The 52,125-nt window shown below is 36.6% G+C and overlaps 3 protein-coding genes across 4 annotated transcripts; 2 read left to right on the forward strand and 1 right to left on the reverse strand.

Annotated features, from left to right (window-relative positions):
- The first annotated feature begins 12,597 nt into the window (after positions 1-12,597).
- On the forward strand, positions 12,598-18,018 carry LOC135770853 (sterile alpha motif domain-containing protein 9-like). Its single transcript, XM_065280764.1, has 3 exons — positions 12,598-12,638; positions 12,749-12,800; positions 13,019-18,018. The coding sequence occupies exons 2-3, from the start codon at positions 12,797-12,799 to the stop codon at positions 17,572-17,574; spliced, it is 4,560 nt and encodes a 1,519-aa protein (XP_065136836.1). The 5' UTR covers positions 12,598-12,638; positions 12,749-12,796; the 3' UTR covers positions 17,575-18,018.
- Positions 18,019-18,581: 563 nt separating this feature from the next.
- Positions 18,582-23,285, reverse strand: c3h17orf75 (chromosome 3 C17orf75 homolog). Of its 2 annotated transcripts, XM_073813917.1 has the most exons (10): positions 22,960-23,284; positions 21,960-22,034; positions 21,511-21,636; positions 21,296-21,426; positions 21,121-21,176; positions 20,885-21,004; positions 20,635-20,699; positions 20,420-20,559; positions 19,785-19,888; positions 18,582-19,496 (listed from the first exon to the last, which is right to left on the reverse strand). In XM_073813917.1, exons 1-10 carry the CDS (start codon positions 23,106-23,108, stop codon positions 19,278-19,280), a joined length of 1,185 nt encoding a protein of 394 aa, XP_073670018.1. In that variant the 5' UTR covers positions 23,109-23,284; the 3' UTR covers positions 18,582-19,277. The 2 variants fall into 2 exon arrangements, with proteins under 2 accessions (XP_073670018.1, XP_073670019.1); XM_073813918.1 differs by lacking the exon at positions 21,960-22,034 and having other exon boundaries at positions 22,960-23,285.
- A 1,562-nt stretch (positions 23,286-24,847) lies between these two features.
- rps15a (ribosomal protein S15a) lies at positions 24,848-29,515 on the forward strand. The gene is made up of 5 exons (XM_065273791.2): positions 24,848-24,917; positions 25,574-25,711; positions 25,877-25,956; positions 26,655-26,740; positions 29,382-29,515. Exons 2-5 carry the CDS (start codon positions 25,579-25,581, stop codon positions 29,473-29,475), a joined length of 393 nt encoding a protein of 130 aa, XP_065129863.1. The 5' UTR covers positions 24,848-24,917; positions 25,574-25,578; the 3' UTR covers positions 29,476-29,515.
- Positions 29,516-52,125: the final 22,610 nt, after the last annotated feature.

Here is a 52,125-nt window from a genome sequence, read left to right on the forward strand (position 1 = left end):
CTGAAATGCGTGTGTCTCCCGCCGAATGCGTGTTGTAGAGATGTTAATACACACAGACAGCAATAAACAAAAGCTGTGCATGCTCTCCTCACGTTGTTCTTGTAAAATAAAAATAATATAACAAGCATATCGCTTCGGTTCAATGCCGGCTCGAGGGGGATCCTCCCTGTACTGCGCACCGTGTCGTGCACGTGTGGGCGCTGCCTGCTACTAGCGCTATGAGCTAGCTAGTGATGATCGTCCCTAAAGAGATTGTCCAATGAAAAGTCAATACGTCATCATGTGACTAATTTTATTTGCGTCTAAATTATTTTTTATTAATTTTACTAATAGTTAGATTGGGCAGGCCTTCACAAAAGGGCATTTAATTACAAAAAAATGCCTTGACAAAAAGGGCACTTTGGTCATCCAGGGGTAAAGGGGCAGGTGCTTGGGCACCCGCCGCCCCCCCCTCTGCACGTGCCTGCTTAGAAATTAGCCATAGAGATTCCCTATGCTGGTCAGCAGCTAAAACAATCATATAGTTAGGTTTGATTTGTGTAATCAAAATACCTTATTTTATTAAACTATACAATGAGTTATATCCAGTGTTATCCAGTTAACATACTGTAATTAGATGAGTGACATACATACTTTAATCCTTTACACGTTTCTAGTCTTCTATGAAGTTTTCTCGACATGGGCACCATTCCAACATGTCTCCTCTCTCTCTCTCTCTCTCTCTCTCTCTCTCTCTCTCTCTCTCTCTCTCTCTCTCTCTCTCTCTCGCGTCAAATGATCCTGCGTGAGAGCGCGTTCTTGAAGTTCTGAGTTTTTTCGCTTGAGTTGCATAACTTGCGCGAAGACGCATGTAAAGGGAAAAGCGCGTGTTTTCGCGGCAATTGCGGCGCCCAATTCGCGTCATTTTCATCGCCCCGTGCGAGGACGCGCCTAGTTGCGTCTTTGCATTGACTTTGTATGTAATCTGCTCGCGCAAATTGTTGAACTTGCGTTGGTGAGTATGCCCATATTATATTCCCTTCGCGTCATTGCACACGCACAAGCGCAGCGGGTACAATGGCAAGAGCAGAGCGCGACCTTCAGCCTATGTACGGCCCCGGCCCAATTTAAACCCTGCTCGCTCCTCCCGCGAGATGGGTATACGGAGGTCGGAGCCAGCTGCAAATGGGTGGGTTAGCAGCAAGTGGGTGGAGCTCTAGCCGCAAGTGGGCTGTACAAACTTCTAGAGGATTTTGATTGTTTTTTTAGTATCACCTGTGTTTATGCTCCACACAGTTGGTGGCGGTAATATGTGAGTTTTGTTTTTGCGATCCATCAGAAAACAAAGAAGAAAACCGCGTTCACATTTCAGCGTGCAGTTGAAAAGAAGGGGTAAGTTTGCTGTACAGATTTTAGTTTTTTATAAAAGCATTATAAGTTATTATAAGTGAAAAAGACCATTTCATAATGGCGTTGGTACGCTGTTTTTAGTCTTGATGTACTTAAAAAAAAAGGGGGGAAAGTGTATCCAAATCACTGATCTATAATTACTGGATTGCGCATGACGTCACGATTGTGAAGCCACCGCGCCGCCATGTTGGTATACCCAGAGTCGTATAATAACAGAGTTACGAAACGCTTTGATCTCGCCGCCGCGCGGTCACGTGATTCATGTAACGTTCTACAGTTCCAAACCAAGCAGGGCTGTCAATCTGTTTGCATAGGTTTTCAGCTATTTTAGGTAAATATTAGCTTGTAATGGGAATTGATCACTATACTTACTGTGTTTATAACGTTTTTTTTTTTACTAGGGAGTGATGAAAATACAGTAAATCAGTTAATAAAGATAAACAGTTATTTGTGACCCAAATATAACTGTGGTTATCTATACCAACTACAGCAACACAGTTTATCTTTTATTTTTGTACCAAAATATGGCTATATAAATAGGTATCAATCTGCTAAAAACATAATTCCTACACTTTTACTATATTAAAATCACAAAAAAGATCGCCAACGCGGTTATTTGTAACAGTGAAGCATAACAGAAACACACTAAATTCATATTTAATTGTATTTATAGTACACACATTAAATGTTAATATAATTATACATGATTTTCGAGGATACATCACTCGTATTACTTACCAAACACAATGAAACACATAGCAGCATTGTGAAGCAGTGTGACTTTCTTATAAGGCATTTAGCTTGTCGCTGTTGCCCCCTAGTGTTACTTGTAATATATAAAAAAGATAAGTATAAAGTAGATGGCCACCAGTAATAAAATATTAAACCATTAAATCTATATTATTCACACATTATACACAACTCATTAAAATATAAAATTTTTACTAGTTATTATTAATGATAATCATTACCTACAGCAGAGTTCATAAAATATCACTGTTGACTATATTAATGAAATGTCCGAAAATGTAAAGAGAAACGGTAATTTCATCGATTTACCAGCAGGTGCCATTGAAATGAATGGGCTTCAGTGCTGCGTTTGGAACTATGCGTCACTACCGGTCACTACATGAAACGCTGTTACTTCCGCATTCCATTCTTACAACGGACGTCTATGTGAGTGTCGTAACTCTGTTATTATACGACTCTGGGTATACCCAAACGTTCTATTAAATCAATGGACGTTATCAGATTTTAATGATAAAACATCACTTTACTAGTAATCAATTGACCAAAAAAACATGGTTACTACACTTTTACCACAATAAAACCATGGTTAATTTTCATAAGGGTAGCTAACTACCAACTAAGATATTAACAAATTGACAAGCACTTACTGGGCATAATGGCTCTTTAAATGACGACCAAAATTGGAGGTTGCCGTCTGGCTGCCTGTAATTTTAATGTTGCATTTCTTGCAACGCACTGTTCGTCTTTTGCCATCTTGTTGAAGCCAAAAGCAATGACCCTCCGTACCCCTCCGGCTGACATGTTGATATCTGATCTAAGTGGGCGTGGTGTGCGTAAGGTACGAGAGGGCATGGCGAATGTCGTGATTCAGTCATGAAAACACCATTCTCAGACTGCAGCTGCCCTGCTGAAAAAACCAGCACACCAGCAAGACCAGCATATGTTGTGTTTTGGTGCTGGTTTGCTAGTGAACACCAGCTAAACCAGCATCACCACCAGCATTAGCACCAGCTAAACCAGCATCAAACCAGCATTAGCACCAGCTAAACCAGCATTAGCACCAGCATCCCATGCTGGTCATACCAGCATATGTTGTGTTTTGGTGCTGGTATGCTGGTGACCACCAGCTAAACCAGCATAGACCAGCATAATTCCCATTCTGGTTTGATGCTGTTTTTTTCAGCAGGGTGGGTCGACTTTATTTTTTTAAATAATTTATATATTTTATATTTAAACTGAAAACATGATGTGTTAAACACTCAATTCCTTGTGTCTCAAGTCAAGTCAAGTCCCGAGTCTTTAACTTCCAAGTCCGAGTCAAGTCTCAAGTATTTTATTTTTTGTCAAGTCAAGTCACAAGTTACAAAAATAGCGACTCGAGTCGACTCGAGTCCAAGTCACCAAGTCACAAGTCCCCATGTCTGGTTCCTGCTGCCGTAAAGGTCATCACACCACTGATCTACTGGCCTTTTTTACAATATGTTATATTGTCCACAGATTTTCTGTGTTTTCTCCTGCATTTATTAATGTAAAGCTGCTTTGAAACAATTAAACTATTGTGAAAAGCTCTTTAAAGATAAAATTGAATTGAAGCTTTGGACAAAAGCGTCTGCTAAATAACTAAATGTAAATGTAAAACATGAAAGATCAGAATTTTTTGTGTAATTATTTTTAGACACGTTTGTCAATACCATTGATTTAGATGAAAATCAGATCACATTTTATGAAAAATGTATTCAGAAAACCATGAAATTTCAATAGGTTCACATACTTTTTTTGCCACTCTAGAAGTCTGTGATGTTTTATGTTTTCATTTGGTCCATGACATGCCCTGTTACAGTTGGTGTAATAACTAAATTAGTTCTGTTGCATTAAATGAAAAACAAATAAACTAACCACAAGGTCTGTTTGCTATTACAGAATGTCACAGCAGTAATGTGAGACCTGAGAGTGGAGGTCTTCTAAATGATTTGATATCCTGACAGTGAATCTGCTGCCTGGGTCAGAACTGCTCCACTGTGATTCATCTGTAAAACTCAGTAACATAACTCACTTTGAGGAAAATGGTGATAAAATCAATGTTTGCTATGTTGGTAATTTTTTTTAACCATAGTTATAAACTGTTCATAATGCTCTATTTAGCTTAAGCTGAAAAGAAAAGTGTCAGGGTTACTTGTCTTTCAACTATGTCCTAATTAATAATAAATGCACTCAGAATGTACACAGAATATTTAAACTTCTTAAAGATTTCACAATTTTCTACATGCTGTGTAATTGGCCAGTCTCTAACAAATACTAGTTTGTGTATATTTTGTGGAGGATCAGGATGGTCTACTCTAGCCATTAGGTCATTCTCTGCCAGACTGCCTATAATGACCTATATATAGAAGACAGAAAGGTGTTCAGGTTCATGTTGCTCACTACTCATTCACTGATTTTGAAAGCCCCCATGCCACCATGAAGCTTTTACCCTATTGGTATGAACCCACTGACACTATAGGACACCCTGTTCTGGTCACAGAAAATTGATGGTAGCAGGGCTCAGATACTTTGCTTTACCAACCTTCATTGCTTCAGATCATGACCAACTGGTTTACAAAATTAGGGCTTAGCTTATCTGTGCTAGTAGAAACTTAATAAGAATAGTGCTAAGAGACAGAGTCCAAGAAAAAGAAACTTACAGAGAAACAGAAACAATTTAGAGAACAATACAATGAGCCAACATATTTTACACAGACACTGAATCAAACTCTTTAAAGACTTGAGGGTGCAACGCATTTACAGCATATATGAACTGCCAACCAGAGAGAGATAGAGTACACACAACCATGCTGATAAAGTTCCTTTAACCCTCAAGTGATGTTGGAGATAAATCTGGGCAAAATTATTTTGTTGTTTTCAATTAAAAAAAAATTATCTGGTACAAAACTTGCCTACTTTTCCTAAATCTGACACTTAAACACACCCAAAAAAGTTGGACATCTTTCAACAGTGTTAAGCTGGTAAAAAAAAACTCCTTTATGTGCTGTTAGTGCCCACTTTTGTTCAATAACCATCAATATATATCCAACACAATGCAGATAATGAGGGGGTTAGCCTGTAAAACCCTTAATATGACCAACATTTACACAAATGCACACACACGCACACAGAACTTAAAGAGTCTATAAGAAAGTGCTTTTTATTTTTTGTCAAATAAAAAACAGCTACTCACACATACATAAGCAAACAATTAAATAAAACAATACATGTCAAAAAAATGGTTTTTGTGGGGACATTCCATAGATGTAATGATTTTTATATTGTACAAACTTATTCTTTTCCCTTCCCCTAAACAATTGGTCCCCACAATGTGATAATTACCACACACGCACGCACGCACGCACGCACGCACACACACACACACACACACACACACACACACACACACACACACCAAAGAGAGATTGTAGCCCCACTTCAAGATTTGGTGATGCTTCCAGATAAAACATTGCTAAAGTTAAGTTTCAACTCATTCTGTAACAGCACAATGGCAAAGAGGTTTGCTGGAGCAAAGGCCCTTGATCTCGTACTTGAAATTCAATGTTTATTTTGGTAGTTTTTGTTTGGTGGGTTTCATTAATTTTATTATTAATTATACACTGGTACTACATGTTACACTGGATTGTTTTTTCCACAAATATAATTTGTCTCACAAAGCACTAAAAAGCACTTAGAGGTACAAACACTTTTGTTCAATGTCATTCAGTTCACTTTCATTTCTCGGTTAGCTTTCGAAATCACTGAAAGGTAGCAACACTTTGTTTAATGTCATTCAGTTAACTTTCGTTTTCTTTGTTAGCTTTCGTTTTTCTAAAAAGAGTCCAGATGTGCTTTTGCTACAGTTATGTTGAAAAACATAGAACAATAAGGTAATTGTGGTAGGCCAAGCCCAAGAGAAATAATAAGCAGAGGGTACGTCATCTTAGATAAGATTTCTTATCACACTTAAGTGTCTGATGTAAATGTAAAAAACATGTCATAGCTGAGAAGAGCAGAGATGTTGGGGATAGTTTTTGAATGCATGCTAATGTGTTTCTTTGATTATCTGAATTTTGTTGGCTCGAGCTAATAAAGTCATTTTTGTTTGGCACCTGGAACCTTTGCTTTTGAGTTTTTCTTATAATTAAGCCAAGACTTTTTGCCACTATATTATTGCTGAAAATAAGTGATAAGCTATTTTGACTACAGCAGATGTCACACAAAAAGTGGGACATATTTTAGGGGTTTTCAGCAGAAGTCTACATAGGCGCGTGCTGTAAGTGTTGTTAATAGTCTTGTGAAATGTAGCGCAGTCTCGTTGCTAGGAAACGCTGTATTGTTCACCTTTTCTCACGTGCTGAAGTCACGTTTGTTCTCGTCTCTCATGTCTCGGTACTTTATTGTTGAATATTGGAAGGCGTGTCCAGCGCCAGGTAAAAGTATTTAAACAGTGCTTTTAGACCACTCGTCAGGAGTCTACAGAGCCGCGTAAGTGTATTTTGTTTATAGTCTTATGAAATTTCTCACGCGCTGACGTCGCGTTTGTTCTCATTCCTTCTTGTGTTAGTCATTTATTGTTCAAATATTGTAAAATGTCTATATGCATAGTGGTTACTATATTAAATTAAATTGCAAAATATATTGTAAATGTTAATCTTAAAAGAACGTTTATCTTTCACATTACTTAAAAAAATGAACTATGGGATTACTACAAACAAAAGAAAAAAGCACAATGACCACAAATTAACCATTTTTGCTACAACCATAGTTCTGCAAGCATACTGACAACCAGCTGCAAAACTGTAATTTCTGCGGAATTTTTTTAAAGGTGGTATCAATATACCAAAAACATGGTTAAGATTACAATAAACCATGGTTATATTTTATAAGAGATACAGTGATTAAGTAGTTCTCTAATATCTGTATCTCTATGTGAGCCAAGACTTGTTATCAGATTTTATTGCTGATTTGACATTTACCAGCATGACTTTACCAGTAAACTACATTCATATCTCGGTAATTGTGATGCGAATTGCTATATACTCTTATCAGTGATTCTTGGGAATTTGGATAAAACAGGTTTACATTTTGAAAAAAAAAAGTTAGTTAAATTACAAAATCTGAAAGTATATCATTATAGACCAAGGGCTGTTCAGCAATTTACCGGTGCAACCTCCCCTGTGCGTATTTTTTTCATAAAATAGGCGTTTTTCCAGTTATTACTCAAACAACGTTTACTTGAAGCCTAAATAGAAAAAGTAATGATTTTTTTATTTAATAAACATATTTTAAGAGAGACTATTACTTTAATAACTCAACAGCACTGAAGAAACATATTGTAAGCAAGCATATTCATTTAAAAAAAAGCTCTGTCTGACGGTGGTGACACTAATCAGTCAGATGGTGGTGACCAGGGGCGTTGCTAGACATGAAGCTTTACTGGGGCACAGGCCCACCATTTTTTGCTGACTTTTTTGAAAGCCTGCTGTGTGCAAGAAGTGTGCAACACTTCTATACAATGTCCTTTGCTTAACCCACTATTCTACAGTGCAACAGTTACTGCGAAAGATACACAAGTGTAATCTTCATCATACCTAACATTATATTAAAATGTTTGGAGGCATAAATGACTTAACAATGGAAATAATGACAGCAGAGAAATATTTTCTACATTATACAATGATAGCAATGATTAATAACTTATTTTGACAAGAATATTTTTACAAGAATATTTTAAGAAACCAGTCATTTTATGACTGCTATACTAAATAATCTCAGTCATAGTTACCGCACTGCAAAAAATGATGTGTTAATTTTTTTACACATTGTGTGTGTCATGCCATTTAAGGCGTTATTTCATGTTAAAATAAATGAAAGTGACAACACAGTGAAGGGAGTAATGGTTACAAAGTAATTCCGTTACTGCAATTCCACTACTTTTAGCGGTAATGAGCATGTAACAAAGTTTTTTTTTTAAATCAAGTAACGCAGTTACAATTACTGACATTTTAATAAGTTGGTTACTCGCATTACTCTATTTTGTGATAAATGAAAACTTGCAGACAAGACATTAAATGTGTTGTCCCTATACTAACACACCTTCTGTGTTATTATTCATTGTGCCGCTCACCACAGTCCTGCGATGTTAAATCAGAAATGTCTGCAAGTGTTCATTTATCACAAAATAGTGTAATAAGAGTAACCAACTCATTTAAATTTCAGTAATTGTAAATGCGTTACTTGATTTAAAAAAAATACTTTGTTACATGTTAATTACCGCTAAAAGTAGTGGAATTACAATAACGGAATTACTTTGTAACCCGTTTCCCATCACTGTTTTTAATACAACTTGTGTTGGCCCTTTCATTTTTTAAACATGAAATAACGCCTTAAATGGCATGACACACACAATGTGAAAAAAATTAACACATCATTTTTTGCAGTGTGCTAACTGTTGTGTAAATTAGTGTTCTAGAGTTAAATATTAGTAAACTAAATATTAATTTCATATCTGAAAATACAGAACAGTATAACACATACATCTGTTGATTTTCTCAGCAACAATGCAATTCTATAGACTTGACAAGAGGTTTTCATGAGATTTTTCCTCTAATGTTTGAGACCTGACAGGGTGAGGATGTAGTTTGTCTTACCTCCCTTAAACTCATCATCTCTCCTTTCTTCTTCCCTTTCCCTGCTTTGCACAAAACATTTCTGATGTCCATCTATAGAAGCCAATAATGATCGAGTCAAAATAAGATTAGCATTATTATTTAGAAACTTACTTTAGTCTCGTCATGTTTTCATAAGCTAACTCACTCCTGTGGCATCACGAATGCGGTTGTGCGCGGATCCCAAAAAAAGGTTTTTATGGAGGCAAATGCAGTTGAGTGACGTCTCTCCTTTTGAATCACGCTCCAGCCCACCTTTGCAACCCGGCTGGGGCACGATTAACCAAACCGGGTGTTCCCCCATGTGCAAAATATTAAAAACATAGAGCTGCCTAGTAGAGGGAGCTGTAGCTTGTGTAGCTTCACTGACCTTGAATAGGACCTGTACAATGAAGCTCATTTGGGGGAACGCATACTTGAGAAAAATTCCACTGCCAGCTTCAAGTTAAGCCATCCATGACGAGTGGGAGGTCTGTTTAAAGTCCCTTATATACCATTTCAACATATTGTAACATGCATGTTTATGTGTTTTTTTTTTTGTTGTTGTTGCTGCGAAGGATGAGATCAGACTTTAGATTCACTAAGCGAGGTTAAGAATGATCTCTCCAACATGATGTAATAGTGTTACCTTCATTGTCAGGGTTGTGACGGAGGACAAGAGGACCCAAGCACAGACAATGTCGGGGAAGTGAACATAGAACATTTATTATCATTAAACATGAAAACAAGAGCCCACGTGGGGGCAAAACTACATTAAACATGATAATTACAAAACACTGACATGACATGATTGACAAGACTCTGATGAAAACATTAAACTGAATAAACACTGAAGACTGCATAACATAACACATCTGAACACAATGAACCAGCACAAGACAAGAGACAAGAGAAGATTAAATAAGGGAAACTAAACAAGATAACTAGGGCAACACAGGTAATGGGAAAACTGATAATGAATAATTAACAAGGAGAACAAGGAGGCGGGGACTAGAAACGAGACACCAGAGGCACATGACCCAATATACAAGGCCATGAACCTCCACATAGAACCACTGACATAGAACATGAGGCTGTCAGAACCCTGCCATCACGATAAAACAATTATATAAAACAAGACTCTTATGGCAGGATCCTGACACATATAACATGCTGTTTCTATGATAAAATTCAACCTAAGCAAGACTTACGGAGAAGAGAGAATGAGCAAATAGGACATTTAAAGGTCACATTCTTTCTGATCCCATTTTTTAAACCCTAGTTAGTGTGTAATGTTGCTATAATAGCATAAATAATTCCTGTAAAATGATAAAGCTCAAAGTTCACTGTCAGGCGATATATTTTCTTTAACAGAATTTGCCTTTCAAAGCCTACAGCGAACGGCCGGTTTGGACTACAGCCCTCTACTTCCTACTTTAATGACGTCAGTAGAACAGTTTTTTGCAGGGTACCCGGGAAGTCTTTAAAGTCTTAAATCTAATTTTCCCATATTAAGGCCTTAAAAGGTATTGAATTTCACCTCAAAGTCTTGAATTTTTCACGGAGGTCTTAAGTTTTCAAATGATCAATAGATTTATATGCTGTTAATTCAGACACAAAACTTGCGTGCACGAAAACAACGCACGATACGATACGATACGAGCGCAGAACACTATCCATGTGCGGAAAAGCATCTTTGGATGTGGCCCCTGGCCCTCCAGTTGCCCATCCCTGATTTAGGGATTTTCAAATTTACAATAAATGTATAAATGTACATTTAAATCTATTAAATCTATTTGATTGTTGCTTTTGATTGTTGGGTAAAGATAAGAGTTTTGGACTCAGCCTTTCGGAGGCATGTTGTCACGAATGTTCAAACACTTGTAAACAGTAATTATTTGAGGTATATTACGTTATTTAAAATTATTTATTCTACCCGAATGGGTGCGATGTAAGTATTAAATTTGAAGTAGTATTAAAAAGGTCTTACAAAGCCTTAAATTTAGGTTTGACAATCCTGGAGGTACCCTGTTTTTGACTAAACTCCGCCCACAGAAATACGTCAGTCGCCAGCTAAGCTAACGGCAAGCTAAGCTGCTATCGATTCACAACACATTAAACAAACTACACAATCAGAACTCGATACGTATTTCTGAAGGACGACTTCATAGAACAAGGAAGACATCAGCCCGTTTTTAGAACAATGAAAACAGGGATATACAGATAAGTAAATTGTGTGGAAAATACCATGTTTTTTTTACATTTGAAACATGAACACATGTTATATTGCGCACTGTAAACACAATCAAAGCTTCAAAAACAGAAAGAATGGGAGTATCTAACAGCAGAAAAAGAGATGACCAAAATGATCAGAGGATTACACAGTACAACTGGACAAATAAGCATTATGATTAGAGGTTGAACGATATGGGGGGTTTTATGGCCGATGCCGATATAAAGAAAGCAATGTGGCCGATATACAGTGATGGGAATAATGGCGTTGTAAATAAACAGTGTTACTAACGGCGTTACCCTTTTCAGTAACGAGTAATCAAATAAATAACTGTTTCCACCGTTATAACGCCCTTACCATTAATGACAGTAAAATGCTGCGCATTACTATAATTGATCTCACTGAAGCGACATTCACTAAATTAAGTAACTATAATTGATCTCACTCAATAAACATTGATTTTGCATATTTATGACATATTCTCTTAATTTAAAAAAAACCTTGTAATGAGGTAAAAACTGTAATGACGTTAAACAATAACTTAAGATATGTATAATTAATGACAAAACCAGTATTTTATTCCTTAATATTAACAAATAAATTGCATTGTTACTTTACTCAGTTAGAGTTGTTTCACTTTCTTAAAGTTAAAAATAGAAGAACAGCCATAAGTCTTTTTTGGTCTAATAATAAGTTTTGTCTTTGTAAAACAATACAAAAAAACGACAATTGCACAGCCTAAGTTATATATTTGTTTAGATAGAGGCAATATCAAAACAGAACAATGTCTTGTCCTCCTCGCACACATACGCACAGCTTTCTTGCTGGGCATTGACTGACTCTGATTATTGAATGCGGGGAAAGCAGCATCTTGTTTTTAAGTTATGTATAAATTTATCACTGTTTATGAGGTAAATTTGTTTGAGTTTATTGTTGCAAGTTTGTTTTACCGCTGGGCTGCAGATGTGACACCTCACGGAAATGTTTGAGTGACACTTTGTTGCTTGCCGATTGCAGCTTCTGACACAATGCGAATGAACCGTTCTTGAAAGATAACATCTCTGGATACTTTTGTGACTTTGAAGTTTTGCTGCGTCACAGAACCGAGATATGTTGTTGTTTTAATATTAGCTATAGTAAGGGAACAGTTTTGAGTGTTATTGTTTATCTGGAGCAGGTGTGCTGGCTGCTGACATCGTAGTCTTGCTTATATATACACTACTGTGTAATCTTCACTTTGTTTAGTTGCATTATTATTGTGATTGGCCTCAGCTAAGATAAAGATGCATCCGTTTTCATGCCTTATACTGTAAGCTCTGCAATTCTAAATGTGTGTGAGCTATCTCGGTGTAATTTAGTGTTCGTTGGGTGTGGTGTTTCTTTTGGTTACATGTGTTTTTGTTTAGGTGTTTATTTCAAATATTAACAACAAACATAGTCCAGAATGCTTAGTGCACCTTTAATTTTCTGTTTGTTGCGAACAAATCCTGTCATGATGAAAAGTTAATTATGTATTTCTTTCACTGTATAATTTTAGCTTTCTTTTTTTAGAGCATTAAACAAGATATAAGAATATTACTGCACTGAATTGAATGGTAAAACAGCACTTTGTGTTTAACAGTACTCAGTGTTTAAGTGGTAACAAAACATAAATAGAAAAAACTCAAATAAACTGACTTGAATATTGTTTTTTCTTTTTCAACAGTGATTGCACAAAACATTGATTAAAGATTCATTGCATGATTTCCTCAAAATGGGTAAGTAAAAACAGTGGGTAAAAATAGGGATAGGTTTCCCTTAAACACCAGGCAAATAAAACATGATTGCATAATCCTCCAGATAACAACATGCTGTTAATATTTTGTTATATACACATATCCTTTTGTAAATTATTTTGTTTATTCATTTTAAAATTGCCTTGTGGGTTATTACTAAGCACTTTAAATATAAACTGCTTATATTCTGTCCCTCCTAGACTACAGTTCCATACCATGTTCAGACTGGAATGAATCCCAAGTTAGCTCATGGTTACAGAGTATTGGGCTGAAACCAGAGCACATACAGAAACTTGAAAAAGAAGAGGTAACAGGACCTGTTCTTTTAACTATAAAAAAAAAATACTTGCATGAAATTGGTTTCCGAGGTGGCCAAATACAGCTTTTGCTAAGTAAAAGAGATGAGCTTTTACCGAAGTCAAAAAATAAATCCTGTCATGATGAAGCAGGCAGAAAGGATGCAAAACCTTCTTCCGATGATGTTACTGAGTCTTCCGATAATGTTACTGAACTGGAACAAACATGTTCACCTAGTGATGATTCTGCAACACATGCAAAACCAGCAAGCAGGTTTCGAAAATTTGATGATAATGATGAACAATTCAGGTACAAAAGGAATACTATACTCCCGCCAGAGACAGGAATAAACAAGAATCTGATCATTCCATGTCATGAGTATAAATCTCTGGAAAATGCTTGTAAATTGGAAACAAGAATACTGAAAGTCAAATTTGCCAATGAAGTTATTCGATTTGCTTGTGCATGCATGAATATGCGCGCAAATGGCACAATCCACTTTGGGGTCATGGACAAGACAAAAACATCCTACAAACATGGAGAGATAATTGGAATTGAAATTGAAAACAAAGAGGATTTTGAAGATGCATTAGACTACATTGAAAATAGTTTTCTAGCACAACAGCAATCTGACGCCAGAAAGTGCATCAGGTCTCCAAAATTCATTCCAGTAATTGATGAAAACAATCAGACCGGCAAGTGGATTGTGGAAGTTGATGTAGTTCCCGCAGTGAATGTTGTGAGGGGAAAACTATACAGTGCCCATATTCCAAAATTGAGAAATGAGAAAGGCAGTGATGTTGAATACGAGCAAAAAGCTTACTATCATAGAGTAGGTGCTAACACACCACGTGTTACTGAGGATGAACTTGTCAGTTTTATTCAAGCACTTAAAGACCTTGACCAAACAAGAGAACAGGAAGAAAACTACCAGAATCTGACACAGGTTCATTTTAAAGAGGACCTAGGAAGAAAACTGTCTGTCCTTCTGACACGTGGCAAGAAATACATGGACAACACATTGCGTTACATCATTGTGTCCAACAGATTTGATCAAGAAAACCTGCTGAACATCAGATTCCTTGCACACATGAATGTGTTTTGTGTTTTTGACTTTGATCCTGACTCCAAATCATCTGGATTTTGTCATAATTACCAAGAGCACCATGCAGTAAACCTTCACTTCCTGCAGGATTATTGTCATAAGGAGAACATGACTTTGACTGACTTTGTTAAGAAGTTACAGCTCTTTGACAGAAGGAGCTGGATTTTCTGCAATGGCCGAAGTGATTACATTGGAGGTGAGGATCCATGTGATGAAACGACCTGGATCAAAAACAAGAAGAAGCTATTGAAAAGAGCTATATCTGTTATCTGTAATGAAATTCTCCCTAAAGGTTCATTTGTGGTACTATTCATTCTCATTTCTGAAGTTGAACAGCCCATTGTTGACACTTTTCTTGAGTTCTATTCTGAAATGAGTGGAAATGAAGACATAGTTATCATCTCAGAGTCAAGGGAGAATTACAAGAAATGGTCAAGCCTTGCTCAGGCGTCTCGCTTATCAGAGGCTGAGCTTGAACAAAACAGTATTGTGGGTATGCCAATGAGTCACATAGATGCCACAATTCAAAGCATTCAACTCACCAATCTTCAGGCCACAAGACGTTTACCTGTGTCAAACAAAGGAGTATGCTTTTTAAAACCTGTGGATGAGGATCATATGCTCTCTTTAGAAGTAGTCAGTATTGACCAGTGTGACGAAACAAATGTAGATTTAATGGAGCAAGAACCAATAAACAAAATAGAGCAATACTTCTATCAGGGGGGGAAAATTGATTGGAAGAATTTGTGGCTGGCTGACAAAAATCGGTGTGGAGAAGTAATCAAACGAGATGCATATAGTGACATTAACAATATGTTAGAAGAAATCGTGCTAAGTAACACATCGAAAAGGTGCATTGAAAATATCAACATATATCATCATCCTGGCAGTGGTGGAAGCACAGTAGCTCGACAGATTCTCTGGAATTGGAGGAGCAAAGTACGATGTGCTGTGGTTAAACAATCATGTGAAACACAACACCAGCCTGCAACTGTTTGTGAGCATGCTGTAATGCTTAGGAATTATCAAGAGGTTGACAAGAATGCTTGCTTACCTGTGCTTTTGTTGCTGGAGGATTGCAATACAGAGTATCAGGATGGACTCAGACGAGAATTAAGCAATGCTGTTGCTGCATTGAAGATTAGTTCCTCAACAATGTGCTTCATTGTACTTTGCTGTAAAAGGTCTCTGGATCCAGAAAAGATGTGTAAAGCCTTGCCTTTACGCACAGTCGCAGTTACACACAAGCTATCACATGAAGAAAAGAAACTCTTCTCGAATAAAGTAGAAAATCTCAAGCCAAAGTATAACCCAGAGTTTATACTCACATTTGTTCTCATGAGCAAAGAGTTTCAACCATCTTACATCAAAGACTTTGTAGAGAACCTGCTGAAGGAAATTGATCATTCATGTCCTCAGACACAGTTGATCAAATTTGTGTCACTACTGAACAGCCACATTCAGAACTCCTTTCTGTCTATATCTCACTGTGAGGCATTCTTATATTTAGGGATTCAACTGGAAGGTGTTCGACACCATATGTTTGAAAATTATTTAAGTGAGCAAGCCAAGTTTTTTTTCATACAGCTCAAATCTAGTGAAACCAATATTTCATCTGTCAGGATAATTCATCCTTTGGTAGCTAAAGAGATTCTGAAGCAGCTATCCAGCCATCAGCCCCAGAGTGCCATAGCAATGGATCTGCTTCAAAACAAAGTGCTGTTTGACCACAGATATGGTAAAGATGAATTTCAAAAATTTGTCAGAGATCTGTTTATCAAGCGAACCAAAAAAAGCAAGGGAGATTCGAACGACAGTTGGTTTTCTCCCTTAATAGAGCATGTATGGAATACAGAGACCGAGGAGAAAGCAATTGACCTGCTGAAGGTAGCTTATGAGCGTTTTGAAGAGGACGCTTTTGTTGCTCAACAACTTGCACGACTCTTTAATGAAAACAGAAGGTTTGAGGAAGCTCAGACTTGGGCTGAAAGGGCAAAGTCTCGTCTCCCACAACACACGTACATACTTGACACAGTGGGGCAAGTGTACAAAAAATGGTTTTATCACAAACACGACGCTATTCTTGAGAAAGATCCTATTAAACCTGAGGACATTACTGATATCATTGATATGGCTCTTAAAGGTATCAATGCTTTTAGATCCTCAGAAAACTGTCCACAGTCCCAAACAGTCTGCTTAAACAACTCTTATTTTGGAGAAGTTGATATTGGATGCCGATTACTTGAGCTCCTGGCACATGTAGACGTTTTTGCCATAAAGTCTAAATTGATGGATTACCTGCTTACTGACCACATACCAGAGGAAGTACAGAGACCTTGGCAGAAGTTTCATAGTTATTTAAAAGGAATGAATAACAGGATCAGAAATGCCCTAGAATGCATCTGTGAGGATCTTGCCCGCTTTCAGAATCACAGTTCTGAGGAAGAAGAGGAGTTAGATGAAGGAGAACCAGATGAAGTAAATCATCCAAAAAAATGGCTTCAAAGAAAATGTGCTGTTTTTGCCAAGTTTTTTAGTGATAACATTGAAAAGGATGAGGCTGTTAATACTGACACCGATTCTCCACTGATAAGACAAATGAATATTTTCCAGCTTGGAGGTGGTAACGTTACAACAATTCTTTACCTGCTTTCTGACAACAAGAAACAAAGAGCTGGAGAAAAGCTTGAGAAAATAATTAGTCTCTTTCCAGCTGACCTAAAAGATCTTGACAAGACAGAGCTCATAAACTTCATCTTCTGCCAAATAGCTCTCTCTTGTGCTTCACCTGGCTCTGGGAAACTTCTTTCCATTCAAGAACTTCAAGATCTCAGCAAACAGTTTTGCGGTGGAAGATCTGCATTACCAGCAACTGCATACTTTCTCCTTTCACTGTTGTTTTGGCCAGAAGACTTAACAGGCAAAGAGCATTCCACTACAAGAAGTGATATTTTCATAAAGGCAGTAAACTCACTCCAAAGGTACTATGAAATGAAACCCACAGCCTCAAGAAAAGGTAGGATTTTAACTCACTTTCTTCTCGGAAAAGCAAGGGGTCTCAACAAAATTGTCCACAAGACCACAATTGAAAAATTCATCAAGGGTACCTTGAATGAGAGACGTCTGAAGTGGCAGGGCGGTGAAGTGTGGACGAACCCAAATGTTGTGCAGCTGCTAAAACGAGTTGATGGATACACTGAAAATGGAAATCTGTTCATTCGCATATCTGATAGCAACATCAGAGTCATTCCACTTTTTTCTGCCTCTTTGCCAAATTCAAATGAAAACGTAACCTTCTACCTAGGCTTTTCTTTTCATGGAGTGGTTGCCTTTGACATCAAGGTTTCACAGTGAAATTTGAGTTTACCAATACTTTTCTGATGATAATGATAAGAACATCTATTGAATATCTGCATACTGTTGGGGAATTTTATATTAGATTAGTTTTGTTCATTTTTTACATTGTGATTATCCATGTGTACCACATAATAGGAGAGATTTTTATATGTATAAGAAAACACAATAAGGATATAGATTTTGAAAGCGCTACTTGCTAGAAGCTTTATTTTACTCAGAAAATTACAGAAGGTATAGCCCTCTTTGCCTTAAGCATGAATCACATTTTACAAGGTTGTTTATTGTTTCATGTTTTGAAGAAATGAACAGGTAGCATATATCAAATTATTTAACATTTATGCATGAAATTATATATGAAATTTGCAAGTGTATAGCAAATAATTTTTGAGATTTTTTTTTTATTTAAATTACAAATTTATTGCTTAATCACTTATTTTTTGAGCCATGACTTTCTGATATGTATCAAAACATTACAACTGGCTTTATAATATTCTGTCTGTATGATGAAAATAAATATATATTCATTCATTTTTTGAGTGGTGACTTTTAGCTTGATTAATAGATTTTACATTAATATAGGCCTATTAAAAAAAAAACTTAAGCAATACCGTATATTTAAAATATCTTTGATTTTCTATTAGTCTTTAGGTAACATTCAGATGCATAATTCAGTTTAGAAACATGTAAACAGATATACAAATTATCTTTGCAGGAGAGTCTATTCTTACATATTCCAGTAGTAACTTAAAACCCAGTTACCTATGGCTGTTAAGTGGCTCTTACATCCAAGTATTATGTAAAATATTTAAAGATGATTGTTTAGGCTACTAAAATGTACTTGAATTTACTATGATTCTGTATTCTGCAAAAGTGGAACAATACCACTTGTATTTTCTATTGAATTACATTAATAAAATGACGGAAGCTTTGTGTGATCCTTACAACATGCGTTTATTTTCACATACATTAGTGTTTACAGTGTTTGTAATTTTTACAAGTTAAGACAAAAATAAATGTTGCGGCACAAATTGTCATGCATCTGAACAAGAAATGGATTTTTTAGGAAACACACATTCTATACACATTGATCAGTATATACATACCATAAATGTTTTTTACAAAGCACACACTTTTTGCCTTCATTATATATACATCTGACTTTAGTATTTATACAATTAATTTGGTATTATTACTAGGATTAAAGATTTTGAGTTATTTGGTAAACAAATTTTATTTAAAAAAAATCATGTATTTTAAAATCATAAATATTCAACTAACCCAAAAATTTCCTATGTAATGGTTGACTACTGTACAGCTTAGACTAAATATTAGAATCAGGTATCACATATAAACAATACTGAATTAACATATACATACGTTTTCTCACATAGTATTTTCAGTTGGTCCATTACACAGGATCTGTTTCTAATTATTCACAATTCAGCAAGTGTTAAAGCACCTACAATAACATAAAGCAGTGAATCACAGCAAATTCATTTTCGACCTTTTCTCATGAACATCTACACACAAAAAGATGGACTATATTTAGTGTTTTCAAGTTAGTTTAAATTACTCAATATGGCCATCTTTAATAGCTTTAGGTATGGGGACTGAAGAGCAATTCAGGGCCAACTGTTTACAAAGTGCTCTCAGACTGGATAAAGTATAAAACACTGTGGCCCTCTTCAGGCCTAAAGCTGTCAGTACAGCATGCCCTGTGCCTGCTCACTGAGGAACTCCTCCAGTACATTTATGATACCACAGGCTTCAGGAAAGCTGCTGTGCTCGGCTCGTGCATTCTGGAGCAGCACATCTCCATTTCCACAGTTCTGAAGGAACAGACAGCAGCGGAATAAAGCGTAGTGACTCATTTCAGCCTGACGAATGAAACGCTTCAGGTTGTTCATGTCCTGAATAGCCTGCATGGAGAAACAGTGTGCATGTTGGATGCAACAGCTCAAATGAGAAATGCGTCGGAAAAGTGTATTCTGTGTTGAACACCAAATAAGATTTTTTTTTCATCGTAAAAAAACACAATTGACTTTCCCTACTTTGGAAATCAATTGGTGCCATCAACTGTGTAGTTATCACCATTTCTCAAAATATCTTCTTTTGTATTTAACACAAAATAAAGAAACTTATACAGATTTCAAACAACATGAGGGTGAGTAAGGTTGGGTAAAATACACATGCATAACCACATTAACCTTCAGTTTGAAGTTCTCCAGGATCTGACGGAGGAGGAAAGGGTTAAAGCGTTCAGCTGCATTGAGGAAGGCCTGAATCCATTCGTCACAGAACCGGTTACTGACTGCAGGAGTTACAACACCATGTAAACACAACAGAATCACATTACATTACCACTCTCTTAAAGGTACAGTAAGTAGGATTTACCCCCATCTAGTGGTGAAATTGTATTTTGCATTCAAACGAACAGTGCTCTCTAGCGCCTCGCTTTTCCAAATGCGTGTTGCAACTACAGTAGCCAATATGTACTCACTGATTTCCTTGTCCATTGCAGCTGGTTCACGTGTTCTGAATAAAAACGCGTTGTGGAAACGCGTTGGTAGGCAAGTGCTTTTTGTACCTCTCTGCTTTTATAGTTTATCAATACGGCGGAACGACATGGAAGCCTCGTTGGACTTCAATGTAAATAAAGAGAAGAAATTCTAAGCTTACAAAGAAAAGTCAGATCATTGGCAGAGGTCATTTGACACCAATGAGGACATATTTACAGTATGAATAAAGACACTGATTTTGATTAATAAAACACTTAAAACCCTACTTACAGTCCCTTTCAAAAAGAAAGAGTATGGAATTTGTAGAGTTGGATAATACAGACCTGTATTAGTGAGTGTGGGTGGGCTGGTGGAGCAGTTGATGATCAGATTGGTGTTGGAGTCCTCCGACATGGCCTTACACAGTGAAGCCGTGGTTGTGTCCTCCTGGACTAGACCCTGCAGGCTTGCTGCTTTAATAAATCTAACAGACACCATTATTATTACAAATACATTTCATATCATTGTTTTTACAGTGACAATTTAAAATGTTGTTTACCTTGCTACATCTGCTTTTGTCCTCTCATCTGCCCCTGTGACTTCCACAAGCTTGTGACTCAAAGCCTGAAGCAAAAAATTATTTGTCAGAGATCTAGAAGTATATGGTACACTCGTTTGCCATGCTGACCAAAACTAAGTCTGGCCATGCAATGTTGATACATTCTCATGTTACCCTCCAGAGACCTGGCCACAAAACATTCATTTTTAATGTGAATTTATATAATATATTTGGTGTAGTGGTTTCTTACAGCATGCAGAAGGTAGCCAACATTCGCCTGCAACAGCAGAACCACTCTGTGAATATGCATCACTGACTCATCATACCAGCAGTTCAGATAAGGTCTTATATGAGTCTCCAAATTTAGCATCTGTAACCAGAGGATATCAAAGCACTTAGATATTCAACATATATGACCAACTATGACTTGACTAGGATATTGGTACTAAAGGACTGAGGTCACACAGTATGTCACAATATTCTCACCTCTAGGGTCAAACTGCCCTGCAGACCTTGGACATACTTGTCCAGTTCAATTCTAAATGTTTATAGGGTTAAGGAAGAAAATATGTTCTTGTTGACTTTTTTATCTACAACTTGCATCACTAAAACGATTGAGCTACTTCTGTATTTGATGATAAGTCATTTATAATTTAAGGATATAGATTCAGGCCCTTCTCTGAATCTCCAAGAAGACACACCACCCAGCCATTGCCATCAGCTTCAGGCTGTTGAGGAGATTTCTCCTGCTCCAACAGACAGCAGTAACAGCCCACCGCTTGCTCAGGAATGCTTTCAACACAAAACAACACATAAAAATTAAAAAAACTGGGCATTGCTACTTTGAAATAGGTATAAAGTCAGACAGCTAAATACCTTAGTTCAACAGTGGCAATGTTGCCCATACCGCCCAGCAGAGCACCTTTGCTCAACCTGCGGGAGATATAGCTCCGCAATTCTGGCTCTGCCTCCGGTGCCAAACTGGTATCCAATAGGGTAAGACTGTAAGCGTGAAAAATGTGTTACAAAGCATTCCAGCCACGATAACAACAAGGAAGGACAAAGCGAACAAGCAGACAGATAAGCAGTTAATGAAGCAATGATGTTTACAGAATCACCAGCAGCACCTAGCAGAGACTCAAACAAACAGAAAGACAGAGTTCAGAGAATTGAGATTATATAGACACACAAGCCTAGTAATAACGAATAACACGAACAAGCCAGCATGATGAAAAGACACACACAATATCCTGAGTGAATTGTTTTGCCATGATTATTTCCCAGCGGACAGAGCGAATGACGGACAGATGAAGTACCCTCTTTACCTAAAGTCATCCTGACTTGTAGTCGAGTCTGATCTCCTCTGGCTCCAGGCCTCACTTTCTCCAGAAGCTTCAGATCTGGGTAGTTTAATAATGCGTTTAATACTTAAATACGGATTGATATAGCAAAAGTCACCTCCTGGGATTTTCACAAGTGTGGAGGGGGTATGTATAGTCTTTTACAAAAATGACAGGCATTATACAGACTATATTCATAGCATTCATAAACCAAGTACATGGATTTATCCGAGGTAAAATAAGTAAGGAATAATTGACGACGGGCCATTGAATTATTCAAAAATAATGCACACCCAAGATGGTAAAGCCAGGTGTGTATTATATTAGGACCGGAGTCAATTATTCCACTTATACCACAGTTACCACAGACATTGCTCTGGTGGTCATTTTTAGACATTTGACAGGACAGGTGTGCGTTTATAGAAAAATAATGCATACCCATGGAACATTTCTCAACCAATCAGAATAAAGCATTCAACAGACCCATGGAATAAAATATTGTATATTCGGGACTAAAAGCAAACAGCATTAATAGCATCCTAATGTAACACATGAAACAGACTATAATGACATATAATAAAGATATTTATTGTTTGACCTTTGTTTACTATGGAGGACAAAAAATACTAAATTAGAAATAAATAACGAAGTGAAATAAATGAATAAATGGAAAATAAATACATTCAGGTCATAAATTGAATTTAATTTAATCCTACATACATCTGTTTGTACTATTGCTGTATATATGTATTTATTTATACTTTATGTCCTCCATAGAGTGCACGTTTTACTGCGTTTGACTTATCAACTTTAAAAAGACAACTGGTTATGCAAACATACAACTCATGATATTTTAACGTCAGAATGCAAAAATTTTAACTTAACCTATATTTTATACAACACTTTCATTAGAAAGCTCACTTTAATCATTGTATTCTACGTTAGATTTTGCAATGACACCCAATAGAAATGAAAACCAAAGTACCTCGTGCTCTGGTAGTAATATATAGCATAATAACTGTTAATCTGCTGTATTTTCTGGCTGTATCCAGCGATCTCTTCGTTGTCGAAGTCTCCTTCCCTTTCATCCACGTCTATGGATTCCTGGAAGGAAGATGTTTGTGATGTAAACATATTTTTATAAAGCTAAAAGAAGACTGGTGACGATTGTATCTGTTACGAATTATATGCTACGACGACAAGTAAATGTCAGTTATCTTAAAGATGTCAACCCACTGCAGCTATGTGATTATATGGTTAAAAAGTCCATTGAAATGCTAGGTGTTTGTTGATATGTGTCATGCAGAGGGTCAAATGACACTGCGCGTGCGCTGTGTGAGTCCCCCTCGTGTGAGCGCGCCAAACTGCAAGAGAGCAGAGCAGTGCACTCATCTCCCGCGTGCGTTTACACCCAACCCGTAGGCTACTGTATATTGCTGTTGTCGGTATATTTGTTAAAAATGCCGTCGAATGTAGAGATTAAAGCAGCTGTGCGTGATTTGCGTCACCTTACGCAGCGTGCACAGGAGCTGAGCGGAACAGACGGAACTGTGATTGGTCAGCAGGACACGTTTTTCAAAGTGCCTGCAGGACGACTGAAGCTCAGAGACTTTCAGGATGGGACAGGGCAGTTGATATTTTATGAAAGGGCTGACACAGAAGGACCAAAGCTGTCAAACTACTCCATAACCCCTACCAACGATCCACAGGGACTTATCAAAGTTCTGACGGATGCATTGGGACAAGTGGGGCAGGTGAAGAAGAAGAGGAATTTGTATATAGTGGGCCAGACCAGGGTGCATGTTGATTCTGTGGAAGGCCTAGGAGATTTCATGGAGCTGGAAGTGGTGATGGAAGAACATCAAACCACAGAAGAAGGCGTGACCATTGCAAATCAACTGATGCTAGACCTGGGAGTAAAAGAAGATGATCTGATCGAGGGTGCCTACATGGATCTTTTGCTTAAAAAACAGCAAAATGGACATGCGCTGTAACTCTGGATAAGCACTTAAAGCATTTTGTCAGAAAGACTGGTTAGCTCCCATAGTGGCTCCGACTGTTTGAGGCAGTTTTCTGACAGCAAAGCATTACATGTCTGTGTACCTTTTCGCTGTAGTCATACCTCTTGTATAATGCTTTATGTATATGTCTTTTGATACGATCAATAGAATAAACAATGTACTGACACTGTCTTTGTTGTACTGCTGCATATATATACTGTTTAAATAAATAAATGGTCTAAACATTTGTTAAGAGACACTCAAGCCTCACAAAAATAAACAATAGGATACTATCCACATGTTCAATGTATTGTCTTTTTTAAAGGTATTGTTAACATAAGATACCAAATTATATTGTATGTAGAGCAAAGTTGTGTTTCCAGTGTTTAATAAAGAACATTAACAGTAGTTAAATGGTTAATGTAGGCCCTTACATAAAGTTACATAAAACTTTCAATAAATGTTTCAAAATTACCAAGTACTGACATGTACACGGAATTTGTATAACAATGACAGTAACAACCACAATACAATAAATGAAGGACATATTCAGAATTTTAAAAGAAATGTATAAATATCAAAAGAGAAAATTGGCCTTTACTATACATTAGTGCAGGATGGATAAAGTGGGCCAATGTGCATTTTGATAGTAAGAGTTTTGTACACGTGACAACGTGGGATTTTTGTTAATGGAAATTTACAACAGTTGCAGCTCTTGCACTGGAATAAATAAGTAGTAAATTCTAAATATAAAATAAAGACAGAAAGTCAAAAATAACTAGTTAAATTAATTTCGACTGTCATTCAACTCCAGGAAGCTAGTCGGCAGTCACGCTGACAAAACGTGTCACATTTTCCTTCGACGCTCTCGCGAGAGTACATTTTTCCCTCATTGCACCGCGCGCCCCCTCTTCCTTCCTCTTTCCGCCATATTGCAGAACTGGTAAGGTTCAGGATCATTTCAATGCTTGTATAATCTGTTTGAAATCACGGACATCGTTGTATATCATCTACAGTTACCCTGATATTTGTGTTTATGAACAACCTAAGCGCCAATCTTTTTAATCATTTGGTTATTCGTGTCTGTATAAAAAGAGAAATTTCCCTGAGATTCGCGGGTGTCCAACCTAGCTTTCCACCATTCACTAGCGCTTGCCCATGTTACTGTAAGACAGACGCGAATAACCAGAGTCAAACAATTGTTCTCAAGTACTCCGATGCCACATTTTTAAATTCCCATGTAACAGTTGTGTTATCAAGAAGTAGGAAGGTGTAGTTTAAAAGACATCCCCAGATATCTGCTAACTAGTCCAAGGAGCGGTAAGCTTTCATAACGTTACACTCGTGGAGGTAATTGTCTCGTTATACAGTTTAAAGTTAACGTTACCGTGTAAATGAATGCAAATTTGTCGGTAATACAAAGATAATGCGACGTTATAATCGGACATATTGCAGATTAATTTGAGTTAACAGTTACTTTGTCACGAACCTGACCAAACTGGCGTTTGAAGTAGCATCGTCACAACAGTGTCTTGGTATGGTTGCCTAACATTTATTCGCTACATAGAGGATAAACCACAGATTTTCTCTTTTCAACAGGCATCATGGTGCGCATGAACGTTCTCGCTGATGCGCTAAAAAGCATCAACAATGCCGAGAAACGTGGGAAACGCCAGGTTCTCATCAGGCCCTGCTCCAAAGTCATAGTCCGCTTTCTTACTGTGATGATGAAGCATGGTGAGTTTGAGAGCATGTCAATGTATCTGTGTTATTGTGATCTGTGCATTCTGCGCTGGTCTTTTATAAAAAACACAATTGTTATGAGTCTTAAGCTATGCTTTTGCTTGAAAGCAAATCTCTCTGAAAACAACCTTCTCAAAGTCCCTCATGTGATCTTTGCAGGTTACATTGGTGAATTTGAGATCATTGATGATCACAGAGCCGGGAAAATTGTAGTCAATCTCACAGGGAGGCTGAACAAGGTAAGTGTGATCTAGTACAGCTATACAAAGTACAAAAGGTTGTGTTGTGTTGTGAATATAGCCCCTTTTAAATTATATTGTTAAGCATAATGCACATTGTAATCATTGCTGTCTTTTCATTACACACAATTCACATTACAACATGCCCCAGTGCCACACTATATCACTATGAAAGCTTCATTAAAATTATTTAATTTACTATTATCTTTCTGGTAAATGATTCATTCATTTACATTTGATTTAACAGATGCTTTTATCCAAAGTTTTATCAGTGTGTGTGATCCATGTGTCTCAAACCCATCACGCTTGCACTGCTAATCCAATGCTGTGTCAGTTAAGTTATAGTAACAAGGCACAAATCAAAATAAGTCTTTGACATGTAACTTAAATGTGATGTTTTGTATTTTTGTTGTGTAGTTTAGCATGGCTGTAATACTGTATTAAGCAGTGAGCATCCAGAACTGGAACAATATTTTATAATAATAATCTTTTTGGTTACACTGTTGTTTGGGTATGCATTTAAAAAATAACTTGTATAGAATGGCAGACTGACACCTAGTTAAGTTGCACTTCAATGTTGTAATAATAATAATTAATAATAATAAATAACTGGCTTTTGAGAATTGAGACCAGATATCAAGAAATGCATTTAAGGTAATTTATAAACTCATCACTATGCAATCTTATCTGTAATGCAGTGTGGTGTCATCAGCCCACGCTTTGATGTGCAGTTGAAGGATCTGGAGAAGTGGCAGAATAACCTTCTCCCATCAAGACAGTTCGGGTGAGTAACTACCAGTCCAGCATTTGAGTTCCCCATGTCAGTTTTTACAGTGGGGTTTCTTAGCTTGAATTTTTAGCTTTTTTATTACGAAGCAATAAAACACCATTGTCAAATACTTATTTGCATAAAATAATTGTTTTAGACGTCTTCTATAAAATAAAATACTTAAAATTGCAATATAACAAACCTGATGCTAAAATTGTTGTAATTGGTTGTTTACAAAGGGATGCATAACGATTAATCGCCATTAATCTGTAGCAGAATAAAAGTTTTTGATTACATCATGTGTGTGAACTGTGTATAACAATTGTGTATATAAAATTATACATACATTTGTGAATATTAATATATTTTTTCTTATAAAGTATTTATAATATAAATTATACATAAATATACACATTGAAGCTTTCTTGCTTTGAAAGACACATCACAACTAAAACAGGAGTTTTAATTGCATGGAACATGGTCATATAAGTCCATTGCTGCCATAAGTATATATAATTAAACAATTATACATGTTAGCACAAAGTATCACATAATACGCAAACGTGTTAAACTTAAAAGGTCTTGTGCAACCTCTAATTATTAATTAATATTGAAAATTCTTTGCTTTTTTATTTAATCAAACATATTGGTGGGGTGAGAGCATGAACTTTTAAAAGTTGAAAAATAAGGACCGCCCTACTAAACATTTTTTAAATGTATACATGCATTTGTGTGCTTTTATCTATAAAAAGTTATTATACAGTTCACACACATAAATTATCTGAACAAAAACTTTTATTCTGCTACAGATGAATCACGATTAATCGTTATGCATCCCACTTTTCATATTGCATTCTGCTGCTTTTTTCAGTAATGTTTCATGTTAATGTTTAAATAACTTTGAAATTGGTGGTTTTTCCCTAAGACCTGGATGAATCTTTTTTGAAAAAGTTAATTTGAAGCGTATGTTAGATTTAACTAAAGTTATATTAAATAATTTCTGATAAGAGTTCTTTGACCCTACATTTTATAGGCATTGCGTCACACTGGACTAAGTTAGATTAATTTAGCAAAAGTATACAGCTGGTTTAATGAAAGTGATGCTTATTTTGGATGGCTTGTCTACCTTTACACATGACTTGTGTTTTGTGTAAATTTGTAGCAATGCAAGCTAATTCGTGAAGTATTGTGTTTGCTGGCCTTATTCACTTTCATAATTTGTTTTTAGTAATTTTTGTTGATTTTATCCAGCAAAATAGAAAATTTAGTTTATAGTGTTTGTGTAAGGCTACACCTTAATGGTATATTGAGCATTTGTTTCCATACTTAGTTTTTTTTTTTGCTAAGATTGTTTTGGGCCAATGGTGTTTCACAAAAGCAGGCCAAACAGTGTAAAAACAAAATCTGTTCAACCATCTGTTACCGCAGTTATGATGTCTCCTAAGCTGGCGATAACAACAAACACATTTAAAATGCGTGAAAACGCAAGGTGGGCAGCACTGCTTTTATTTGATTGACTTCTGAAAAGAGCAGTGCACTGCTGTTTTTTTATTGCCAGGCAACAACCAAGGTAGCTGTCCTGTCAATCAAATACTGAAGCATGAGCACTCTTAAAACTTTGGTTTGCTGTTAACGAGGGAATTTCTCTGACCTTGATCAAGAGTTAAATGTGCACAAACACACAAGACAATGAGTAAGTGCAGTCCTCCTGTAAGCTTTGGTCACCACTACATAAGGCCTGTCTCTCCCCTCATTCGATTGGACGATAGAAAGCAGAATGACATTGGGTGCTTTTCCGCCCAGTTGACTCTTCCACTTTAGCCACTCGGAGCGCTCCTGCAAAAACGCACGGCAGGCAGCAAAAACGTGAAGCATTCGATGTGCGTAAACCGCCCACATAACGCTCACTGCCCATAGAAAACCCTTCAAAAAAGTGCCCTCACTGCTATAAATGTGTTTTGTGTGATCCGCCCTTAACACTGAGATTGACTATTTCAACTTTAGCACATCCTGATAAAGTGGTGGAATGGGTGGCATAATGCGTGATTTTGCAGATTTTTCAGATATCACAGAAGCTAAATTCTGACCAGTGTTTGTCTTATTTGCCACTTGAAAAAATGTCTTAAAATCAGAAAAGGCCATTTAAAGAGTATGCATTAGTCTGCTGCTAGTTTTGTCTGCAGATGTTAATCAGATATGTGACCCTGTCTGAAATCCAGACTGACGTCCTGTGATCTAATTATGAGATTAGGAGCATCAAAATTTGATTTCACATTGATTTTAATTTTGGACATGGCCTTATTTAAATGTCACAGTTATATTTTGTATTCTGTGTAGGATCATTTTTTGTGGAAAACAGTAAGGCACAAAAAGTGACTTAAGGTTTAGTTTTCACAGGCAGGGTCACAAATTACTGGAAGTATTATTTCTTAAAAATATTATCCTCTTGGAAAGCTGGCATGTTGCCAGTGAAGCAGTATTTCTCTCTCTCAGGCAAATATCATGGCTTTGCATATAAACCTGATTGTACCTTTTTAAATATCTGCGTGAAGTCCAGCATTGTTTTGGCAAACAGTTGACTACAGCAAGATGCATTCAAAGGGCAGCATCTTCATGGACAGCTTGGTCATGTTTTTTGTATTTTGTTTTTTTACAGGTTCATTGTTTTGACAACTTCAGCTGGCATCATGGACCACGAGGAGGCCAGACGAAAACACACGGGAGGAAAAATCCTTGGGTTCTTTTTCTAAAAATGTAAAGCCGCCAACAAATAAAAAAACCAGTCGAAGACACGTTGTTTGTGTGTTTTGTTTTCAAGACTGTGCTTGCACAACACACAACATACAATATAGTAAGCATTTCTGGCCTTATGGTTGGAGAGTTGGGCTTAAAACCTGAGAGTTGGTTGTTCGATGCTTACGACTGGCAGGTTCGGGTCCCTCATGTGCCCTTGAGCAAGGCCCCCATTGCTCCCCGAGTGCTGCAGTGATTGCTGCCTACTGATGGGTTAAATGCAGAGGTCACATTTCAAGTATGGGTTAGAATATGTTGGTCATTAGATTACTTAAAATACCATTTGGAACTATTAGCTTAAAAAAGAGAACGCCATGTTCGATATTAACTATCTAAGCAGTAGGAAACTTGATACACCTTAAGTGATTGCAGTTGTTCTGTCAGTTTTGTTGTGGTTGACTTCATTCGTATTTGGCCAGAAAAGTAAATTAAGTAGCCTACATTAAGCTCTCTACATCAGTGATCAAGTCATCAAGGCTGTTATGCTAATATAACTTAGACTGCAAACAATAAAATTCATATACCACTGAAAAACAAACAGCCCCTCGATTTATTATGGAGCTTTAAACCTTTTTTTTTTTTTTTTTTTAGTTAGTGCTTGGTTGAGTTTTAATGGCTGTTTGCTGAGACCAGCGTGTTTATGTGAAATTGAAATGGTAGTGTAAGATTCAGTGACTTCATCTGAGCCTCTGCAATTTTTAGTGTCTGGGAACTGCAAGAGGAATGAAATAAGTGCGTTAATGGGGTTCACATTGAAATGCACATTCCTTAATGGAGTGTTCATAGCTGCTTGACTAGACTGTGGTTTAGATGGATATACTCGACTGTGAGCCTGTTGGAGATGGCAAGAAAGCATTTTGTGCTTTAAATAAATGCTTTTTAAGAGTATTTCAATCAACTATTTGCACTAACCTTACGTCTTTCTGTTTTATCTATAGGTACTTGCATTTATTATTTTAACAGATGATTCATTTAGTAATGAATTGCTATTTCTGTGTAGCTCAGAGGATCATGCATGGTGCTAGCAAGAACATGGGTTAAATTCCCAGTGAATACATACTGGAGAAAACTTTGAATTAACATTTTAAGTTATATCACTTTTTTAAAGATGGATTGCAAAGATAAGCTCTTCTGTCATTTGGAAAAAAACTATTTTATAGGGAGTGATGTCCATGTCTACCAGCAGGGGGAGCTATGCCTTTTTCCCAGATGTGACTGGTGTTTGTGCCTTGATGGGTAATCATTAGGGGTGTAACGATTCATTCGTTTTCTCGATGCATCGATTACAAATCCTGCCGATGCATATGCATCGATCTTGAAACCTGGATTTTTGAATCGTGAATCGTTTGTTTCGATTTTATATTTAACAATCGAATGAATCGTGATTATATAACGAATATGATGGATAATAAAAAATATATAAATAAATTTTAAATTAGTTACATCTGCGACGTAAAATGAGCAGTGGATTACGTCACTACTCTTCAATTTGCGGCGCGCCTGTTTGCTGTCATTTGAATAAACACAGCAGACAGTGCACAAATGGAGGGACACGAAGGAGAACAACGCACCAGCCAACATGAGATCAAAGGTTTGGGATTACTTCAGTTTTCACGAAGTAAATTGAAAGACTGTCCGAAGTCCGTTGCAGTTTGCAGACATTGTAAATCTGAGTTAAAATACATTGGAAATACAACGAACCTTATTAGCAACCATCTCCGCAGATGCCATGCCATTAAGATAGACATACCTGCACTTAAAGCAGCTAGTATTTTAGGGTCAGACGTGAGATGTGCTACTCCTTTACACACTTTGCTGTATTTACACACTTTGCTGTATTTCCTTAATGTTCAGGAAATGTATGCAATGTTTACAATAAACGTTTATGGTGCATTGAATATGTAGAAGTAGTATTATTTTTCTTGGTTTACTTGCTTTAATGTATTTTGAGTCCTAAGAAGTTAAGCTATTAAACTAAAGTCCTGAATCTAGTTAATGAAAATCTATTAAATGGTCATGAATTTCCCAAATATTTCTTTTATTTGCTCAGATGCAGATGTATACTAATTTATAGAACAGAATCGTTAATATTCGAATCAAATCAAATTTTATTGCTAATCGAATCGAATTGAATCGTTCTGGTTAGCAAAAATCGTTTTTGAATCGAATCGGAAACCTTTGAATCGTGAATCGAATCGATTCGCAGTCTACCCAAAGATTCACAGCCCTAGTAATCATATTTTAGGATTTTTTTAAAGGAATTCTTTAAGCTCAAAACAATGTACAGGTAACAAATAATGACAAAAACAGAACCACCAGGGGGAAAGATGTAAGTCATATAAGTTAAATGTGTTGATATTAAATATAATTCTAGAACATCAAAAAATGAGAGTAATTATAGACGGACATAGTTTTAAGGCTTTTTGTTCTCGGACATTTTGATTGAAGTGAGTTTTTTTCACTAATATAAGAAAGCAAGGTTTCGCATTCAAATATTTACATTTATGCAAGTAGCAATATCAGATTAATAATAAAAAAATGTATCTCTTACAGATGTATCATAATCTACAAAACCTAGTATCACATCCTTCCAAAACAACATGCATTCATTATAAAGATTTATTAATAAATCCAAAAACATCTTGCCAAAATTCTATGAACAATACCAAAAACATGAACTATCATTTCATCAGAATTGTCACACAAGGAGCAACTGGAGGAAATGTCCTTTTTCAATTGTTTTTTTTAAGTAATGCTTTGCAAGGTAACACTTATTTAAAAAAAAATATATTTTACTTAATTGGGTAAGAAATAGAGTTGTGGAATCATCCATACTTTTTTCCAGCAGATATCTACAGCATGTTCTCAAACTTTTTGCAGCCACGGAGCAAAATGTTGAAGGACCCCCTAAAAATTCAAACAGTTCCTATTTCTTAAAGCATATTTTTACACTTCTTTTATTGTGATAAATAACACAATCTGATTCATGTTAATTTAACTTATGTTTTTAAGAGGTTCTTTTGTTTAAATTATGTTTGGACTCAACGGTTATAGCTTTAAAATTATCTTTAAAGCTTTTATAAAAATTAACAATAGCAAATCTGACATGGTTCTTTGGTCCCTAATGTAAAATCCCCTTTAGACATCACAATTATATAATGTATAGGAAATTATTTCACAGACCCCCTGGCCAAGCACTGAGGACCACCAGGGGTCCCCGGACCCCACTTTGAGAACCCCCTGATCTACAGCATTATTCCACTAAGCAGTCACAAATGGCAAAGTAACAATGTCCTGCTGGAATAATGAACGGATTGAACAATCTTTTAGGAATACTTCACCTACAACAGCAAGGTGAAACGTTTGTTTGCCACTTGTTTACTCATAGATTATGTGGTTCATGTTCTTATCAGTCTACTTTTCATTTTGAACCTAATCAGACATAGCTTTGCTATAATCAATGCTAGCCACCCTTTTCCAATATAAATTATGTTAACAATGTTAATGTGCTCCTGTATATCTCTCTGATAAAGCATTGCATCAGCAAGTGCAAAAGGTCATGGGTTCGTACCAAGGGAACACACAGGTTCATCTCAATAAGATAAGTATATACTCAAAACTCAAATTGTGGAACATGTCTATTAAATAAATTCAATGCACCCAGACTCAAGTACTTTAAGTCTCTTAACTGTTGGGTTTTTGTTAAATGTGAGCCAAAATCATTACAATTCATCATCTCAACAAATATTTCATACACTGTAAAAAATAATATGCCCCATCTACTCAATAAAATTGTGGCAACAGATTACAAGCAATATCATTAATTACATTAAACAAATCAAAATTGATTTAGATTTACTCTATAAACTCCTTAATATTTACATATTCAAAAAGCCAAACTGCAATTTGCAATTAAAATTTTTATTAAAATTTAAACAAAAATATTGGGTATACTAGACAAAGATCTAGCACTATACAATAAAAAAATTATGTGATATCTACTCAATAAAAGTGTGGCAACAGATTACAAGCAATATCATTAATTAAATTCAACAAATAAAAATTGTGTTAGAATCACTCCATAAACTCTTTAATAGTAACCCATTCAAAAAGGTAATCTGCAATTTGCAATTAGAAATTAATTTAAATTTAAACAAAATATTGGGTATACAGGACAAAGACCTAGCACTATACAATAAATTCTATTCAATTATACTATTTTAATTTAACATTATCCATTAATATTTTTATTAGTAATGAGTATTATACCTGATTTCAGAATGACAGACAAAGATGAATCAATTCTTATTTTATTGCAGTCAAAAGAACAGGAAAGCATCTCATTTTAATGATGTATTTGTAAGTGTAAACTTCAAAAAGTATTTTACAGTCTTTAAAGAAAACCGTCCACATTTCCCGACGAAAGGTTCCATGTTTGTGTTCTGTTACATTGATTCACACCCAGAAAATCAGACAGCAGTTTAGACTCACTGTACTGTAATCAGTTCATAAACTTTGAAGAATCCAGCTCCAAGAAAAGTTTCTGAAACACTTGAAAAGATGCCTGGGATACTGGAGATTCAATGCATAGATCCAAGGATAAAGCATGCCCTGTGAACACCTTTAAGGCCTTAATAACAATACCAGCATCCTTTGGGCTTCCACTCCTAGAAGATCCATTCTTTACAATTATAGCCATCACAAGCTGCTCAAGGCCCGCCTCTTCATCTTTATCCTGCAACATTAAACAGCAAATATGTCTTAAAACCTTTATAAATGTATACAGCTTGAATATTGAAATAATCCACACATTAAACTTGTATATTAAAATGTTTTAAAGAAAACTGGAAGATATGTGCAATGGAGATCATCTGAGTTTGTGGCTTATTAGGTATGTTTGAAATGTGCAATAATATTGAAAACTGATAAAAAAATTCTCATTGGAATCACAATAATATCAAAAAATGTTTGAAAAGATATATAATCTATATTTATAATTAGGGCAAATCTTTTCCCTACATTTTTTTCTGTCACACGACAGTCACATATTTATTTGTTAACCAAGTTACTCACATGTGTATATACACACAAATACACTATATACACAATATAATATGTACAATATATTTATTTAATAATATTCCTCACCTTTTGTTGTGAATAAAGTTCTCCCTCAGCAATGTTTCACGTTGCCTGCAGGAAGCTGCAGTACGTTACAGGCCTTCATGAACACACAATTTAGATAATAGGTCGCGAAATTAATAGTGAATGTTCAATTTACATTATGTAGAAAGCTTAAACATTTTAAAAAGACAACTTATACATTTAATATCTTACTCACCTTTTGTGGAATTAAATGAATAATGTTATATTTCCCCTCAGTGATGATACTGTACTCGCGGGAAAATTCAACACAGGGCGTCGCAATTGAGCACACAATTAATTTACAGCGAAGAATAGTTTTACATTACCAATTTATTCGAATACTTTGTGGATATAGTTAACACAAAACTAAATAAACCGAAAAAGACCGCAGTAAAGTCACATTTATTTTTATAACACGAACCAAGCGAGAGAGCGAGCAGAATTTGTCATAATAGATACATACATGATACATATCTATGAGAGTTAGTGATAAGAGAACCCACCCATTCAGAGGAACAGTATGATTGGTCAGTTTTTCTGTCACTCAAAATGAGTTGCATCTGGACCACCAATCGCAGCATGCGAATCGACGAATGCATCCTAGATATGCGACCTCCTGGGTCCTAAAGCTGAAGTTACGTCCAAACCCAGTTCATATTAATCCTTACTGTAATTAATATTTACAAATTACAAACAAATTATACAAAGAAACCCTGCTTATAGACTTATAAGACTAAAGATTGCCCGTTAAATTTACCCGAAATGAATTTTATCCACAGTTTAAACACTACATTGACGTCACAGCCAGTGGAGATTTTCAGCAACACTGGCCGAGGTGAGGCGACGTTGTCCGGTATATTTACGCGCGGAGCGCCCGCTGATTATCTGGAGGTCCCATCGCCACAAAACTCGAAGGAAATGTTTAAATAGGCGATATCTTTATGAACCTACTGCAGATTCTTGTTTAAAAAACATACATTCTCGACTGAAATGCTTTCAAAACTTAGAATTTTGGCACAATAACAGAAATATTTCCTAAATCCGTCTGCTCAGCGCTCACGACCTGCAATACAACCCGGAATGGGTTTTGATTTAAAACAGCTGATTAATATTACGTTGGATTTATTCAGTATTCGCTACATGCGCAGATACACAATAAGAATAGCTAAATCCTTCACAAAAACAATAAGTTGTTTTTATTCCAGTCATTTTTAAAGAATTTTAACACAAAAAAAATAACAAACTACATGAAATTAATTTTATTAAATAAAGTTTACATATTCAATTTAATAAAATCTACAAGCCTGCAGAATGACTTTTTACAGTGTAAGACCAATACAAAACATTTTTATTGAGTAGTTGGCCTTCTGGAAAGTATGTTAATTTACTGTATAAGTACTCAATACTTGGTAGGGGCTCCTTTTGCTTTAATTACTGCCTCATTGCGGTGTGGTATGGGGGCCATGTGGCACTACTGAGGTTGTATGGAAGCCCAGATTTCTTTGACAGTGGCCTTCAGCTCATATTCATTTTTTTGGTCTCTTGTTTCTTATTTTCCTCTTGACCATACCCAATAGATTCTTTTTGCGGTTCAGGTCTGGTGAGTTTGCTGGCCAGTCAAGCACACCAAAACCATGGTCATTTAACCAACTTTTGGTGCTTTTGGCAGTGTGGGCAGGTGCCAAATCTAGCTGGTCAGCAGAAGGAAGCATGATGTGCTCTAAAGTTTCTTGGTAAATAGGTACAGGGACAGGGGACCAACACCACAGACATATCAAAACAGACTGGAAACATAACACTGAACTTCAAGCAACTTGGCCTATGAGCTTCTCAACCCTTCCATTCAGTCTCTAGGATCTTGGTTTCCAAATGAAATAGAAAACTTGTGGCTTAAGGAATATGACAACGGTAGCCAAATTCCTTGACATGTCTGTGTCTGGTGGCTATTCCTTGTGAAGTTTACCCAAATTCTTGAATCGATTTTGTTGACAAGCCTCTCAAGGTTCTGGTTCTCTCGGTTGGTTGTGCATCTTTTTCTTCCACACTTTTTCCTTCCCCTCAACTTTCTGTTCGCTTGGATACTGTTAGCTCTGTGAACAGCCAGCGTCTTTGGCAATGAATATTTGTGAAGGCTCAGGAAACTTTTGCAGGTGTTTCGAGTTGATTAGCTGAGTGGAATGTCAACATATTTTAATTTTAATACAGGAGCACCCTTTTGAGAAAAAAAGTATGCCAAATGCATAAACGTGGAGATCTAACAGCTAGATTTTTCAAAGGATGAAGCATCTTCGTTACATTCCTCCTATATTTTTACCTACTTTTGCTGTGAAGTCTTGAAAAAGGTTATTATTTAAAGTAGGCTTAGATACATTTCCTTGGGATACATCAGGTCATCTGTATTCACTGCATCTGCTTGGAACCAAATATTTTTCAGGAATTGGTTCATTTAGAGTAGCTTAGCTTTGCTTCATTGTTCTCAGGGTGCATTTGTTGCAGGCATTTCAGCTCTGTATGACAAAATTTTAGCAAATGATAATGGAGAACGCTTCAAAGCTGCTTTGCAATGCAACAAACAAAAGAAGTTTTTATTAAATCCAGCCATCCTGTCTTCCTCCCGGGTATCTATAATAACTTTCTCCGTCGAATATGGAAGCCGTAATATCGGATGTGGTCCACGTTGAGGACAAGTAATCAGGTCTAGGCCATTGCCCCTGCTGTCTAAGGGCTTATTTGACGTGCGTTGATGTTGGTTGTTCAGGCCCATTTGGTCGTGCGTCTCTGCATGACGGAACCTTCTCAGTAGGCAGATTGGGTATTGCTTGGAATCTCGCAGATGCCACTGCTGTAATGAGCACCAGCCTACGGCTGTTCCTTTCAGTGGGCTCGTCTTTGATGGTTTAATGGCTTTTCACAATGCCTCTCTGATGTAAAGGTGAATGGTCCGCCCAAAACACGTCAGTCACCATTTAACGCTCATAATTACACCATTAATCAAACTTAATGCTCTATGATTGAAATGACATTTCCCTGATTCATATCCTCTGTGCATCTATTAGCTACGTAAAAAAAGCTTTTTCAGATTTGAAACTGAGGTTCTATGAGGGGCCTATAGCATGTGGGCCTGTTGCATAGGCAAATGTTTGCATGAAAATGTAAATATTTACTCATGCTGTGTATAGAGAATGAACCCTTCATCCATTTCAAGGAGAGAGGCACAGGAAGTTGCCTCTCATCACTTATTTGCAAAATGGTTGTATTTATGCTTTCTGTAAACCATGGTTCTCATCCTCCCTTGGGGGTGCGGAATTGTGGCCCAGGGGACCCAAGTTTTATGACATCTTTATAAAATACGTACATGTATCATACATTCTGTGTTAGGTCAAGGATTTATTTTTGGGAGGGGGCAGGCGGAAAGGGATGCACCCTACACAAGGGGGGAGGCATAAAAGTTAGAAAACCAGTGCTTAAATTAATAGTTTATCCTAAAAATGAACTTTTTATCATTGTTTATTGTATTAATGTATTTTATATGTTTTAACATGCCGTTAAAACATATAAATTACATTAATACAATAAACAATGATAAAAAGTTCATTTTTAGGATAAATTAGATGATTAAATAACATAATTTGCATTTTGAGAAAAACTATATTTTATAAAATGTAAATCTCATTAGTCTGAGCTGCATATTCATCTCATAGAGAAGTAACATAAAGACAAAGCTTTGAAAGATTGCTATTGTCACAAAGTTCATAATGTTAACAGATGGTGAGGTCTTCTATATTATAAAAGGTTTTTAAATGCAGTATGCTACAGTAATGTAAAAATAGTTTCAATGATCATAATTATTGTAATTACATTAGTAGACTCTCATTTTGTGCTTCTGACGTTTCCAGTCTATAATCTTTGGTCAAATGTTATAAACTAAATATAGGGTGGATGGCTGTAATGGATGGTAAAATAATCGATTTCAAAAGTAGATGCGACTTTTGTTCCTTTGAACCTTTGCAATTTAGTTATATTGAAATTACTGTTCACTAATAACTTGTTACCCTATGCATATTATACTGTTTAGGCTACACTGATGGTATGTTTTGTACATACAGAATGGCACATATATAATTGAATATACCAATACAGAATGGAAATTACAGGAGTGCCTGATGCATTGTAGGCCTAGACAAAGGAGAATGTTGTAGCAGATTTTGTAACCCCTGCTGCAAAAAAACAGCATCAAACCAGCATGGACCAGCATGGGAATTATGCTGGTTTAGCTGGTGGTCACACAGCATACCAGCACCAAAGCACAACATATGCTGGTATGACCAAAATGGGATGCTGGTGCTAATGCTGGTTTGTTGTTTAGCTGGTGCTAATGCTGGTTTGTTGCTGGTTTAGCTGGTGCTAATGCTGGTGCTGATGCTGGTTTGATGCTGGTTTAGCTGGTGTTCACTAGCAAACCAGCACCAAAACACAACATATGCTGGTCTTGCTGGTATGCTGGTTTTTTCAGCAGGTACCTCTATCAGTGATAACACAACAAGGGGAAACGGACACAGGATTATTATAGCACACTGTCTCAACCAAACTGGTTTCATTAAGGTAGTTTCATGTCAAACTACCTTAAAATTGAGAATTTAAGGAATCTACACTGAGGCGTCAGCGTCAGGCCCATTCAAACTGTGGGGGCACGTGCCTCTATTGTTTTTTTTTTTTTGAGTCAAATGGATTTTGCATGCAATCTCAAAATCAAAGCGTCCATTAATCGGTTATTTGACTTTTAATCTGTTTAATATGCACAATATTATCTATTATGTACTGCATCCTTGTCACTTTTCAGAGATTTTCGCCTTTTTGATAGTGTTTTGGTCGTGTTACATTACTTTATTCTGGCGGCGGCAGGCGCTGCAGACAGCGCAGTCGCACACATCATCAGCGTCTGATCAGGCTCACGGGCTCTTTGCTGCTGCATTTTGCTATCTGAGGAATTAAAACGTGTAAGAAACGCTCACAACATTTTCAAACCTCAGTACGGTAATGTGCAGTTAACCTCCTCTGTGTAGAAAATGTATGGTTTAAAATTTGACAGTCTCGACGTTATATAAGTAGATTCATCTTGGTACAACGCCAAAGTTCGGCAGAGTTCACGGGGCCGCGGAGTCACACATGCTCAAATATGAGGTAAAATTTGATGCAATAATGCGTTCCTCTAACAATTTTATCCACAATTTTTTAGAATCATTATTAAAAATTAAAGTCAATTACGTGGATATAGCTTATGTCATTTTCGTTGTTTATATACTTTATGTATTTAAAATTACATTAATTTTATGAGATAATGCAGTTGTTGTGCAAAATGAATTAATGACACAATTAAACAAGTAATTTATTAAAACTTAAATAAATAAAACAAGCCGTTTTGTTTCAGATGTAAATATGATATCAATATGTCATTATTCCGATTGAATAGTATTTGATATGAAAGACAGTCAACACTTTTATTTTGGAGGTTTTTGCATGAAAGTAGGGCTGTTCAGATTGTTAGAAATGTAAGTGCCATGGAAAAGACTGAAAGCTCTATAAATTTTCGTTTGATGTCTGTGTGAGTTGTGCACACTGTGCCCCCTTAAAAAATTGGTGCATGACGCCCCTGAATCTATATATCTGAACACAGCTTTTGTAAGAACTCCAGATTTTTCCAGATTAGAAAGTATTCGCAATCTGTTGCATCATATTTACCTGTATTGGGTTAAGGGCCGGTCATAAATCACTCATTCAGATCAATATTTCCTTTCAGCACTGCACTAGCAGCCTCTCTCAGAGCGTGATGAAAGAGCAGACGGCCCGTAGAGACCACGTAGTGGACAGAAGGCCGGCCCTCCTGCCTGTCAGGGAACCATATTGTCAGCATTAGCTGAAATGGCCGGTTTGGCCAGGCCAAGCACACCGCTGATGAGTCAATTAGCGCAATGGCAGTGGAAGGGCAGCCGACCCTCCTGTTCATCTCAGAAAGGCTGAAATCAAACCAGGAGCTAATCATCATCATTTACGAATGAAGCCGAGCGCTTTTTTTTAATACTGCCTCATTCGCACACATGCGTTGGAGGTGAGAATGAATTTATGCTAGCAGGGAAAAGAGATGTTTACAGAGGCATAGGGCCCGTCTGGACCCAAGGTGATGTTTTGGACGTGGGCAGGCTGTGAGAGCTGAACAGAGCGCGCTCTGTGTACTTCAGAAAACTGGTTTGGAGTTGCGCCGTGTTGTTTTTCTGTGAGCCGCGTGTGAATAAACAGCCACTCGCTTACAAAAAGCAAGCACTGTGCTTTTTGTTTGTTTTAAACAGCTTGCTGTCCTAGACAGGCATTTGTGATGCTGTGACAACATGATGCAGTGTTATGAATAGATCACAACATTCCCAAGCTCTTCCTTCACCTCTTAGTCTGTGTATAGCAAGCACATCACCAATGAAGTCTATTTAGAATGGAAAAATACTAGAAAAAAGTAAGGCCTTAGACCTGATACTCTTATTAAAGTAAGAATATTTATGTATTTGTGTTTCATCCATGCTGTAGCAGTTAATGATGTCTGCTTATTAGATTGAAAGGATCATTTTTAAAGTATTTAAAAAATGAATTCAGGATTGAGACAGTCATCTCAATGTCATAAATTAAATACACCCAACTTTAATGGTGTATCAAGGCAATGGATGCAAATATTGATGCATCCTGTAAACCTTGAAGTGAAAAAAGAGCTATGGGGAGTATGAATAAAGTGAATAAAGAGCTATTGGGACGTAACTTGTGTAAAATTTTGTTTAGGATATAGGAACTATTTGTCATTCCGTGCAGAAATGCTTAACTTACTAATTGTATCAATAGAAATTACATAAACAAGCAGCCTCTTTATAAAGCATACAGTATGCACAGATTTAATCATAAAGTGTGAGTACGGAAAAATCCACGGCAAGTTCATATTTATAAAAATAACGTGGAAATGCGCTGAGCACCAATGGCGGCCGTTGACTTCTGTTTTGAGGGCGCACGATGCGAAGTTCTTCACAACATGTATTTAGCCAGTCGTGTGGCTAGTCATTTCAAAATATGTGTTCGCCAATCATGTGAACTATATGTGCATCACGCGTCATGTCAAAATAAGTGCCGGCTGCACACGCTTCTAAAGGGGTTTATGATAAAAGAGACGCTCTGGTTTCCCAGATACTCGCTTAATCTCACACCTAATCAGAGTTTACTTTTAAGTTAGTGTCTTGCGAGTATTTTCTGATCGTGAGCATTTTTTTATCATAAACACATTCGATGCGTGTGCAGTAGGCACGTATTTGACAAAACTCATGCTGCACATGGTTCACATGATGCAACGAACATATTTTGAAATGACGAGCCACAGCCACGACTATCCAAACACATTTCAAATTTGTGTTTTATAAACGTTTTATAAACTTAAATGTTCTCATTTTAAGTGAAAAAACTTTTTAAAATTACTTACATTTGTAACATGAAATATTTTAACATTTTCCACCTACAATTTTTACATTTTTGTTAAGTTGATCCAACTTTTACTATTTGCATTGTAGATTGGAAGTTACTTGTATTACAATATTGGCTTAACAAAACGTAAATACATGATATTGTGCATCACTGGGATTCAGTTCTTCAGTTGAAGGCCTGGGGGCAGTAGTGTTTTTCTTATCCCATAACAAAAAAGCCCATTTTAATATATCAATGCTCTCTAGCCATGTTTGAAAGGCTTAAAACCCCAATTAAGATTGGTCTGGATGATATCAGAATTAACATCGGAATGGGCCAAAGTGAGTCCTTTACTCACTGTTGATCAAATGTTTGTGTTATCAAACCATCTGCTGCTCTCAGATTAAGGTGGATAAAGAAATATTGGTTACTAAAATGTCACCTTGTCGTACATTACACACAAAACTGTGTGTTAGAATTTAGGACACAAAATGCACCACTGTAAAATGTGAAAAGTTGAATACTAACAACTTAAAGTTTTACACTTAAGTTTCACTTTTAAGTTGAAAAAGCGTACATATTTTAGGTGTTACCAATGAAGTATTTTTTTAAAGTTGATCCAACTTTTCACTTTCTACAGTATAGAAAGAGTGATAGCAAGAAGCCTAATAGAGAGAAATTCTATTTTAAAATGGTACATAAACATCACTGACATGAACAGTCCTTAACTTGTTATTCTGTTTGATCTACCTGTGCTTAAACCTTAAACTGTTTTATTTTATTTTATTTTTTTATATGAAAAGGATCCTATTATGCTTAGTGTGTAAGTGACAAATAGTGGTAAAACACATAGTCATGCATGCTGATGCATTATAATCACGTCAGGATGCAGACTTTATATTAGTCCAAATTTCCAAAATGACTCTTAAAGGTAGTTCACTCCAAAATGAAAATGATGTCAATGTTACTCACTCTCATTTTTTTGATGAACACATAGAAAGATATTTTGAGGAATGTTTGTAACCAAACCGATCAGAAGCCCCATTGACTTCTACCATATTCTTTATACCCGGCTTTGTTAAAACATTCCTCAAAATATCTTTCTCCATGTTAATTGAACAAAGACATTATTACAGGTTTGTAACAACATGAGAGTGAGTAAAGATGAAAGAATTTAAATTTTTGGGTGAACTATCCCTTTAAAGAAGACATATCATGAAAATCTAACTTTTTTCCATGTTTAAGTGCTATAATTGGGTCCCCAGTGCTTGCATCAAACTAGAAAATGTAAAAAAGATCAACCCAGTAACTTTCCCCGTAAACCATTCTCTGCAAGCATGTGAAAAAATAGGTCATTGAAATTTGGCTCCCCTTGTGATGTCAGTAGGGGATAGTACCGCCCCTTAATCTATACTATCCAACCACGGCACTGCCATTTAGTGCAGATATCAGCTCATATGCATTTAAAAAGACACACTCAAAAAGACCTACAAAGTGGCAATTTTAACATGCTATAATAAATTATCCATATGGCATTTTGAGCTAGAACTTCACATACGTACTTTGGGGACACCAAAGACTTGACATCTAAAAACGTCTTGTGAAATGTCCCCTTTAAGGTTATCTGGGCAATGTCACATTTGTTGTAACCATATTTTGCAATCTGTTCTAAAGGGAAGTTCATTTGGCATTTGCAAAATAGACGCCGATTTATGTTTCCTCCAAACAACCCCACCCCCACAGACATGAACTTTTATCAGTTAATGAAATCCAATAACACCCACAAACAATGGTGCAACATATGACACTCCACTGTCACCATATCAGTTGACACAAGAAAGATTTGATGTTTCAGCAGCTGTAACAAATGGGCTTACCCGCTTAACTTATAGTTAAAAAAAAAAATCAAGTTAGACCACTCTGTTTTTCCTTTAAATCTTAAAGCAACACTATGTAGTTTTTTTACCTTTAAATAATGTCTCTAAAATTATTTCAGTGATAGAACAACTTTTAACTGGACAAATTGTACTGTTGCTGCAACCTGAGCAACCTCCTAGCTGCTACAAGCACACTCTGAAAGTGGCGGTGGAGGGTAGGAAACCCAGCCCCGCCCCTCCCCATGCCTGCAGAAGAGTGTCTGATACCAGGCACTGTTGCGCTTTTCAACCACATGGGGGAGCTGTAAATCATTTTTACATGGAAACTACATAGTGTTGCTTTAAAATGATACAAAAATAATAATTATGAGATCATACAACAATGAAATTGTCACTGTTTTGTTGCATTTTTGAGCAGTTGCTGTCTGAAACTTTAAAATAGCTGTAGATTTTTTTATTTAAAGGGACAGTTCACCCCAAAATGAAAATTCTGTCATCATTTACTCACTTTCATGTTATTACAAACCTGTAATAATGTCTTTGTTCTGATTAACACAAAGGAAGATATTTAAAGAAATGTTTGTAACCAAACCTTTCGTGGACCCCTATTTTTTCCTACTATGGAAGTCAATGTTTAGTTACAAACATTGCTCAAAATATCTTTCTTCATGTTAATCAGAACAAAGACATTATTACAGGTTTGTAAAAACATGAGAGTGAGTAAATGATGACAGAATTTTCATTTTTGGGTGAACTATCCCTTTAAGGTCAGTTTGATTTGTAGCTACTTTATTAAATTCGGTAGGCCCATATGTGTCAAAGTACAAGATTTTGGATGCAGTGTCTTGTTTGAAGGACACTTCTGAAATGCCCCAAACCTATTTTCAGTATGAATGATGTCGTAAAATCTGGTAAAGAAAGTTAAGTAAAGATTGTGTTCTTCAGTATCAGATGCATCTCTTGGGAGCAGTTTGTAAATTTGTGTTTACTTCAGGCCCTGACTTCACTTTCTCTATCCGGCCCCTTGTGTTCTGGTCCATAGATTGACGCTAAGCTTTTAGCGTCCTATGGTTTTCCACTTACAAGCTAGCAGTCCCCTACAGCCGATACACTGGAGATTGCATTTCACTAATGCCGTCTAAATCCTAAAGTAATTAACATAATCTAAACTCAAGCTGTTAAAGGAGAAAGGTCGGTAAATATTTTCTCCGGGACTAAAGGACGCTGGGTTTGTAACAGGTACACCAGAAAGCTTCCTGTTGGTGAGAACCATATTGACTTGATTAGTTACTAATTAAAAACTGATAGGCTGGAAGGGCCAAGGGAGATGACTTCATTAGCAGCAGCCGACATGCAGGAGAGAGATGGATCCCTTTAACTCGAACAGCCAAGGTCACAATGATAGATCAATAACTAGTGATTTATATATAGGATCCTGGTTAATAAACAACTAGATTTTTATGTTTCGTGATAGAAAAACTGGGAAGTTTGTGTGCAAAAGTGTTAAGTTAGTAAATTAGTATTTGTAGTGTTAACATAATTATGAAATCCAGTATAGTTTAATTAAAAATTAAAAAAAATTATTCATTTCAATCTTTGACATATTAAAGATATCAAGGTTATATTTTGACAGAATGTATTTTAAATTATATTGAATGATTTGATTTCATGTAAAAAACAGTAAATTACAAAAATGACTGGGTAATCACAGACGGGGTCACAAATGAATAATCAGCCACATATCTGTACACTGTGTTTTCTGTCTGTATTGTTCCTCTAATGTAAGAATCATCAGTCATCAGTTCTGATTCGCTGGTAATGTATAGACTGACAAAATGCATACCTCAAATGCATTGCACTCAGATTTGCTTTGGGGTTTGGGGAAACGTAAATAGCTTTTGGTTGGTTTTTATTGTGTGTTGTTACTTTAAATGCATCTGTGACTGTAAAGATACATCGCTTTGACTGCCGAGATCCTAGTGCCCTCGCCTCATAAAATCCTGACCGTATGTGACATTTTGTTAGGACCTCTGTGCATAATGCTGGCTGCACAGATTTGCTGTTTTTGAAGTCAAAAGAGAATCTATGTTTTAGCAGCTGGTTTTGTTATCTCTCCCCCTTTCACTCCCTCAGTGTGCCATTGGCATCTCTACATCTCTGCAGATGACACTACTGGGAATTGCTATCAAACCTCCCAGATGCCATCGTGTTTATCATTAGCTTGAGTTGGGAAACCGAGACCATTGTCGTGGAACTGTTTCACATTAGGAGGTAGAGGAGCAGCTGCTAAAGGCCCTGCCAGACGCGCAGCGCTCAGGCACTCCGGTGCTGGCTGCGCTCCCCTCCGGTCCATTTGTATCCTTTCCACAGCCTGAGTCTGCAGCTGTACACAGTGGTTTTAAAGTGTGTGTGTGTGTGTCTGTATTTAGGGGAAATATAGGCCTCCCTCAACAAATATGTGGAAGTGTCTTTTGTGCTTGGCTGAGCATCCTCACATATTTGACATCCATATTGAATTTCATTTAACCCAATGAAGAAACAATGCGTAAGCAAACAATGGGGTGGTGTGCTGTGCTGCGCAAACAGTTGGGTACACAGAAGCCTAGTGGGGAATCTATTATGATCATATATTGTAGCGGGAGGGCGTACATATAGTTTGCTTAGGATTGATGGAAAAACAGAAAGCATTGTTAACGTGGTTCTTAGATATAAGATAACAAGTATACTTTGAAGGCCCTGTAAATCACTTGGATAAAAGCATCGGGCAGATGTGTAAATGTATCATTTCTGAGCCTATTAGATAGCTTTGTTGGGGAACCAGCTGATTTACAGATAATCTTCCACTTCAGTGAGCTGTGAACCACTGCGACCGGGTCATTGAGTCAGTGATTTTAACTCGATAACCAAATTGGTTCGATATGACGTCAAAGAGAATGAGAGTGACACAACAGTACTGCTTTTAAATCACTCTCATGATGCTTTGACGTCACACACCGATCGGTCCGGCAGTGCCACATGAATTCAAACACACTTATGGTTACTGTGGCAGCAAAAGCAGGAACCGACATTAATCTGGACGCCATTGACAAGCGGCCCTATATGGAAAGGAACGGAGTGCTGCTTCAGAGCAACACTGAAAAAAATATTAATTCAATTTAGTAATTTTTTTAAGGTAAGTGGTTGTAATCAATTTATTTACGCTACATTTAAAAAAAATTTATAATACACTTTTGTTTAAATGTAGCTTAAATAAATTGATTGTAACCACTTACCTTTAAAAAAAAAGTAAATTGAATGAATCATTTTTCAGTGAAAGGAGGCATAAGGATGCAAAAATAAAAAAGATGTTCTTTTAAACCACTACTTCTCGTCTTGCACTAGCCTTGTGATGCGCCAGCGTGACCTAATGCATGACGTATGCAAAACCGCTCCAGTGTTTACAAGTGTGGAGAAAGATGACCGTTCTGATGTTGTTGTTTGTTGAATGATACCAATTAATGTCCTTTGTGAGTTTATTCTTTAAAATAGTCTGCAAATGGGCGTTTCACATATGTGACGCGTGACCTTTTGGCGTGATTACGTAACACGGATTTAATTAAAAGAGGGGTATGGGTTCGGCAAATGACCACAAGCCGGGAATCGAACTCGGCTCGTTGAAAGTGCAGAGCACCACATGTCGGAGCACTGCCCACCACACCATCAGCTCTGACGAAATTATAGATTTTTATTTTGAAATTGGCGATCGTTTCACTAGATAAGACCCTTATGCCTCGGTCGGGATTGTTTAGAGATATTTAAATATGCATTTAAACTGTAATTTTAAACTCCATTGAAACTTTTCGAAACTTTTTCGATTAATCCGTTTTTTCTACGTGGTCGATTCAAAATCGATTCTCAAATAGCAGAATTGATTTTTTTCATATTTATTTCCGCAAATTTGACGTAAGATAAACGTTAATCTAATTACTAGTCGTCTTCACTAGATATCACCCTCTTTTCTGCCTTGCGCGATGTAACCAAGGAGTGAGAGGTGGGCCTGTCATTCATTCATTCATTCAGTGCCTAAAATGGCAGTTTCAGGTGCTTCAATGACGTTGATGCCACATTCACATAAAAAGTCAGAGGTATGGAAGCATTTTAGATTTTGCAAGCAAGACAACGACGATAGAGTTCTGGCTTTTAATTTCTTTTTATTAATTACCCACTTGTAAATTGCTGTTCACTGTTCTTTTTTATTAATATAGTATTTGTATTAAATCTATATTCATTGAGTTAAATCAATAATCGAGTATAAAAACGTACTTGAGAACCGGAATCGAAAATTGAATCGAGAATTGAATCGATTTAATAGCGTGTGAATCGTAATCGAAACGATCTGGAACATCTGAATCGATACCCAGCCCTAACTGAAACTGTAAACTGTTGAGATCCACTGAAGTATAAGCAGTTTCAGCAGTAACAACCTAAACAAGTGGATTTCATGGTCAACATGTAACGTCAAGTAAACTCCGCTAAGAATAAATAACAACAAAGTACTTTAAACGTAGTTTATTTATATAACAAGCAAAAAAAAACAACACCTAGATTACCTAGAATACCAAAACATTTGTTATTTTCGACGAGGTCTTTGTTTAAGAGTTCAGTTTAGCAACTAGTCAGACCATTAAAAAACCTGAAACCGGAAGTTCGGACAAGTCGTGTATCGCGTCACCGCAAATGCGTCCGATGAAACTGTCTGTATGGAGAAAAATCCTGGAATGTTTTTTTCAACAGAAATTAATTTCTTCTCGAATGAATAAAGACATAAACATCTTTGATGACATGAGGGTGAGTAAATTATCAGAATTTTTTGGTTGAAAATTTAGTAATCCTATTACTGTGAATTCTCTGAAATCATACATTGGTAAAACATTTGGGATAATGTAAATACACAGTGAACAAAATATATATCACTGTGCTAGTGATGTTGGGATATTTTAGTGTACAGTCATAATCTTACACAAGGTTCCCTTTAATGCAGATGTGTGATTGAGTCAGTCAAAGTGACAGAGGAGTCATGGTTATCTCAGGTGCCTGTCTCATAATGACACTTAGGGGAACTTCATATGAGGCTTTGGCACAGCAGCAAGTCATTATGCTGCCATAACAGGTGACTTGTAGCAGATTGCCGCATTGTTGCGCTGCGTGAGTGCGTGCATGCATGTGCAAATCAGATGTTTTCGGTGTAGTGCAGAGCAGGTGCCACTGTGCATCCCGGCTGTGCTGAACAAGCATTTTTCTCATAGGCAGAACTGCAGAATACGTGGAATCTGATTGGTTCTGTGTGTCTAGTAAATAGTTGTCATATACGTCATTCATCATAGGAGGCTTAAGATGAATTTTTATATTTTGGTTAACTACTCTTTTAAACTGTAATATTTGACAGCTGAAGTTGCTGCTTCACATACTGTACTGAAAAATCACATAAGCATATTCACAATGATTCATTTGGTAGAAGTGCTGTTCTTGGATGAGGTTTGATTTTGGACACACAATGTCTATAAGCAGACACGCATGGAAGCTGATCCTTAATGTCTCGGAGCTCCTACTGTCTGGCACTGTGGTTATACTGCCAACTTGGGCAAGCAAAGCCCTTGACGGTTTCCAGGCATGAGCTCATCTGCTGCGGCCAGCGCCTGTATTGATGATGGCAATAATGGTTCTCTATCCACCAGGTGTTGGTGGTAATCCAGGCAGAAGCCAGCCGCAGTATAACGCTATTAATGCTGGATTTGAGCCCGCTGATGTCTTTCTCCAACCACACCAGCCATGTCCCAGCATGCTCCCTTCCAAACACACTGTGTTTGCTGTTCCAGATAGACCGTCCTTGTTTTTAATAAATGAGTCAGTGTGTTTTTTTGTGTGTGTGTTAGACCGCTGAGTCAATGGGAAGTTAGCCTGAACCGCTTGATCTCGCTGTCTGGTTTGGAGAGGTGGAGTGTCACATATCTGAGCAGCGCAGACAGTGTAGTTGGACAACTGGCCGTGCTGAAGATCTTTCCAACAGCAATTGAAAACCTCTGTGATTTGAGTGTCTGAATTGTAACAATGATCATCAAGGACGAGTGTCCTAAGCTATCTTTTTTCTCATTATTGTTTACATTTGAATAACAGCAACTGTCAAGGTGACTGTCTTCGCTCTGAGCAGCATATTAAATTTTCTCATGGACTGCCAAGATTGCCTACTGTTCCATATGCACATTTTCCCTTATTGAATAAAGGTGAACTCAGTGATTTAAGAAGCAAAGATCCTGAATATCTCCCCAGGGTCTTGTGTATTGGTGTCTTGTCCCTTTCTTTAATGATTAATACTGGTTAAGGCTCTTACACCTGCCCTTCAGGGTGTCGTAATATAGGCCTATTCATACTTCTTTTTGGAGTAGTGTTGTAATGGCCCAAAACTTAATTCATTTGCAATTTATTTTATCTTTTCTTTTGAATCTTTTCCTCCCAAGACGAACTGAGGTCACTTTCTAAAAAATACTTCTTTTCTATCTGTATCTGTAACGTATTGCCTCTATTGCCATCTCGATTTTAAACTTAAAATTGCAGGTTAATTTACATGCATTGAAAAATTTCCACGAGAAGTCTGAATTAAGAATCATTATTATTAGCTTAATATTTTTAATTGTGGTAAGGGGTCACAGGACTTTTTTAAGATGTCAAATCAATCGTTGTCCCCAGAGTACGTATGTGAAATTTAAGCTTAAAATACCATATAGATAATTTATTATTTATATTAGCATGATAAAATTGCCATTTTCTAGGTGTGTGCAAAAATGTGCCGTTTTGGGTGTGTCCTTTAAAATGCAAATGAGCTGATGAAATTCAAACACTGATCGCAATGATAGTGGTTTGTTGCAATTGAAACTCAATTGTGCTGTGAATAATTTTTTCTCTCTCTCTGTAATAAATGGCTGAGCCGTGGTTGGATAGTGCAGATTAAAGGGGTGGTATTATTATGATAAGAGCTCCTTATGACATCATAAGGAGAGCAACATTCAATGACCTATTTTTCACGTGCTTGCAGAGAATTGCTTACAAAAACTAAGTTACTGGATTGATCTTTTTCACATTTTCTAGGTTGATAGAAGCACTGGGAAGCCAATTATAGCACTTAAACAGAGAAAAGGTCAGATTTTCATGCCATGGCCCCTTTAAACACAAATTTTTATGTAGTTTTATTTTTGATCAATACTTATTATAATATTAAAATAATAATAATGTTGATTACAAAAACCTTGGGCTTGTACTGGTGCACTGCTAAATAAATAAATACACTGTTTGCACTTATTGCTATGCAACTGTAATGTACCATGCTTAAAGGGATAGTTCACTTTAAAATGAAAATTCTGTCATCATTTCCTCATCCTCATGTTGTTCTAAATCTGTATGAATTTCTTTTTTCTGATGAACACAAAAGAAGATGCTATGGAAGTCTATGGTCACTTACTGCTGTGTGTTTACAGTCATTTCTCAAAATAACTTTTGTGTTCATCGGAAAAAATAAATTCATACAGGTTTAGAACAACATAAGGATGAGTAAATGATGACAGAATTTTCATTTTAAAGTGAACTATCCCTTTAAGGTGCGTACAAAATCGCATATTGTGACAGTAGGTACTAATGAGTAGTAAGTACCTACTCATCGATGGTTAAAACAGTAGGTACTATATAGTATGAATATGGATAGTATATATAAATTTGTATGTACTACATCCACCATGTTGAACCATTGCGTGACATACGTCGTCATAGCAACAAGTAAGTCGTTAACTCGAATGACGTTAAACTAGCACGATTTAACCACAAGGAACAGATGTTTAATATATGTAGTGGCATATTCAGGCATTTTTGAATAAAATAACGCCCCCTCGTCATCGTCTTAATTGCATAACTTTTCGTCTGGGGATCATGGATAGCAAAGTGTCCATCGAATGAACACTCTGGGATCTTGCCAGAAGTAAGAGGTCATCCGGGTACATTTCCATACTATTTTTGGAATACTATGAATTCGGACACACTACTCACCTCGCCTACTGCTTTCGTCTACTATATAGT

The sequence above is a fragment of the Paramisgurnus dabryanus genome, chromosome 3 (genome assembly GCF_030506205.2).
Source record: "Paramisgurnus dabryanus chromosome 3, PD_genome_1.1, whole genome shotgun sequence".
Classification (NCBI taxonomy): Eukaryota; Metazoa; Chordata; class Actinopteri; order Cypriniformes; family Cobitidae; genus Paramisgurnus; species Paramisgurnus dabryanus.

Bases quoted from the DNA above. Each gene is read 5' to 3' on its own strand.
- c3h17orf75 (XM_073813917.1), bottom strand. From the start codon at position 23,108: ATGTTTACATCACAAACATCTTCCTTCCAGGAATCCATAGACGTGGAT. The intron at 21,005-21,120 runs GTGAGAATATTG...CTCTGGTTACAG, and splicing joins AGGGCAGTTTGACCCTAGAG to ATGCTAAATTTGGAGACTCA. The intron at 20,560-20,634 runs GTAAACAACATT...GGTGTCTGTTAG, and splicing joins ACAAAAGCAGATGTAGCAAG to ATTTATTAAAGCAGCAAGCC.
- rps15a (XM_065273791.2), top strand. From the start codon at position 25,579: ATGGTGCGCATGAACGTTCTCGCTGATGCGCTAAAAAGCATCAACAAT. The intron at 25,957-26,654 runs GTAAGTGTGATC...TCTGTAATGCAG, and splicing joins TCACAGGGAGGCTGAACAAG to TGTGGTGTCATCAGCCCACG. The intron at 26,741-29,381 runs GTGAGTAACTAC...GTTTTTTTACAG, and splicing joins CTCCCATCAAGACAGTTCGG to GTTCATTGTTTTGACAACTT.